Below are 72,089 nucleotides of genomic sequence, written 5' to 3'. Positions count from 1 at the left end.
ATGTGATGAGTTCATGTTGTTGAAGTGTTTCCTTGCATTGTGCAGGTTGGTGTCTTTGACAGGTTTTGCATGTTATTACCATGTCAAGATATCCCTGTTGATCCCAGGCCAGTATACTGCCTGTCGCGCTCTCCTTTTACATTTTACGATACCGAGGTGACCCTCGTGAATTTTTTGTAGGATTTCTGAATGAAGACTTTGCAGGATAACAATTTGATCTTGTCTTAACAATAGACCATTAACTATTGTTAAATCTGCTTGAATATTGCTGTATTGCGGGCAACGCCCTTTCAGCCACCCAAGTTGTAGATGGTGCATTACCCTCAGCAGAGTTGCATCTTTCTTTGTTCCTTGCTGTATTAACTTCAGTTATTCACCAGATGCCGGAAAGTTCCCCATGTATATTTGAGCCTGAGCTTCTATGTCTCTGATGAATTCCATTGGTGTGCTCTCTGTGGCAATAGAACGTGATGGTATGTCTGCAATGATGAGCTCTTTCCCAGGTGTGTATATCAAGTTGAAGTCATAACTTCATCGTTCCATCATGATACGCTGGAATCTAGGTGTCATGTTGTTTAAATTCTTCTCAATGATGTGGACGAACGGCCTATGATCCGTCCCCACAGTGAAGGTTGGAAGGGCGTAAACATAGTCATGGAATTTAAGTATTCCCGTGAGTAATCCGAGACATTCCTTTCCTATCTGTGCATATCTGCACTCTGTTGCAGTCATAGTTCTTGAAGCATATGCTACAGGAATGCAATCAGAGTGATCATCCTGCTATAAGAGAACTGCGTCTTTTTATCCCGACTTGCATCAGTGGATATTTTAAGTGCTCTTTTCGGGTCGAAGAAAGCGAGTATCAGTGTGGTCATAAGTTGCTGTTTTAGATCTGTCCAATCGTTTTGATGACTTTGTGACCATTCGAAAGTGGTGGATTTTCTGATCAGATTTCTCAATGCAGACGTTCGTGATGACAGGTTTGATATAAACTTCCCCCAAAAATTGACAACCCAGAAACCTCAGAACAGCTTTCTTATCGTCTGGCGGTTTCATATTTTGAATTGCTGCTATTTTTGTATCATCAGTTTGACACCTTGAGAGGATATGGTATCTCCCAGGAATTTCAATGAGGATTATGCAAATGTGCACTTTGCCTGATTCAATTTTAATCCTTATTGATTCTTTCAAAAACTTTTCTTAAGCATTTGATGTGTTCGTCCTTGGTCGTGGTCCAAATGATGATGTCATCAACATACACACTCGCACCTTCAATTCCCTCAGTCATTTGTTCCATGATCCTATGGAAAATTTTAGATGCGGATTTTATTCTAAACGGCATATGGTTGAAGCAGAAGCGTCCAAATGGAGTGTTGAAAGTACATAATAATCTGCTCGAGTCGTCAAGTTGCATTTACCAAAATCCCTGTGAAGCATCCAGCTTTGTGAAGATGCGAGCATTCGCCATCTCACTTGTGATTTCTTCACGCTTTGGGATGGGATAGTGTTCCCTACGAATGTTTTTATTTAAATCTTTTGGGTCTATGCAATGCGAAGATTTCCAGACCTTTTTTTAACGCAAACCAATGAGCTGCCCCAGTCAGTCGGTTGTGTGACTCGAAATATGATACCTTGTGATTGAAGTCGGTCAAGTTCTAGTTTTAACCTTTCTCTCAAAGGAACAGGAATTCTCCTTGGCGGATGAATTCCTGGTTTGGCATCCTTTCTGAGTAAAATTTTATACAGGAACGGTAACGTGCCCATACCTTTAAATACATCAGGGTACTGTTGTAGGACTTGCTGGATTTCTTCCTCCATATTTGATGTATCTTGAGTAGCCGTGTATATTCTTTGAACAAGCTGCAAGTCTTTGAAAGCTTGTGCGCCCATCAGTGAAGATTTTTCATTTGTTACGATTTCGAATCATAGTGTCTTCTTAATTCTTTTGTTTTTGAATTTCAGATGGCACAATCCCATTAAAGCAATCTGATTCCCATTGAAGTCCTTCAGTCTACATGCAGCTGGAAGCATCTCATGTTCTCCTGGAATCTTATTGAGATCTATGCTTGTCAGTAGATTAGCTGAAGCTCCTGTGTCAAGCTTGAACAATATGGGATAATTGTTAACTTGCACTACAGAATTTAATTCATTGCTGGAGTTTATTGTGTTGATTGGTTGAGGATTGCTTGTTGAAGCTTTAGGTTCCTCACTTCTTTCAATGATTCCCATGAAAAATGTATTTTTGAGTGAGAAGTTGTCTTCTTCTGACAAATTATTCTCTTTTCTTCTCCGCTGAATCCACACTTCAAACGTTAATGTTCCAGTATTTTTGTTTTGGAGTTTGAAATTGTGCTGAAGATCGGCATTGTGATGCATAGTGATTGAGTTTTCCACACTTTAAACATTGTTTGCCTTGAGCTGAACTTTAAGTGGGCCGCCCTTTTTAAGTGGGCGCTTCCACATCAATAACACGTCATGACGTCGCCTTTCTGACGCATGAGACACGTTCGCGCATGCGCAAACCTTTTTTTCTTCCTTTTCTCTTCCGTCTCATGTTTTTTGGCAAAGTGCGCATGTGTAGGGTTCGAGTGCACACGCGCAAGTTGGCTGCCGTCCGAAGCGTACTTCTTCATTGCCTGCGACACCATTTTAACACTCTCAACCTCGTAGTGGACATTCGTGCCTTTTTCATGATGATAATATTCGATGTACTGGTTTTTACTTTGTTCATGAGCTAAACATTTTTCTATAGCGATTTTTAACGTAAGATCTTGCTAACTTAGTAATTTCTCTCTTAAAATCTCATTACTTATACCATACACAATTTGATCATGGATCATCAAGTCATGCAATGCTGCATAGTTACAAGTTTGTGCTAGTAATTTTAGATCGGTGACAATGCTGGTAAATGATTCCCCATTTTTCTGCAAACTTTTGTTGAATCTGAATCTTTCAAAGATTTAATTTATCTGAATTTTGCAGTGGTCATCAAATTTGTTTATTATAAGGTCGAGTGGATAAAATAATTATAAATTTCAATTGCATGCTGTCCTGCCATTGATAAAAGCAATGCAATCATCAGTAGCAGTGGCTAAGTCAGTAACCTCTAAATAAATTTAAAACTGTTGCTTGAACAATTTCCAATTGGAATTAAGATTACCAGACTCTTGAGTTGACATGGAGCTTGTGCGTGGTCCATCGAGATGGGTTTTCTGCGAAGGATCTGATTGCTGCGAAGCTTCCCCAGTTGAATAGTAGGTACGAATTTGTTCTTTTTCTTGAATTTTCTAATTTAACTAGTTAGTTTTTCTGAAGCCAAGACCTGGTACCATGTTATATTATGTTTTGTAATATCTTGTTACTCATTTGCTCTCTGCCAGAATGGTCGTATGCATGATGTTCAGTAAACTTGAAGTCTTCAAATAAAACAAAGACTGTTTATTGAGTAACGATAATAAATTAACTATGAATTTGTTCACTCTTCAATAACTATAACTGTAGATTAGATTAATTAGATTAAATATATATAATGATGATTAACTGCACCTGCACACTAAGCTATCTCTCTTTAACTCTGTTCACTAGTCACTCCTGATACGAAGAGGCGGGAACTCTCTCTGAGTTTACCTTTTACACCCATATCTGGTGCTGCCATCTAGTGGTTATCTAGCAATTGTTTATGTATGTTAACCTTTTACATACACACAGATATACAGACCATTTCACTCCCGATGGCAAATTCAAGATCTCAACCAGAAATGGCAAGAATATCATCAACCCTCATTTGCTTTCATTTCAATATAATTAGCGAGATTGAAGTCGAATGCTGCGACCTCCCCCGAATTACCAGACTTCCCAGCGAGAAATCACACGGACATCCTTTAGTATTCCTTTTTAAAAATTGAAGCAGGGGCATCTCCATTTACCGGCACGCTGCTCAAGGGCACCGGAGCTGCTGCTCCAGTGCTGGGGGTGGGAGGGGAGAGGGTGGTGGAGGGATGTGGAGGACCTGTCGGGAGGGTTGGGCTTGGTCAGGGCACTGAAGCGCTCTAGGTGGGGGTCGCCCCTGGGCAGGGGAGTGTGGGGCGTGGGGGGTGGGGGCGGGGGCGGTGTGTGTGTGTGGGGGGGGGGGGCTTTGCATCTGTGAGACCTTCAAGCCATCTTTAACTATTGTGGAGACCCATAACAGGGCAAACCACAGCTGCAGCCTGCCTGTCCTACCAAACTCTTCCAGGACAGAGCCATCCTGTGTGGCTTCAGTGCTGATATTTAATTTCACTCCTTTTGACTGTGAGCTGCCTCTAGCTTCACAGCTGAAGTGTATGTTAAATGAGGAATTAGCCTGTTAGTTGTAATAGCACTTTATAATTCTCAACTCTCAAATGCCTCACCGAGGGCAAATGAAAATGATTAATGCACTGAATGTCAAGCAAACTTTGATGAATGCCAAGCATGGTGTTGACGCTCCTAAAGTTCAGGCACAGAGGCAGTTGCCAACAGTGAAACACTAAAGAGCAGGGTAATAGTGACGCTCCGGGCTGGAGGCCGCACTTCATTTGCAGGGACTGCCACACGCCACCAGGTTTAGGAGGGACCCAGAATGGGAGGCCAGTGACGGCCCAAGGTGTATAGGTGTTGTCGGTCATTCAATGAGATGATGGACACCATGCACCACAGAAGACTTCACCTCAACAAAAAGACAGTGTGGCACCTCATGGAGATGGAGTACACCCGCTCCCGGTAGCTATGAAGGTCACCGCAGCCCTCAAAGTTTATGCCATTCCAGAGCTCGAGCGGGCACCCTGTCTGGCATCTTGTAGGCATCCGCCCACAGGTACCCACCCAGGAGGTGATGGATGCTCTGTATGCCCGGGTATCAGACTTTATCACCTTTGAACTGGACCAGGCCCACCATGAGGCCCGTCTGCAGGATTTGCTCCATTGCCGGGATGCCCCAGGTCCAGGGCGACATCGATGGGATGCATGTTACCCTAAAGCACATCAGAAAGTGCACTATATCAACAGGAGGTGGTTCCACTCCCTGAACGTTCAAATCGCGTGCGACCACCGCCTCCGAATCATGCATGCGTGTGCCTGCTACCCAGGGAGCGTGCATGACAACTACATCCTGGGGCACTCGGAGATCCCCAGTGTCTTCGAGAACTAACCCAGGATGACGGGTTGGCTCGTGGAGGACAAGGGTACCTGATGAGGTTATCGCTGATGACATTGGTGCGGAGGCCTAAGACCAAGGCGGAGATCCGTTATAATGAAGCGCACGTTGTCATCCCTGTTGTCATTGAGGTGTGCATCGGACTGTTGAAAATGCAGTTCCGATGTCTGGACTGCTCTGGTGGTGCACTGCAGTACATCACCCAGAAGATCTCCTACTTTGTGGTGGTCTGCGACATACTGGAGGAGGAGTGACATGTGGCCTCATCTGAGGAGGAGGTGGAGGTGGACCAGGAGGAGCTGGAGGACGAGCCCGATGAGGAGCTGGAAGATGGACGAGAGGTGGCGGCGGCACAGTGGCACAGTTGTTAGCACTGTTGCCTCACAGTGCCAAGGACCGAGATTTGATTCCGACCTTGGGTGACTGTGTGGAGTTTGCACATTCTTCCCATGCCTGCGTGGGTTTCCTCCGGTGCACTGATTTCCTGTCACAGTCCAAAGATGTGCAGGTTAGGTGGATTGGCTGTGCCAAACTGTCCCTAGGTGGGGTTACGGGGATAGGGTGGGGGGTTGCATCTCAGTAGCGTGCTCTTTCAGAGGGTGGGTGGCAGACACGAAGGACTGAATTGCCTCCTTTTGCACTGTAGGGATTCTATTTCTATTTCTCTAAGGGTCTGACATGCCAGGAAGACCAGGGATGCCCTCACCATCTCCAGATTCTGACTGGGTGAGGCTGTGTCCATCAGCTCAAACACCCCCCCCCTTTCCCCTCCCTCCTCCCCATTCCCCTCCTTCTCCCCAATCCTTCCTTCCCCTCCCCCCCAATGCCCCCTCCCCCCATTTGCCTCCCTCCCCAATCCCCTCCTCCTCCCGCCCAATCCCCCCCTCCCTGCGATACCCTCCTTCCCCCCATGCCCCATTACCCTCTCTCCCCCATACCCCTTTTCCCCACTCCCCATGCCCCCCCCCCCCCCCCCCCCATCAAACCATCCCCTCCCCGGCCACCCTGGGTCTACCCTCCAATCAGCTGTGTAACATCACTCCAGGGTGATGGGCCTGTGTCAGCACCGCCAGTATACAAGGCAGAAGAGTGATGAAAACTCGCTGTGAGGAAAGCGATGGTGCTTCTCAGTTTCTGCCAAAGTCTGACTCTTGTCTGTCTGCTGACAACGCACTCACACCTATGAGAAATGAGCATTTTATGTTGTTTTCACATGAATAACTCTGGCTCACAAATAATAGTGCTTGATGGGAAATAGGATGTCAAGTGGAGTTTTGTGTAAACTGCAGTGCCAAAGTTTTGTAACTGTGTACGTAACTGACCTTCGGGATGAACAGAACTTGCAATAACAAGATGCAGGTGGGGATAGGTTCCTCATTCTAAAACATAACAAGTTCCAATTAAGGAATAACTGATAAGGAAACTGCCAGCAAGGCAGAGGGCGGGGTGTGTTTAGAGATTGTATATATGGACTAATGCTGTGTCTGCTCGGTGTGCCTGCTAATGCTGACAGGCGGCACCCGTTCTTGCAAGATCGACTGAATAAAACACTTCTTCAGAATTTGGCTAAGTGTAAATTATTATCAAGTGAGCGGTGTTTCTCACAATTGGGGGCTCGGCCGGGATAGTCTTCATTGATCGAGGGAGCGGTTCAAGAGGAACCGAGAAGACGCGTCCCGTTATTTAAACGGTTTTGTACTTCGTCTTGAGTAGTCATCCACGGTCAACTGAACACGTTCCTAGGGTAGTCATTCTGAAGAAGCAAATAACGGATTATAGTGGCAGGCACGCCGTGAAAGTCAGGCAACTCTGTGCACGGAGCAAGGTAAGAAAAACGACTTTTAAGTATTACCTTGTTGACTTGAGTTCATTTCTGGACATCCGGATAAGTTTATGGGCGGATTAATGATCTAAGGACTCTGGAGTTCATATCTCGACATCCGTATAAGTTTATGGGCGGATTGATGATATAAGGACTCTGGAGTTCGTATCTAGACATCCGTATAAGTTTATGGGCGGCTTGATGATATAAGGACTCTTGAGTTAATATCTAGACATCTGTATAAGTTTATGGGCGGATTGATGATATAAGTACTTTCAAAATTGTGATTGTTTGACGGGTCAGTCATAACTAGACACTTTACTTAGAAATAAGTGAAAGTTGATTACATTACAATGGGAAGTAAAAACTGGGAACAAGGAGGCGATTATATAAAAAAATAAATAAAATAAAAATAAATAAATAAATCTCTAAGAATATCCCACCAGAAAGTCCATTGGGTCAGATGTTAGTTAATTGGGATTTTGAGAGTTGTAAAAAAAAAATAAGGACAGGAAAACAATGATAAAAATGTTGTTGTTTCATATGGATAAAAGAAGCAATCCGTAAACCCTCAGTCTTTTGGCTGAAATACGGTTCAGACGAAGATTGGGTGTGCCAAATTTTGAATATATATGTCAATGATAAAAGACCAGGGGCGAAATTCTCCGTTATCGGCGGAAAGTCCGCCGATCGGCGCAAAAAACGGCGCAAATCCGACTTGCGTCGCGTCGGAAAAATGGGTCGATAGTCTCCGGCCTGAAATGGGCTAGCAGCGACGTAACGGGATCCGCGCTTGCGCAGTGGTTCACGCCGTGCAGCGTCATACGCGCTGCACGGCGTGACGGCTCATAAGGCCGCGCTGCTCCCCCCCCACCCGACCGGAACACCCGACCGCAACACCCGACTGGATGGCTGGCCGTCGCTCAGCCCCGAGGTTCGAGTCACGCGATGTGGAGGCGCTCCTGGACGCGGTGGAGCAGATGAGGGACGCCCTGTATCCCGGGCACGGCCGCAGAGTTGCCCCACGCCACAGCCGGCGTCTGTGGAGGGAAGTGGCAGAGGCCGTCACCGCTGTGGCCCTGACACCACGGACAGGCACCCAGTGCCACAAGAAGGTGAACGACCTCGTCAGAGCAGGCAGGGTGAGCCTCCCCATATCCCCCCTCCCCATATCCCCCCTCCCCATAACCCCCTCCCCATATCCCCCCACCCCCATATCCCCCCTCTCCCATATCCCCCCATATCCCCCCTCCCCCATATCCCCCCCTCCCCCATATCCCCCCCTCCCCATATCCCCCCTCCCCCATATCCCCCCTCCCCCATATCCCCCATATCCCCCCTCCCCCATATCCCCCCTCCCCCATATCCCCCCTCCCCCATATCCCCCCTCCCCCATATCCCCCATATCCCCTCTCCCGCATATCCCCCCTCCCCCATATCCCCCCTCCCCATATCCCCCCTCCCCCATATCCCCCCTCCCCCTCCCCATATCCCCCCTCCCCCATATCCCCCCCTCCCCCATATCCCCCCTCAACCCATATCCCCCCTCCCCCATATCCCCCCTCCCCCATATCCCCCCTCCCCCATATCCCCCCTCCCCATATCCCCCCTCCCCCATATCCCCCCTCCCCCATATTCCCCATATCCCCAAGTGAATCCAGCCCTAACCTTAACCTCTGCAATGCACGCGCAACCGATGGCGTGCATTCATATACCTGCCTAACAGTGTTGCCTTTTACCCCTGCCACCACCACCCCCCCCACAGGAGAAGCGCGCACACAACAATAGGGAGCATGTGAGGACTGGAGGAGGGCCCGCTGATGAGAGGCCACTGACCGTACACGAGGAAAGGGCCCTGGAACTGGCTGGCGGACCTGAGGACCGGGAGGTTGCTGATGCAGAGGTCGGGGGCGTACTAGCGAGTGAGCCACCGACAGCCCGTCCCCATATCCCCCCTCCCCTATATCCCCATCCCCCGTATCACCTGATCACTGCCTGATGTCTAACCATGCATGCTTCATTGTGTATCGCAGGACCAAACGTCCAGGCACCCATCCCCGCAGATGCAGACCGCCCGCAGGATGCCCCTCGGAGACCACAGGAGATGGAGAGACCCGCACCCTCCAGCATGCGACGCCCGCAGGATGCCCCTCGGAGACCACAGGAGACGGAGAGACCCGGACCCTCCAGCATGCGACGCCCGCAGGATGCCCCTCGGAGACCATGGGAGACGGAGAGACCCGGACCCTCCAGCATGCGACGCCCGCAGGATGCCCCTCGGAGACCACGGGAGATGGAGAGACCCGCACCCTCCAGCATGCGACGCCCGCAGGATGCCCCTCGCACACCACGGGAGACGGAGAGACCTGGAGCAACAGGGAGACGACACCCCCGTCACGTGCGGGAGCGACCACCCAGCGATGAGGGGGGCAGTCACAGGCCCCCGTCACATCCGAGCCAGGACACCACTACCCAGGACACCACTACCCAGGACACCACTACCCAGGACACCACTACCCGGGACAGCACGACCCAGGACACCCCTACCCGGGACAGCACTACCCGGGACAGCACTACCCGCGAAGACGAAATACCGGACAGTGACTCAGAGTGGATGGGTGGAGACGAACCCCCACCCCAAAGTGCCATGGACTCAGAGTGGGATGAAGAGCACGACACAACGCCACTGCTGTCACCAACACCCTCCACCATCGCAGAAACACTGGGCACTTTAGTGATGAGGCGTCTGGTACACTCACTGGTGCGCACAACACAGCCGTCCCGGTACAGCAGGTGGAAGTAGGAGCAGCAGAGGGACCGGGCGGTCGGAGGGCAGCCCAGGCCAAGCGAACATCTGCCGCCCAGATGGATCCCGGGTTCCTGCAGTTACCACACCCACACATAGGTCCGATGCAACCACCGACCCGGAGACGAGCGAAGAGGGTGACGGGCGGCTTGCGGCGGCTGCGGTCGCAGGTGGAGGAGTCCACCCGCGTCCAGGAGCTGGGAGTGGTGCCGGTCATGCGTGCCACCCAGGCTGACACCGCACGGGTGACGTCCGCGGTGGAGGCAATGGTTGCGACGGTGTCAGACATGGGGAACGGTTTGCGAGGCCTGGGGCCTTCCGTGCAGGCGGCGTCTGTGGCCCAGGAAATGGCTGCCCTCTCACAGGAGGCCATGAGCCAGTGCCAGCGCCAGATGGCAGAGGCGCTCAACGCCATAGCCCAGTCTCTGCAGGCCATGGCCCAGTCTCAGCAGGCCATGGCCCAGTCTCTGCAGGCCATGGCCCAGTCTCTGCAGGCCATGGCCCAGTCTCAGCAGGCCATGGCCCAGTGTCTGCAGGCCATCGCTGAGGGCATCGGCGCCAGTGGCCATGTGCGAGCCGGCGTCGCACTGTCAGACAGGGTTTGCCAACACCCTGGGCTCCATGGCTGCAAACCTGCAGACCCCTGTCGATACCAGCACGGGCCTCCAGGACTGGCAGCGCCAGATGTCGGGGGGCGTCGGATGGCCAGTCCGTTCGCACCCCCCACCCATGTAGAGGCCTGGGGGCCATCGGGCACCCCGAGGGAGGAGGAGGTGGTGTGGTCCGTCCCGGCTCCCTCTGTAGGGGAGGTCCCGGTACACCGCGACACCTCGGACTCCCCCCCTTCCGTCCCAGGTGCATCGGGTGGGCAACGGGCAGGACAGGCTGGCAGCTCGCCATCCCAGTCGCCCGGGCCGCAGCCTGGCCCATCTAGGCCAGGACACCCCAGGAAACGGCCGCCAAAGGGATCCAGTGTCAGAGGGCAGGAATCACAGGAGTCCACCTCCAGTTCTGCTGTACCGTCTGGGGAACCACGTAGACGTAGTCAAAGGGCCCGTAAGGCCAAACAATTAGACACTGAGTAAGTTGGCACGGGTGCAGGGCACAGATGAGTTTTAGGCGCTAGGGCACGTGCATGAACTCCTTTGGTTATTAAAGTCAATGTTACACCTACCGAAGCTGCCTTTGTGCTCTGTCCAAAGTGTGCGGGGGTGTCATGTACGTTGAGCGCAAGTGTGTGTGTGAGGGGTGGTCTTACCTCAGCCCCAGGTGAGTCTGCCCCCTTCCCCCTGGGCCGCCATCAACATCCCCCGGGCAGAGGACGGGACCGTGCGCTGCAGTGTCACAGCCGCATGCAGGGATGGTCCGGGTGGATGGTGGTACTGTGGCCATGGGTCAGACATAGTCCAACGATGTAGAGCCAGGAGCTCACCGCAGGGCGGGTTGTCATCATCCTCCATGGCCTGCGATAGACACGCGTCCACCCGCAACTGTGTGAGCCCGGCCCGTTGTGCCGCAGGTGGATCGGCAATGGGGGGGGGTGGTGTGCATGCGGGTGGGGTGGGAGGCGTTGGGGAGGGGGGTGAGGGTGCTGGGTGGGTGGATGGGTGGGGGGTGTGGGTGGTCGGCTGTTGCCATGGTGTGCGGTCTGTGGCCATACTACCCGATTCCCACGCCCATCTAGTCAGTGAAGCGGGCGTCTATCAGTCTGTGCCGTGCCCGCTGGGCCAGCCGGTAACGGTGGACAGCCACCCGCCTGTGTCTACCCCGTCTGCCCTGACCATTGCCCCCATCCCCCTCATCTGGGGAGGACTGGGCCTCTTCCTGCTGCTCCTCCATTCCGCCCTCCTCTGCCTGCGGCACATCGCCCCTCTGCTGGGCTATGTTGTGCAGGACGCAGCACACCACAATGATGCGGCCGACCCTCTCTGACCGATACTGGAGGGCACCCCCAGAGAGGTCCAGGCACCTGAAACGCATCTTCAGCACGCCAAAGCACCTCTCGATCACTCCCCTTGTCGCTACATGGGCATCATTGTAGCGGTTCTCCGCCTCATTGCGTGGCCTCCGTATAGGCGTCATCAGCCACGATCGCAATGGGTAGCCCCTGTCGCCCAGCAACCAGCCCCTCAGCCGGGGATGACGTCCCTCGTACATGCCGGGGATGGATGACCGCGACAACACGAATGAGTCGTGTACACTGCCTGGGTGACGGGCGCAGACGTGCAGGATCATCATGCGGTGGTCGCAGACCACCTGTACGTTCATCGAATAGGTCCCCTTCCTATTAGTGAACACAGCCCTGTTATCTGCAGGTGGCCGCACGGCGACGTACATCCCATCGATCGCGCCCTGGACCATGGAGAACCCGGCCATGGCAGAGAAGCCCACGGCCCGGGCATCTTGGCTGGCCCGGTCCACGGGGAAGCGGATGTAGCGGTGCGCCATGGCATATAGGGCATCTGTCACTGCCCGGATGCACCGGTACACCGAAGTCTGCGATATGCCGGACAGGTCCCCACTCGATGCCTGGAATGACCCCGTTGCATAAAAGTTCAGGGCCACCGTAACCTTGACGGACACGGGGAGAGGGTGTCCCCCGCCAGTGCCACGCGGTGACAGGTGTGCCAGCAGGTGGCAGATGTGTGCCACGGTTTCCCGGCTCATCCGGTGTCTCCTCCTGCATTCCCGGTCCGTGAGGTCCTGGTATGACTGCCGGGGCCGGTACACACGGGGCGCCCTTGGGTGCCTCCGTTGCCGTGGGGCCGTGACGTCCTCCTCCCCCTCCTCGTCCTGTCGGTCAGGTGTCCTTCCAGCCTGGGCGGCTGCCGCCTGCCCCTCTGCTGCAGCCTGCGCCGCCTCTCTGGCACGCTCCTCCTCCTCCTCCTCATCCAGGGCAACATAGACATGAGCGGCTGCCACCACGGCAGCCAACATCGCTGGATGATCTGAAAACATGACGGCCTGGTGGGGGGGAGGGGAACGACGACATGTCATTATTGCCCATATCCCCTCCTCCCCCCAGCCAGGTGGCATGGACCGCATGGGTCCAACTGTTGGAGGCTGGCACCTGGCCAGGTGGACCAACTCACTTGCCCTCCCATCCCCCTCCTCGGCACGGACCCCCCCCCAACCTCCACCCCAGCACGGACCCCCCCCCCCCCAACCCCCAACCTCCACCCCAGCACGGACCCCCCCAACCTCCACCCCGGCACGGACCCCCCCCCAACCTCCACCCCAGCACGGACCCCCCCCAACCCCCAACCTCCACCCTGGCACGGACCCCCCCAACCTCCACCCCAGCACGGACACCCCCCCCTAACCCCCAACCTCCACCCCGGCACGGACCCCCCCCCCCCCCCAACCTCCACCCCAGCACGGACCCCCCCAACCCCCAACCTCCACCCCAGGGCACGGACCCCCCCCAACCTCCACCCCAGCACGGACCCCCCTCCCAACCCCCAACCTCCACCCCAGCACGGAACCCCCCCAACCTCCACCCCAGCACGGACCCCCCCAACCTCCACCCCGGCACGGACCCCCCGCCAACCTCCACCCCAGCACGGACCCCCCCCCCAACCTCCACCCCGGCACGGACCCCCCCCCAACCTCCACCCCAGCACGGACCCCCCCAACCCCCAACCTCCACCCCGGCACGGACCCCCCCCAACCTCCACCCCAGCACGGACCCCCCCCCAACCCCCAACCTCCACCCCGGCACGGACCCCTCCCCAACCTGCACCCCAGCACGGACCCCCCCCCAACCCCCAACCTCCACCCCGGGGCACGGACCCCCCCAACCTCCACCCCAGCACGGACCACCCCCCCCCAACCCCCAACCTCCACCCCAGCACGGAACCCCCCCAACCTCCACCCCAGCACGGACCCCCCCCCCAACCTCCACCCCAGCACGGACCCCCCCCCAATCTCCACCCCGGCACGGCACGGACCCCCCCCCAACCTCCACCCCGGCACGGACCCCCCTCCCCCAACCTCCACCCCGGCACGGACCCCCTCCCGGCACTCCCCCGGAGCCCAGCCTACTCTAACCCCCCCCCCCCCCCGCCGCACACGCACACACACACACAACCCGAGACACACTTCTCCTCACGCAATCAGACTGCGGCCACGCCATTTCCTGCCCAGAGCCAACCCCCCAGGCCGTCACTCACCTCCACGCTGGTCGGCGTGAACCTGGAGCACCGGGTCACGCCGATGAAAAGGAGGTTTGATTCACGTCGACGTGAACGGTCATCACGTCGACGGGACTTCGGCCCATCCGGAAGGGAGAATATCGGCAGGCCGAAAATCGGCTGCCTTGCGTAGACCCGTGACATTCTCGGCGGCAGCGGCGCCATTAACGCCCCGCCGACTTTTCTCCCTTCGGAGACTTCGGCGGGGGCGGGATTCACGGCGGCCAACGGCCATTCTCCGACCCTCTGGGGGGGCGGAGAATGACGCCCCCTGTTCCGATAAAGAAGTAAGATACGCGAGTTGTTGGCTTCCCAGCAGGAACGCCACCCGAATATATCCATTAATCCCACAGGGCGAAAACATTCCCACCGCCCCTCTTAAACAATGGGACGTCCTAGATAATTTGCCACCCCCTTATAAGAACAAGTCAAACGACGATGACTCGTCAAATGACCAACAAGTGGATAAAAACAATTTAGAGAAAGTCCCTGAAGGAGAAGGAGAGAACAAAAGGCAATTAACACCCAGGAAAGGGCAGGGAGAGGAAAAAGAAATAACAAAGCTGAACCCCCTTCGGGAAGTCCCTATTGGGGAGAGGGATGTAGGATTTGTAAATTCTCCTTTAAATTCAGGAGAAGTCAGAGCATTCAAAAAAAAAAGAGATGAAGATGTTAATGGAAGACCCCTTAGGACTGGCAGAACAATTCGGTCAGTTCTTAGGTCCTAATATATACACATGGGCCGAATGAATGTCCATTATGAGTATCCTATTCACGGGGGGAGAAAGGGGTATGATTAGAAGAGCAGGCATGCGACTGTGGGAGAATAAACACCCACCAGGGGGAAGCGAACCAACAGCAGAAGAAAAATATCCCAATCAAGATCCACACTGGGACCATCAGTCATGGGGCCATAGAGATCAAATGAAAGATCTGAGAAATATTATCATTGAAGGCATAAGGAAAGCGGTGCCCAAGGTACATAATCTAAATAAAGCCTTCAAAATTAGACAGGAAGAGACGGAAACCCCCTCAGCGTTCTTAGAGCGACTTCGGGAATCAGTAAGGAAGTATTCTGGACTAGACCCTAACGACCCAATAGGACAGGGACTACTGAAGGTCCACTTTGTGACCAAATCCTGGCCTGACATACATAAAAAGTTACAGAAAATAGAGGATTGGAATGAGAAATCTCTAGATGAATTACTAAGAGAAGGACAGAAGGTATTTGTAAGACGGGAGGATGTGAACGAAAAACAGAAAACGGAAATGATGGTTGTAACTGTAAATGAGGTAGTGAGCAAACAGGGACAAGCGGGTATGGGAGAACCAAAAAGAGGGTATCAGGATGTAGGATACAGAAAGAGAGAGAGAGACAGAGAGAGACAGAGAAGGCTGCAACATGCCTGGAGTCACTGTTTCAATACAGAGAGAGAGACAGAGAGAGAGAGACAGAGAGAGCTAGAGAGAGAGAGAGACAGTTTGTTACAGAGAAGGCTGCAACATGCCTGGAGTCACTGTTTCAATACAGAGAGAGAGAGACAGAGGCGGAGAGAGAGAGACAGAGAGAGACAGGGAGAGAGAGAGAGACAGAGACAGAAAGAGAGAGAGACAGAGACAGAGAGTGAGAGAGACAGAGAGAGACAGAGACAGTTTGTTACAGAGAAGGCTGCAACATGCCTGGAGTCAGTGTTTCAATACAGAGAAAGAGACAGAGAGAGACAGGGAGACAGAGAGAGACAGGGAGAGAGAGAGAGACAGAGAGAGAGACAGAAAGAGAGAGAGACAGAGAGTGAGAGAGACAGAGAGAGAGAGACAGTTTGTTACAGAGAAGGCTGCAACATGCCTGGAGTCATTGTTTCAATACAGAAAGAGAGAGAGACAGAGAGAGAGACAGAGAGAGACAGGAAGAGAGAGACAGTTTGTTCCAGAGAAGGCTGCAAATACTGAACTACCACCCGTGGGAAGGCTGAAATAAGCTTACCCTACAACCACCGCCACCGCAGGCGGAGTCTCTAAAATCATTCTGGAGCAAATAATTCCCCGATACGGGTTGGTAGAAAATATAGACTCGGACAGGGGAAGTCACTTTACCTCTAAGGTCTTACAAGAAACCATGAGCAGGTTGGAGATAAATTGGCACTTCCACAGTCCTTGGCACCCCCCCTCATCAGGACGGGTGGAAAGGATGAATCAAACCCTTAAAAATCATTTGTCAAAAATAATACTAGAAACTAGGCTCCCCTGGACAAAATGCTTACCGAGAGCCCTTCTAAGAATCCGAACGGCTCCAAGAAAAGATTTGGGGTTGTCCCCATACAAAATGTTGTTCGGATTGCCATACCTTGGAACAATGGGAGAATTGCCCATTGCAGAATGTAAAGATATCTATGTAAAGAAATATATATTGGCACTGTCTTCCTCATTATCATTCCTCAGGAGACAAGGACTGCTAGCGCAGACACCTCCCCTTGAATTCGCAGTCCACAAATTTAAACCAGGAGATTGGGTACTGGTGAAATCGTGGAAGGAAACCAAGCTTCAACCCACTTGGGACGGACCGTTCCTGGTCTTGTTAACCACAGAGACTGCCATACGAAACGCGGAAAAAGGTTGGACTCATTACAGCAGAACGAAGGGTCCCGTGAAATCACCACCTGAACAGGAACAATGGCATGTGGAGGCCACTGAGGAACCATTAAAGATAAGGTTGAAAAGACACTGAATCCTGAACTATTCAATAATATGACGAAACTACAGCTAAAATGGACTATACAATGTATAATAATACTAATAATATGGGGGGACGGAAACGGTCGTCTGGTTACATTGTCAATCCCAGAAAGTCGGTACCCTCAGGTAATACGGACTGATCTATGCACCCTCATAGACTGCGAGTCAGGGGGGAATGGAAAGGAGTTTAGGGTGGAGTCTCTTGATTATTACCGAGGGGGGTGATTACCGAGGGGGTGGTTGGCAGGAAAGGTTGTGCCATTCGCTCAGTCGCAGAGGGGCACCACCGGTCATATCCATTCACCCGATTAGTGGAAATTCCCCCTCAATGTGCAAGGCTGGAACTTGTCACCCCGTATACATCACCGTAAAACACACGGCCTGGACCAAGGCAGGCAATCAGCGTTGTTCACTAAGAAATGAAATGTTCGGGGTAAAAATGAAAAATAGCGGGACTAAATGCTGCTTCCATATCTCAATAGACCAGTGGGCAACCCGCACTAATGGAACCGGGAACAACAAGAAGGAGGAAGGACAGGGAGTTAAAATAATTGAAGTAAAAGATTTAGAGAAAGCCTTTGAGATAGAAACCGGCTATGAGGAACAGAATGCGTGGATTGAGTGGGTGAGGTATTCGGCCCAGACGCTGAAGAAAGACAATTGTTATGCTTGCGCATCAGGTAGACCACAGGCCCATCTGGAATCCTTTCCAATGGGGTGGAGAGAAAATAGAGGGAGCATGGAATGCATGATGGCCTTGTACCAAGATGCGACAGCCTGGGGCAACAAGACCTGCACTGCCCTATCTCTGATCTTTCCTCCTGTTAAGAAGAAACAATCAGCAAACCCTCCCTCCTTCTTGGTTACCGTGACGCATCATAAATCGTGTATAAGTCGTTCTGATACGGGACTAAGTAAAGATATGGGAGACCTCAAGACGTGTCTTGAGACTGAGAACGTGACTACCCAGGGCAATTACTCATCACTGAAAATACCACTTGCAGATATATGGTGGTATTGCGGAGGAAAAATCTTAAGACCCACTCTACCCCCCAATGGAAAGGGACATGTGCATTAGTTCAGCTAGCCATACCGTTCAGTATAGCCTATGAAAGACAAAAGGAGAAGGGGAGTGTTAAAGGGAAACGATCTAAACGAAGCATACCCACTTCATTTGATGAATGTTTGGGAAATGGAAATGGTTAATTGTATCCATCCTCACCTCCAAACAGCCTTGACCAAGCAGATGCCATTACCCCTGGGTAAAGGAGGCCAGGAAACAATTTGCCTACTAGAAAGTGGGAAGACTGAAGGGGAGGACGACCCCATAGAAAGAGAGGTTGAGAGGATGTTGGACAATGTTGGGGTAGGCTAGAAGTGGCGACAGAGTGTGAAAAAGCAACAAGAGTAAAAAGAAAAAAAAGGGGGAATTATGAGAAATCAGCATTTTATGTTGTTTTCACATGAATAACTCTGGCTCACAAATAACAGTGCTTGATGGGAAATAGGATGTCAAGTGGAGCTTTTTGTAAACTGCAGTGCCAAAGTTTTGTAACTGTGTACGTAACTGACCTTCAGGATGAACAGAACTTGCAATAACAAGATGCAGGTGGGGATAGGTTCCTCATTCTAAAACATAACAAGTTCCAATTAAGGAATAACTGATAAGGAAACTGCCAGCAAGGCAGAGGGCGGGGTGCGTTTAACGATTGTATATATGGACTAATGCTGTGTCTGCTCGGTGTGCCTGCTAATGCTGACAGGCGGCCCCCGTTCTTGCAAGATCGACTGAATAAAATACTTCTTCAGAATTTTGCTAAGTGTAAATTATTATCAAGTGAGCGGTGTTTCTCACACACCCATCCTCTGAACGGGGTCTGCATCGGGGGTTTTGGTCATGGTTTGCTGTGATGTGGGCCGGGGGCCTGGGAGGAGCGAGGGCAACTGGGGTGGGTGTGCAGGCAGGCCCCCCCGCTGTGAAGATTAATGTGACAGAGGTTTCACATGTATCAGGTTCAGGTCCAACATGTTTTAATAATGAAGGTTTTTCCATTTGCAGTCACCCTGGTTACAGATAGTAATTCCCCCCAGTGCCCACTCAGTGCTCCTCACTCTTCTTGATCTTTTGTGCTATGTCTCGGTGTGTCCTCAGGATGCACATCAGAGGTGGAGGCTGCCTCTTGTTTTCCGCGCCCTGTGGCCGTTGATGTCCTTGGCGGATGTCCTCTGAAGGGCCTGGAGGCGGAATGGCCCAGCCGATTTACTGGCGTCACAGGCACCACCCTGCCACCCTATTCTGCACACAGCCCTTGAGATGCGCCAGTGGGGGGGTCGGGAAGAACTGAAGACCCTTGTCATCTCCTTGGTAGCAGGCCCCGGGTTGGCCTCCAGTGCTTCCTCCACCCTAATGGTGTCCATAGGGCCCTGGGGGCTCCAAGGGGTTGGAGGGGCAGCTGGAGTGAGCTCCAGAGGCCACTGAGTCATCTGGGCCTGCCAGTCTTGGGGACTCCCCATTCTGTATCATGGTGTTAACTCCCTCAGCGATGCTCCTCAGTTACTAAGCCATGTTCTGGAGCGTCTCAACAATGTCCACCTGCTTCTAGGACATGTCCCTCATCGACTGGGACACGATGTTGAGGCCTTCAGCCATGATATGAACAGCTCACAAGGCAGGTCATCAGCATGAAGGGACAGTGGATCCTGACTTCTCTGGTGCTGGCCAACCTCGCTGTCAGTGATTGCTCTCTTCTCGGACAACCCCGTGATTTCAAGGGCCCATTCCTCCTAGGGGCTGAGGACTTGGATCTCTGGCATTCTCCCCTGTCTTGGCTCTTTCCATATTATTCTGTGCTATTTTTTCTTGCGGGCGCAAAGAGAGGGCATTATGAGCTGCACGCTTGATGGGTTGGGGGGGTCTATAGCAGGTGGCATGTAAGGGCACTGCACCTGGACATGAAGAGGTTATGTGGGTGCAAGGGGGTTCTGAGGAACCAACACAATGATCGATGTGGGAAGGGTCTGAGGTGTCAGCCATTAATTTAGGGGGGGGGGGTTGCTTTGTATCCTCCTCACAACTTGCATTCTTACCTATCTTTGTGTCATCAGAAAATTTTCCGACAATACAGTTGGTCCCTTTTTCCAAGTAAATAATTTTGATCGTGCATAGTTGAGGCCCCTGCACTGATCCCTGCAGCATTCCCCATGCTGACCTGATAATAACCCTTTATCCCAACATTTTTGTTTCCAGTTCGTTAGCAAATCCTCTATGCATGCAAATACATCATCCCCCAACACCATGAGTTCTTATTTTATGCACTAATATTTTGTCTTCCAAACCCATGATCACTACCATTGAGGGACAACAGAAGTAGATACCTGGGAAGACCACCACCTGGAGATCCCTCTCCAAGTCACTCACCATCCTGACTTGGAAATATATCACCATTCCTTCAATGTCACTGGGTGAAAAGCCTGGAGTTGCATCCCAAACAGCACTGTATATCTATGCCTCGGGGACTACAGATATTCAAGAAGGCAGCACACCGCAACCTTCCGAAGGGCAACGAGGAATGGGCAATTAATTCTGACTCAGCCAGTGAAGCCCACATCCCCATAAATTAATTTGTAAAGGCTGGTAACCTATTGAATACTTTTACGAAATCCAAATCTTGTACATCTAATAGTTACCCTCTATTCACTTTATTTGTTACATTCCCAAAGAATGCTAATATGTTAGCCAAACATGATTTTGCTTTCATGAAACTAAGTTAAATCTGACCGAATTATTATGATTTTTGAAATGTCCTGCTCTTTTCTCCTTAATAATGGTTTCTAGCATTTCAAATGACAGAAGCTAGCTGAACTATTTGGCCTATCGTTTCCTGCTTTCCTGCTTTCTGAGTCCCTTCTTCCTTGATTCGTGGTGTTACATTTGTGGTTTTCCAATCCACGAGAGACTTTCCAGAATTTCTGGAATTTTGGTTGTCTAGAAGCACCATAGGCCTAAGGCCTGTAGCCACTAATTTTTGCAATTTTTTTCTTTTCCATTTTATTTCTGTGTTGCTTTAGATTTTAAGACTGTATTGAATATTTAAAGTTACTTTGTAGACCAATATAAAACTAAATGTGACTGCATTTTGATTAAATCAAATAATTAGTCAGTAGTAGTCAGTAGTAATATTAACTGTGGTTTCCCCAAGACCTGGGCCGGGATTCTCCAAAAATGGGGCTATGTCCCCACACCTGCCGGAAAACAGGCGTGAATCACTCCAGACTTTTTTCAAAAAGTCCGGAATGATTCTCCGATGTCAAGGGGGATAGAGGGGGGAAAACGCAGTGATTTTCCACTCGACTGCCTGGACTGCTCTTCTGCTTTTAGCTGGGTGTCTGATGGGGGCTCTAATGGGTGTCTCCGATGGTGATCTCTGATGGCATTCTCTGTTGGTGTCTCTTTTGGGGGTTTCTGATGAGGAGATCTGATGGGGATCTTTGTTGCGGTCTCTGATGGGGGGGTCTGATGATATAGTCTGTTGTGGGGCTGGGGTGGTCGCAGCGGGGCAGTCAGACAGGGGGGCAGGGTTTGCGATGTTCGGAGCCAGGGGGGGTCTTCCGATGGGCTTTGGGGACACTGTTATGCACCGTTGTTCCACCACGGGGTCCACCGTGTCAGGACCTCTCGGGGAAACCTATACCAAATCCCACCAGGAGGATTTTATGCTGTAGGGGTTGGAGCATAGCGGGGGTTGGAGCCAAATGAACGATTTACACCCGCCAGTGTGGGGCATGTAGCTCACTGTCGTTGCAAGCGGGGGACCGGAGCATCGGGAAAGCATGCCAATTCTGTTTTTGGCCGACGTGCCATTCTGCATCGAATCGGGAAGCCCACTGCGGGCATTGAAGAATCTGCCCCCTGACTTTTAGTGGTAGAAATATATAAAATGAGGAAAAAATATTATCACAAGACAGCCTTATATGAAGCAGGTAATTCAGCCGTTTAATTGGTTGATGTGAATAGCAGAGAGGCATTTAAGAATGCGAGAGTGAAATGGATAGACACAGTTTGATAGGGTGAGGTGAGGTGGCTTGAATGCAGCATAAACACTGGTTTAGACAAGTTTGAACAAATGGCCATTTTCTGTGCTGTAATTTCTCTGGAATAAATAGCAGTGATAAATTGTGCCAATAGTCTGAATTGAATTTTCATCTGAAAAGTACACATTCCTATTACAATAATAAAGTTTAAACCTCGCAACAGAGCTATAAACTGTTCATCAAACACATTGCACAAAACAAACTAAACATGGGGCGGCATGGTGGCTCAGTGGTTAGCACTGCTGCCTCACGGTGCTGAGGTCCCAGGTTCGATTCTGGCCCCGGGTCACTGCCCATGTGGAGTTTGCACATTCTCCCCGTGTCTTTGTGGGTCTCACCCCCACAACCCAAAGATGTGCAGGGAAGGTGGATTGGCCACGCTAAATTGCTCCTTAGTTGGAAAAAATAAATAAATAAATAACTCAACATTTTTAAAGCAGCCATAACCTTTAATTTTGCATTGTTTTTTTACAATTAATATAAGGCAGTAGTAGTGTATCGCACACAATGCTGAGGTAAACGTTTAATTTGACTCAACACTTGTGTGTAGTTCTCTTTCTTGCACAGTTAGCTACCCAGGGGGGTTTCTAGTCATCAGCTGTCACCGGAATAGGTTCCACTGAGTAAATTGTAAGATATGATGACCAAATCACACATGAAGGTAGTTGCTTGATGATTAATCACTTGTACCTATAGAAAATGACATAGTCCAATTGGTTTTTATGCAAAAATGTTTTTTCTTTCAAATATTTTTACTAATACATAAACAAGAGTAAGAACAAATCAGGAACATCATAATGAATAACTAGCTAATCAACACCCAACCCCACCACCGTCCTTCCCCTTCTCCCATTCTGCCTTCCCCATTTTAACCCCTTTAACTCCCCCCTCCCCCTCTGCTGTCACCTAAATCATCCTTGAAGAAGTTGATGAATGGCTTCCACCTCCGGACAAACCCATTGACCGACCCTCTCAAGACAAACTTGATTTTTTTTCAACGTCAGGATCTCCACAAGGTCGCACACCCACATTCCCGGTTTTGGGTCACTCCACCCAAGCAAAATCCATCTTCGGGCTATCAGGGAGACAAAGGCCAGGACATTGGCCTCTCTTGGCCCCTGAACCCCTGGTCTTCCGACACTCCACATATCGCCGCTTCTGGACTCTGGGCCACCTTCACCCTCAACATCTCGGACATTACGTCCACGAACCCCTGCCAGAACCCCTTTAGTTTCGGACATGCACAGAACATGTGGACATGGTGTGCAGGCTTCCCCGCCCACACCTATCCTCTACCCCCTCAAAAAAACCTGCTCATCCTAGCCGCCGTCATGTGCGCCCGGTGAACTACCTTGCACGCGACGAAGCCGCATTCACCCTCCTCCGAGCCTCCTCCCACATCCCGGCCTCCATTTTCCCCCCGCAGCTCCTCCTCCCGTTTCCTATTGAATGCAGCATAATCTCCTATTGGGCTCCCTCCCAGTCCATGAGCTCCTTATAAATCTCAGACACCTTACTCTCACCCACTCCCTCCCTCGCCAGCACCTTATCCTGAAACCCCATGGGCGGCAAACCAGGAAAGGACGGCAGCTGCTTCTTCACAAAGACCGAACCTGTAAGTATCTAAACCCATTCCCTCTGGGCAGCTCATATTCCTCCTTCAGGTTCTCGGTGAACAGGGAAAGCAACTGTGAATCTCATTAACTAATCAGCTTGAAGGATAGTGAAAGAAGTGGCTGAGGGACCGACAATGAAATGTAAATTAGAGTGGGCAAATTCACAATCAAGTCAGACCGGAAAAGAGAAATTGAGGGAGAGAATGGGTGGATTGAAAGAGATTAATAGAAGAGACAGGTAAAGTTTTAAAAATCCTAGATGTTAAGAACATTTCAAAATTGACATCCTGGAATGTATTACCATTTACAATGTAATTACTTAGATTTACCAAGCAGGCTCATCAACTAATTTTGTAGTTTGTGCCAAACTTGCCAGAAAAGAAATGTATCTTCATTTGTAAACACAGCATCAGTTTCCTCAATTATACTGATGCCCCAAGCATGACCTCACCATCTCTCTTAATCCCTCCATTATCTCTAACTTGGCACACTTCTTGTTTAACATCAAATACCTGAGAAGACAAAACTTCCTCCAACAAAATATCAGAAAGACCCGAGGCACTGGGCAGAATTCTTCCATCTGAGGCTAAGTCCCGTGGTGGGGGTGGGAACAGGAAACGTTTCTTGCTGCAGAAGTCGGCAGGAAACCATGCCATACCTTCCAGCCCTGACCATATTAATTATACACCTGGGGGTTTGGTGCCGCATTCTATGGCGGGGCTGGCATGATACCACATTCCCGTCATCATATCTGGGTGCCAGATTTAGAAGATACCCAATACCCCCGGTCCTCTGTTGAAGAAAGAAAGTGCATCTTCGAGAAAACTTTGAGATCAGAAAATGGACCTCCCCAATGATGCTGAATCCCGAAGATCCACCTGTAGATGCTCCCCCCACCCACTGTTGTTGTGTTCTGGGGTCCAGGGTTGGTGGCACCCTCAATCTTCAAGTCCTGAGGCATTGTTCATGAGAACCCCAACTTCTGCACCCTATGTTGTTCCAGGCATGTTCTGGACTGGCATGATTTCCCACTGGTAACGGGGAGAATTGGGCTGGGGGGGAAGATTCCAGTCGGACCTTCATCTGCATCCCATTAGTGGGATGCAAATCAATTTTACGCTGGCCTCCAGCAGGTTTCCCGATCCGCCACGCTGGCTCCACATTTATGGGCTTGTCAAGATTGCCATGATTATGCCAATAATACTTTTAGAAAGCCATTTTTATTCATAAAGGAATTGTATGACCAAAGCATCTTAATCACTTCAGACTATTCTTACATAACATCTAAATCCCATATAATTTACATTTCTAAACTATTAATTTAATCTTTTGACTTTGGTAAAATCCTTTGGAAGTGGGTTGGAGGCATGGAGGAGTGACGTGGGTAGCGCCTGATGTCCTGGGTGTAGTGGGGACAGCAAATGAAGGTAAGAAAATGAGGGGCCAAAAGGGCAGTGTCAATACTGTTCAAATGCAGGTCCATCTAAGAGTGTTGGCTGTCAGAGTCCTGTTGGACAACGGCCTTTGCAATGTATCGAAGGGAGGGCAAGCTGAGCCTGCGAGTTCAACCATGTTCTACAGAATGGTGAGTACGACACTGGACATTAATATAAACATTCAATAAAAGCTGAACACAAAAGCCCAACATTGTTTCTTCCAGAATAAAGTAAATGTCCCTCTACTTCCCTGTAACTGTCAAAGAGTGCCAACCATGAGGAATACCAGTACATTTAGCTCTCTGACTCACCTCATCTAAACAAATAACGATGATGCACACATGAATTAAATGAAATCAATTTAATGTGCAATATTTATAAGTGACATTTAATTTTGAAAAACACCTAGACCACCTTTGTGCTCTCAAGTCTTATGTTAGTGGCAATGGAGTTGGGCAGGGAAGTGTTGGGCATGATGCAAAGCCTCCATTTTTAATCAGGAGGCTCATTAATAGGCTGCACATAGATACGGCATTGTCGATTGACGGCGGGCTTCACCAATGGAAAACTTCCTCTACCCCTAAGTCAAACATATTTTGCATGAATGGGCGGGATTCTCTGGCCACTCATCCGCCTGTTCCTTGGCATCGTGCCATTCGCTGGCGGTGGGACTCTCTGCTCCTGCCGCTGTCCGGACCAGAGAATTCTGCCGCCAGCAAACAGCTGGAGGATTCTGGCCCATGTTTCTGGTGCTTAGAGTTCTAATTACAAATATGTAGGATACAGCAAAAGAGAGAAAGTGGAAGAGACACAATTCCAGTCACGACTTTGGGAATGGCATACTGTTGACAAAATCTCAGCCGTGGTTTTTGGAATCTATCCAAATGCAACAACTGTGTAAACATTTGCCTTTAAGAAATTTTAAAACTACAAGGAGACCCTACATATTAATATTTAGAAAGTATTTTTTCAAGTATTGCTTTGATTTTCTCTGAACAGAGCCTGAAACTTGGAAAGGTTGAATTAACCCTGTGCTGACAAATTATATACACTTATTTATTCTAGCAAGCAAAATTTATTTGTTGTTGGAAATTGAATTACTTGTTTTGTCTTGTATGAATCTGTTTTATGTTGTGTCATATTCCAACTTTCAAAAGACAGAAGACATTGCAGGATTTCTCGATGAATACACCGAATAACTCATTGTAAACAAACTCATCAGAAAGTAAAATACAAAGGTTTGTTTGTAAGCCTTGATTTGTGTAATAAAATGCCACCAAGTGATTTCAGCCAGAGCTATTAAGTTTAAAACTTATGTCTATGTTGCTTCTTCTTAACCTGTTGTCTGAATTCAGTAGTGTGACATAAAGCTGTGTGTAAGTGGAAATTCAGTACTGGACCATTGCTGGAATATAAAAACACGGTACCTTCTTGTTTTCTTTCAATCAGCTGATGTGGCCGTCGCTGGTGAGGCCAGTACTTATTGCCCATCAGAAGGTGGTGATGAGTTGTCTTCTTGAACTGCTGCAGTCATTCAGGTGTAGGTACACCCTCTATGCTGTTAGGGAGGGAGTTCCAGGATTTTGACAGTGAAGGAACGACGATATATTTCCAAGTCAGAGTGGTGAGTGACTTGGAGGGGAACCTCCAGGTGGTGGGGTTCCCAGGTATCTGCTGCTCTTGTCCTTCTAGATGGTCGTGGTTGTGGGTTTGAAACGTGCTGTCTAACGAACCTTGGTGAGTTACTGCAGTGCATATTGTAGATGGTACACAAGGCTGCCACTGTTCGTCAGTGGTGGAGGGTTTGAATGTTTGAGAAGGAGGAGCAATCAAACGGGCCGCTTTGTCCTGGATGGTGCCAAGCTTCTTGAGTGTTGTTGGAGCTGCACTCATCCAAGCAAGTAGAGAGTATTCCATTACACTCCTGACTTGTGCCTTGTAGATGGCGGACAGACCTTGGGGGATCAGGAGGTGAGTTACTTGCCATAGGATTCCTAGCCTTTGACTTGCCCTGGTAACCACAGTATTAATGTGGCTAGTCCAGTTCAGTTTCTGATCAATCGTAACCCCCAGGATGTTGATTGTGGGAGATTCAGCGATGGGAATGCCATTGAATGTCAAGGGGCGATAGTTAGATCCTCTCTTGTAGGAGATGGTTATTGCCTGGCAGTTGTGCGGCACTTGTCAGCCTAAGCCTAGATATTGTCCAGGTCTTGCTGCATTTGGACATGAACTGCTTCATTATCTGAGGAGTCGCGAATGGTGCTGAACATTGTGCAGTCATCTGCAAACATCCCCACTTCTGACCTTATGATGGAAGGCATGTCATTGATGAAGCAGCTGAAGATGGTTGGGCCTCGGACTACCCTGAGGAATTCCTGCAGTAATGTCCTGGAGCTGAGATGATTGACATCCAACCAGCGGAGAGTTTTCCCCCGATTCCCATTAACTCCAGTTTAGCTAGTGCTCCTTGATGCCATGCTCGGTCAAATGCTGCCTTGATGTCAAGGTCAGTCACTCTCACCTCATCTCTGGCATTCAGCTCTTTTCTCCATATTTAAACCAAGGCTGCAATGAGGTCAGGAGCTGAGTGACCCTGGCGGAACCCAAACTGAGTGTCCATGAGCAGGTTATTGCTGAGTAAGTGCCGCTTGATAGCACTGCTAATGACTCCATCCATCCTTTGCTGATGATGGAGAGTAGACTAATAGGGCGATAATTGGCTGGGTTGAATTTGTCCTCTTTCTTCTGTGCAGGACACATCTGGGCAATGTTCCACATTGCCGGGTAGATGCCAGTGTTGTAGCTGTCTTGGAATAGCTTGGCTACGGGTGCAGCAAGTTCTGGAGCACATGTCTTCAGTATTATTGCCAGAATATTACCAGGACCGATAACCTTTGCAGTATCAAGTGCCTCCAGCCGTTTCTTGATATTATGAGGAATGAATCGTCTTGGCTGAAGACTGACATCTGTGATGCTGGGGACCTCTAGAGGAGACCGAGATGGATCATCCACTCAGCACTTCGGCTGAAGGTTGTTGGGAATGTTTCAGCCTTGTCTTTTGCACATATGTGCTGGGCTCCTCCATCATTGATGATGGGGATATTTGTGGAGCCTCCTCCTCCAGTGAGTTGTTTAATAGTCATAGATTATCGTCATAGAATTTACAGTGCAGAAGGAGGCCATTCGGCCCATCGAGTCTGCACCGGCTCTTGGAAAGAGCACCCTACCCAAGGACAACACCTCCACCCTATCCCCATAACCCAGTAACCCCATGTGGTAGTATGTATTGGGGGTCATGTGGGACTGGAAGCCCTAATGTCATTGGCTGACAGATCCCGGGTCCTGATTGGCCGTTGACCTCTAGCTCCGCCCTGAAGGCGGAGTATAAGAAGCCGGAGTCTTCCCCCGCAGGCCAGTTTACTATCGAGCTGCGGGGGAACAGACACGCTTAATAAAGCCTCATCGACTTCACTCTATTCGTCTCACGGAGTCTTTGTGTGCTACAATTTATTAAGCGTGCCTAAAAAGGACTATGGAGCTCAGGATCATTCCGGAATGCCTGAGGATCAGCCCCCACGCAGTGAATGCGGCAGCAGCCTTCAAGCACTGGCAGACTTGCTTCGAGGCCTACCTCAGAACGACCACCGGCCGGGTCACAGAAGACCAAAAACTGCAGGTCCTGCACTCAAGGGTGAGCACGGAGATTTTCTCCCTCATCGAAGACTCGGAGGATTTCCAGACGGCGTTCGCAGCACTGAAAAGTCTCTATGTCCGCCCAGTTAACCAAATCTACGCTCGCTACCAGCTCGCGACGAGACGGCAAGCTCCCGGAGAATCGATGGACGAATTCTACGCCGCGCTGCTGATTTTGGGACGAGCCTGCAGCTGCCCGTCGGTGAACGCAAACGAACACACGGACATGTTAATGCACGATGCTTTTGTGGCAGGTATGCAATCCTCCCAAATCCGCCAAAGACTTCTAGAAAAAGAGTCGCCAGGACTCTCAGAGGCACGGGCCCTAGCAGCCTCCCTAGACGTGGCCGCGCGTAATACCCGCGCCTACGGCCCCGACCGCGCGGCAACCCATTGGGCCCCGTACGTACCCGTCGCGGCAAACCCCCTACCCCCCCCCCCCCGGACACCCCACAGGCTTGCGCGGTCCAAACGCCGAGTCGCACCGGGGGCGCCCGCTGTTATTTCTGCGGCCAGGTGAAACACCCCCGACAGCGCTGCCCGGCCCGCGCAGCTATCTGCAAAAGCTGCGGGAAAAAGGGCCATTATGCGGTTGTGTGCCGGTCCCGCGAGGTCGCCGCTGCCCCGGGAGAACAGGGAGCCCTGCAAGCCGTTTACGCGCCCCAACCCCCCCAGTACACCATGTACGACCCGCAGGCGCAGCCGCTCTGGGTCCCGACCACCGCGGTCCCGGGAGAACTGGGAGCTCTGCACGCCGCTTACGCTCCCCAACCCCCCTCCCCGCAGCCCATGTATGACCCGCCGCCGGCGCTACCGCTTTGGGTCCCGGCCAACACTCTCCACGGAGAGGAGGGAGTTTTGCGCGTCCCTAACGCCACCCTAACCCCCACCCCGCGCCCCACGCCTGACCCGCCGGCGCCACCTACTTAGGCCCCAACCACCGCTGTCCCCGGTGAGGGAGCTCCGCGCGGTCCTAGCGCTCGCGGTCCTAGCGCTCGCGGTCCTAGCGCTCCCCAGCCCCCCCAGCACACCATGTGCGACCCGCAGACGCTGCCATTTTGGGTCCCGGCCACCACGAGGGGAGTAGGGGCGCCGATGTGCGACCCGCAGACGCCGCCATTTTGGGTCCCGGCCACCACGAGGGGAGGAGGGGCGCCGACATCTTGGACCACCCCAGACCTGTACGACGCATGGGGGCGGCCATTTTGTCCACCCCCGCCGCCATCTTGTGACCCCCCAGCCACGTGCGATGTATGGGGGCGGCCATTTTGTCCATCCCCGACGCCATCTTGGACGGCAACAACGGACCCCACTCCACTACTACAACCACGTCTCGCTTCAATTACGCTCGATCAAGCTCGGCCCCGGACACTCCAGACGACAACGACAACGGTGCTAATAAACGGCACGAGACGCCATGCCTAGTCGACTCCGGGAGCACGGAGAGCTTTATACACCCCGACACGGTAAGACGCTGTTCCTTGACCACCTATCCCAGCGCACAAAAGATTTCCCTAGCTGCAGGATCCCACTCCGTACAGATCCAGGGATTCTGCATAGTTACCCTAACGGTGCAGGGAAGAGAGTTCAAAAACTACAAACTAAACGTCCTTCCCCAACTCTGTGCCCCCACCTTGCTGGGATTAGATTTCCAATGCAATCTACAGAGCCTTACGTTCAAATTCGGTGGCCCAATACCCCCACTCACTATCTGCGGCCTCGCAACCCTCAAGGTGCAACCCCCGTCCTTGTTTGCGAACCTCACCCCGGATTGCAAACCCGTCGCCACTAGGAGCAGACGGTATAGCGCCCAGGACCGGACCTTCATTCGGTCCGAAGTCCAGCGGCTACTAAAGGAGGGCATAATCCAGGCCAGCAATAGTCCCTGGAGAGCGCAGGTGGTAGTAGTGAAGACAGGGGAGAAACAAAGGATGGTCATTGACTATAGCCAGACCATCAGCAGGTACACACAACTAGACGCGTACCCTCTCCCCCGCATATCCGACATGGTCAACCGGATTGCCCAATATAAAGTCTTCTCCACCGTGGACCTCAAGTCCGCCTACCATCAGCTTCCCATCCGCCCAAGTGACCGCAAGTACACAGCCTTCGAGGCAGACGGGCGATTATACCATTTCCTACGGGTCCCTTTTGGCTTCACAAACGGGGTCTCGGTCTTCCAACGGGAGATGGACCGAATGGTTGATCAACATGGGTTGCGGGCCACGTTCCCGTATCTCGACAATGTAACCATCTGCGGCCACGATCAGCAGGACCACGACGCCAACCTCCAAAAATTCCTCCAGACCGCCAAAGCCTTGAACCTCACGTACAACGAGGACAAGTGCGTTTTTAGCACCGATCGGCTTGCCATTCTGGGCTACGTAGTGCGCAATGCGATAATAGGCCCCGACCCCGAACGTATGCGCGCACTCATGGAATTTCCCCTCCCGCACTGCCCAAAAGCCCTGAAACGCTGCTTGGGGTTCTTTTCATACTACGCCCAGTGGGTCCCCCAGTACGCAGACAAGGCCCGCCCCCTAATACAGACCACGAACTTCCCTCTGTCGACAGAGGCTTGCCAGGCCTTCAGCCGCATCAAAGCGGATATTGCAAAGGCCACGATGCGCGCCATCGACGAGTCCCTCCCCTTCCAGGTCGAGAGCGACGCCTCCGACGTAACTCTAGCGGCCACCCTTAACCAAGCGGGCAGACCCGTGGCCTTTTTCTCCCGGACCCTCCACGCCTCAGAAATCCGCCACTCTTCAGTAGAAAAGGAGGCCCAAGCCATAGTGGAAGCTGTGCGACATTGGAGGCATTACCTGGCCAGCAGGAGATTCACTCTCCTCACGGACCAACGGTCGGTAGCCTTCATGTTCGATAATGCACAGCGGGGCAAAATCAAAAACGACAAGATCTTAAGGTGGAGGATCGAGCTCTCCACCTTCAACTATGAGATTTTGTATCGTCCCGGAAAGCTGAACGAGCCGTCCGATGCCCTATCCCGTGGCACATGTGCCAACGCACAAATTAACCGCCTCCAAACCCTCCACGAGGACCTCTGCCACCCGGGGGTCACTCGGTTTTATCACTTCATCAAGTCCCGCAATCTCCCATACTCTTGAGAGGAGGTCCGTACAGTCACAAGGGACTGCCACATCTGCGCGGAATGCAAGCCGCATTTTTTCAGGCCAGATGGATCGCACCTGATTAAGGCTTCCCGCCCCTTTGAACGCCTCAGCCTCGATTTCAAAGGGCCCCTCCCCTCCACCGACCGCAACGCATATTTTCTTAATGTGCTGGACGAATACTCCCGCTTCCCTTTTGCCATTCCCTGTTCTGACATGACCGCGGCCACAGTCATTAAAGCCCTGAACAGCATCTTCACACTGTTCGGTTACCCCGCTTACGTCCACAGCGACAGGGGGTCCTCTTTCATGAGTGACGAGCTGCGCCAGTTCCTGCTCAGCAAGGGCATAGCCTCAAGCAGGACGACCAGCTACAACCCCCGGGGGAACGGGCAAGTAGAGAGGGAGAACGGCACGGTCTGGAAGGCCGTCCTACTGGCCCTACGGTCCAGGGACCTCCCAGTTTCACGGTGGCAGGAGGTCCTCCCGGACGCTCTCCACTCCATCCGGTCGTTATTATGTACGAGCACTAATCAAACGCCCCATGAGCGTCTCCTTGTTTTCCCTAGGAGGTCCTCCTCTGGAACGTCGCTGCCGACCTGGCTGGCGGCCCCAGGGCCCATCCTGCTCCGAAAGCATGTGCGGGCACATAAGGCGGACCCGTTGGTCGAAAGGGTTCACCTCCTCCACGCGAACCCCCAGTACGCCTACGTGGAGTACCCCGACTGCCGACAGGACACGGTCTCCCTGCGGGATCTGGTGCCCGCCGGCAACACGCACAACCCCCCGACACCATCAACCCAACCCCCCCTTCCTGCCACCACCGCACCCCGCGACCGCCCCCTTCCCAGGAGGATCGGTTCCCCTCCCCTCAGCACCGACCAAGAATAAAGCACAAGCTGAAACCGTAAGGCTCCTGGAGGCGACAACACCGGTACAAGCACCATCACCACCACCGGGGCCGAGGCGATCGACACGGACGACCAGACCACCCGACCGACTCGTGGCGTCGATCTAAAACTAAATATGGACTTTTCACAAGAACATTTTGCTTTTTTTCCCATACCCTCTGTAAATAGTTGCAACAGGACAAAATTGTACAATACTGTATTGCCTTGTGAATGTTTTTTTTTCCTCCCAGGACCAGCCCTGTAAACCCTTACCACCATACGAAGCGTCACCCCGCCGGGTTCATTTTTGACAAGGGGTGAATGTGGTAGTATGTATTGGGGGTCATGTGGGACTGGAAGCCCTAATGTCATTGGCTGACAGATCCCGGGTCCTGGTTGGCCGTTGACCTCTAGCTCCGCCCTGAAGGCGGAGTATAAGAAGCCGGAGTCTTCCCCCGCAGGCCAGTTTACTATCGAGCTGCGGGGGAACAGACACGCTTAATAAAGCCTCATCGACTTCACTCTATTCGTCTCACGGAGTCTTTGTGTGCTACACCCCACCCAACACTAAGGGCAATTTTGGACACTAAGGGCAATTTATCATGGCCAATCCACCTAACCTGCACATCTTTGGACTGTCGGAGGAAACCGGAGCACCCGGAGGAAACCCACGCACACACAGGGAGGATGTGCAGACTCCGCACAGATAGTGACCCAAGCCGAAATCGGACCTGGGACCCTGGAGCTGTGAAGCAATTGTGCTATCCACAATGCTACCGTGCTGCCCAATCCACCATCATTCACGGCTGGATGTGATAGGACTGCAGATCTTAGATCTGATGCTTTTGTTGTGGAATCGCTTAGCTCTGTCTATTACTTGCTGCTTATGCTGTTTGGCACACAAGTAGCCCTGCGTTGTAGCTTCACCGGGTTGACACCTCATCTTTCGGTGTGCCTGCTGTTGCTCCTGGCATGCTCTCCTGCACTCTTTCTTGAACCAGGGTTGATCCCTGGCTTGGTGGTAATGTTCGAAGTCTATCCCATTTAGCACGGTAGTCGTGCCGAACAACACGATGGAGGGTATCTTCAACGTGAAGACAGGACTTTATCTCAACAAGGATTGTGCGGTAGTCACTTCTACCAATACTGTCATGGGCACATGCATCTGCAACAGGCAGATTGGTGAGGATGAGGTCAAGTATGTTTTTCCCTCTTGTTGGTTCCCTCATCACCTGCTGCAGTCTAGCAGCTATGCCCGTTAGGACCCGGCCAGCTTGGTCTGTGGTGGTATTACCGAATCACTCTTAGTGATGGAAATTGAAGTCTCACACCCAGAGCATATTCTGCGTCCTTGCCACCATCAGTGCTTCCTCCCAAGTGATGGTCAAAGTGAAGGAGTATTGATTTATCAGCTGATGGTGGCCGGTACGTGGAGGTTTGCTTGCCCATGTTTAACTTGAAGCCAGGGGACTTCATGAGGTCCAGAGTAGATGTTGAGGACTCCCAGGACAATACCCTCCTGGCTGTATACAACTCTGTCACCACCTCTGCTTGGTCTGTCCTGCCAGGGAGACAGGACATACCGGGTATCTGGGACATTGTCTGTAAGGTATGATTCTGTGAGTATGACCATGTCAGGCTTTGGCTTAACTAGTCTGAGACAGCTCTCCCAACATTGACACAAGTCCCCAGATGTTACTAAGGAGGACTTTGCAGGGCCGACAGGGTTGGGTTCACCATTGTCGTTTCTGGTGCCTGGTTCGATGCCGGGTAGTCCATCCGGTTTCATTTCTTTTTTGTGATTTTGTCACTTTCAACTGAGGCCATTTCAGAGAGCAATTTAAGAGTCAACCACATTGCTGGGTCTGGAGACACATGTAGGCCAGGCCAGGTAAGGATGGCAGATTTCCTTCCCTAAAGGACATTAGTGAACTAGATGGGGTTTTACGACAATGGCTTCATGGTCATCATTAGACTTTTAGTTCCAGATATTTTATTGAGTTTAACCTGGGTCTCCTGATAATTATCTGGGTCTCTGGATTACTGGTCCAGTGCCAATACTGGACCAGTGCTGATTTGGGCAGCACGGTAGCATAAGTGGCTTCATAAGATAGCACTGTGGCTTCACAGCGCCAGGGTCCCAGGTTCGATTCCCCGCTGAGTCACTGTCTGTGCGGAGTTTGCACATTCTCTCTATGTCTGCGTGGGTTTCCTCTGGGTACTCCGGTTTCTTCCCACAGTCCAAAGACGTGCAGTTAGGTGGATTGGCCATGATAAATTGTCCTTAGTAACCAAAAAGGTTAGGTGGGGTTATTGGGTTACGTGGATAGAGTGGAAGTGAGGGCTTAAGTGGGTCGGTGCAGACTCGATGGGCCGAATGGCCTCCTTCTGCACTGTATGTTCTATAATAACACTCTGCCACCGCCTCCCTTAATTAATAAACATTACAATAAAAGCGTCCAGTTTCTCCACAAGTTACACCACATTATGAAGTAACACATCACTTGACAGCACCTTAGCATTTTCTCTGGGTTTTTAAGCTGATTTAAATTGTAGTACTTACTGATATTACTGTGGAGTGCTTTCCAGAGGCACATAATGATTAAAACCAGAACTGCCATCACCATGGGGACCAGGACTGTCAAATAGTTTCTTTTACCTGAAATAGATTTATAGAATTTTATGAAACATGAAGGACTCTATTTATGGTCTCTCATCAAACAAATGCCAGTTTTGAGAGGATTACTCCCTTAGTGCATTCACTGGCTCTTTCCAAAAATACTTTCAAATGATTTTTCCACCATTCATTCACTCCTCCTTTCAAATCACTCTGGATTCAGCTTCCACAGTCTTTGCTGATATTCCATACCCTTAAACATCAGTAGCATAAAACACCTTCTAACCTCCGCCTTAACTCTTTTGTGAGTAATTTATGTGTCACGACCCCCCGGATTAGGGAGCAGTCCGTTCCAGCCCCACTTGACCCAGAAACTCAACACAGGTGGAATTTGATTTAATTTGAAAGTCCGAGGTCCTTGGATGAGCCCAATAAACTACAGTCACCAGGTTTGTAACTTCACAACCTTTTTATTATATACAGTAGTATAATTAAAAGGACAGAAAAGGACTTCCGGGTGCGGCCATGCAGAGCTAGGTCGCATATTCGGCAGCTCCTGCTTGGAACGGACTTTTGGGCTCTTTTACAGGGCCCCCACGGCATTTGTTTGACATTTCCCGGTGTGGGAAGAAGGCGGCAATATTCCCCCGACAGTGTCCCCCAGGAAGGGTATGTCTCTTGGTTGCCAGACACACGCAGAAACAGTGAAAGATTTGGCTGCAACTACAGGATAAACAGGGCCTCTTCCAGCATGCAGGCGGGGGAAGGGCAAGCTTAAAGCTGCAAGCTGACCTGAGGGCCTGTATCAAAGGTGAATTCTAGCAGCAGAGGGAACAACTGTGAAAAGACCTCATCAAGGCCACTGAAGGGACTTCCGGTTGCGGTGATGCCTAGCTAGCCGCACGCTTCGGCGGCTCCAGCTCCGACGGACCTTCGGGCTCTTTTAAGAGCCTCAACGGGGAATTTTTCGACGACGCAACCCGGTGTGGGGCGTGTGAGAAGGGAGTCCCCCCCAAACGAAGGAGGAAAAAACCGGCGGCGGCGGCTGCAGCGCGAGGAATCGTCGACCAAAGGGTCAGAAAGAGAGAAGTACAAGATGGCGGCGGAGAAAGCGCAGGCGACATGGGGGCCTGAGCATGAAATTGTGAGATGGTGCGTGGAGCTGCTGAAGAGGGAGGTGCTGACCCCGTTGCTACAGGCAATTGAGGGGCTCAAGGAGACATTAAAGACCCAGGAGACAGAGCTCCGTGTGGTGGAGCAGAAGGTGACAGATATTGAGGACGAGATCCTGGGCCTGGCGGTTAAGACACAGACGCACGAGGCACTTCATAAAAAGTGTACTGAAAGGATCGAAGCCCTAGAAAATGGAGCGCGAAGGAAGAACCTTCGGATACTGGGTCTCCCTGAGGGTGTGGAAGGAGTGGACTGTGGAGCGTACGCAAGTACGATGCTGAGCTCACTGATGGGTGCTGAGGCCCCTACGGGCCCCTTGGAGGTGGAGTGGGCAAATCGGATTCCGGCGAGAAGACCAAAAGCGGGAGAACCACCCAGGGCGATAATCGTGCGATTTTACCGCCTTAAGGATAGAGAAGAGGTCCTGAGATGGGCTAAAAAGGTGCGGAGTAGCAGATGGGAGAATGCAGTGGTACGGGTATACCAGGATTGGAGTGCGGAGGTGGCGAGAAGGAGGGCGAGCTTCAACCGAGCCAAAGAGGTGTTGCATAAAAGGAAGGTGAAGTTCGGGATGCTGCAGCCGGCAAGACTATGGGTCACGTATCAGGAGAGACACCATTATTTCGAGACGGCGGAGGAAGCATGGACCTTCATCAAAGAAGAGAAATTGGATCGGAACTGAGGGACTGATGCTGCAGGAAATGTTATTGTTAATGTTACGGTGGAAGTTAATTGAGAAGTAAACAGGGAAGGGGGAGACATTGGGGAAATGTGGGCGCCGGTGAGGGGGGAAAGACGGGACATAGTTGGAGAATGGGGAAGGGGAGGGGGAGGGGAAAGGGAGCTGCGCCATAAGAGGCGGGTCAGGTAAAGGGATGTTCCCGCACCAGAAAGAATAAGGCGGGAAGACAGGCGCAAGGCGGATGGGAGTTCCCCACATGGGGAGGTCGAGGAGTGAGCAGGAGTAGCCGGGGTCAGTTGAAGTCAGCTGACTTACGGAAGTAATATGGGGGGAGCAATCAAGCTAGAAAGAGATCTAGCGGGGAGGGGAGGAGGGAGGGAGAAGGGGGGGGGGGACAACTGGGTTGCTGCTGCGGAAATCCAAAAGGAAATGGCTAAAGAGTGGGTGGGCGGGGATGGTGTGCGACGCTGGGGGAGCGAGCGGGAGCGCGGAGGCGGGATATGGGACTGGCCTAGAGAAGGTAATGGCTAGTCGACACGGGAGGGGGGCAGGTAGCCCCCTAGTGAGGCTGATCACGTGGAACGTGAGAGGCCTGAACGGACTGATAAAAAGGGCCCGAGTGCTCGCGCATTTGAAAGGACTAAGGGCAGACGTGGTTATGCTCCAAGAGACGCACCTAAAGGTGGCGGACCAAGTTAGGCTAAGGAAAGGATGGGTGGGACAGGTGTTCCACTCAGGACTGGACGCAAAGAATAGAGGGGTGGCCATTTTGGTGGGGAAACAGGTCGCATTTGAAGCAAAGAACATCGTAGCAGATAGCGGAGGTAGATATGTAATGGTGAGTGGCAGGCTGGAGGGAATGGAGGTCGTGTTGGTTAACGTGTATGCCCCAAACTGGGACGATGCGGGATTTATGAGACGGATGCTGGGGCGTATACCGGACCTGGAGGTAGGAAACTTGATTTTAGGAGGGGACTTTAATACGGTGCTGGACCCGGGGCTAGATAGATCCAGCTCAAGGACCGGAAGAAGGCCGGCAGCGGCCAAGGTACTTAAGGGGTTTATGGACCAAATGGGGGGAGTGGATCCATGGCGATTTCTTAGACCTAGGGCTAGGGAGTATTCCTTCTTCTCCCATGTCCATAAAGTGTACTCCCGGATAGATTTTTTTGTTTTGGGAAGGTCGTTGATCTCTAGGGTGGAAGAAGCTGAGTACTCAGCCATAGCGGTTTCGGATCATGCCCCACATTGGGTGGACCTGGAATTAGGAGAGGAAAGGGAGCAGAGAACACTCTGGCGATTAGATGTGGGACTGATGGCGGATGAGGGAGTGTGTGCAAGAGTGCGGGGGTGTATTGAGAGATACCTGGAGGTCAATGACGACGGCGAGGTCCCTGTGGGAGTGGTATGGGAAGCACTAAAAGCGGTGGTCAGAGGAGAGCTGATCTCCATTGGGGCCCACAAAAGGAAAACAGAGGCCAAGGAAAGGGAAAGATTACTGGGGGAGATTTTAAGGGTGGATAGGGAATTTGCAGAGACCCCGGAGGAGGAATTGTACAGGGAGAGGAGACGACTCCAGACGGAATTTGACCTTCTGACCACCAGAAAGGCGGAGGTACTGTGGAGGAAGGCACAGGGGAGGAGGTATGAATATGGGGAAAAGGCGAGTCGCCTGTTGGCTCATCAATTGCGAAAGAGGGCAGCAGCGAGGGAAATAGGAGGAATTAGAGACGAAAGGGGAGACACGGTGCGAAGGGCAGGAAAGATAAATGAGGTGTTCAAGACCTTCTATGAGGAACTGTATAGGTCTCAACCCCCAGAGGGAGAGGAGGGGATGCGGCAGTTCCTGGACCAATTGAGGTTCCCGAAAGTGGAGGAGCGGGGGGTGGTAGGCCTGGGGGCACCGATTGGGGTGGACGAGGTTATTAAGGGACTGGGAAGCATGCAAGCAGGGAAGGCCCCAGGACCAGACGGGTTCCCGGTGGAGTATTACAGAAAATATGTGGACTTGTTGGCCCCGTTGATGGTGAGGACGTTCAATGAGGCCAGGAAAGGGGGGACTCTACCCCCGACGATGTCGGAGGCGACGATATCGTTAATTTTGAAGAGGGATAAAGATCCGTTGCAGTGCGGGTCCTATAGACCCATTTCATTGTTGAACGTGGACGCCAAATTGTTGGCAAAGGTACTGGCATCGAGGATAGAGGACTGTGTCCCGGGGGTGGTGCACGAAGATCAGACAGGGTTCGTAAAAGGGAGACAACTGAATGTTAACGTGCGACGACTATTAGGGGTGATAATGATGCCCCCAGTGGAGGGGGAGGCAGAGATAGTGGCGGCAATGGACGCAGAGAAGGCATTTGATAGGGTGGAGTGGGAGTATTTATGGGAAGTGTTAAGGAGGTTTGGGTTTGGGAACGGGTTTATTAGCTGGGTTAGACTTCTTTATGGGGCTCCAACGGCAAGCGTAGTTACAGGTCGACATAGATCGGAGTATTTCCGACTATATAGGGGAACAAGACAGGGATGCCCGCTGTCTCCATTGTTGTTCGCGTTGGCAATTGAACCTCTGGCCATGGCGTTGAGAGACTCCAGGAAATGGAGAGGGGTGATTAGAGGGGGAGAAGAACACCGAGTCTCGTTATATGCGGATGACCTATTGTTATACGTGTCGGACCCAGCGGGGGGAATGATAGAGGTTATGCGAATTTTGAGGGGGTTCGGGGATTTCTCGGGGTATAGGCTAAACATGGGAAAGAGTGAATTATTTGTGATACATCCAGGGGACCAGAGTAGAGAGATAGAAGGCTTGCCTCTAAGGAAAGTGGAAAGAAACTTCCGATACCTGGGGATTCAGATCGCTAGGAGCTGGGGAACCTTGCACAGACTTAATCTGACACGGTTGGTAGAACAAATGGAGGAGGACTTCAAGAGGTGGGACATGCAGCCTCTATCGCTGGCGGGCAGGGTGCAAGCAATTAAGATGATGGTCCTCCCGAGGTTCTTATTTGTATTTCAATGTCTCCCTATACTAATCACTAAGACCTTTTTTAATAAAATAGACAGGAGCATCACGAGCTTCGTGTGGGCAGGGAAAGTTCCGAGAGTAAGGAGGGGGTTCCTTCAGCGTAGTAGGGACAGAGGAGGATTGGCACTACCGAACTTGGGCGATTACTATTGGGCCGCCAATGTGGCAATGATACGTAAATGGATGATGGAGGGTGAGGGAGCGGCGTGGGAAAGACTGGAGAGAAAGTCCTGTAAAGGGACGAGTTTAGAGGCGCTGGTGACGGCGCCGCTACCGATCTCACCTAAAAAGTTTACCACGAACCCGGTGGTGGCGGCAACATTGAATATCTGGGGACAGTGGAGGCGACAGAGAGGGGTGCGGGGAGCCCTGGTGGGGTCCCCAATCAGGAACAACCATAGGTTCGCCCCAGGAAGAATGGATGGAGGATTTCAGAGCTGGTTCCAGTTGGGAATTAGGAGGGTGGGAGATTTATTTATAGATGGGACTTTTGCGAGCTTGGGAGCATTGGAGGAAAAGTATAAGTTGCCCCGGGGAAATTTCTTGAGATATATGCAGGTGAGGGCATTTACTAGACAACAGGTGAGGGAATTTCCATTGCTCCCGACACAGGGGATACAGGACAGGGTGCTTTCAGGGGTGTGGGTCGGAGAGGGCAAGGTGTCAGAGATTTACCGAGAGATGAGGGAAGAGGGGGATGAGTCGGTGGGCGAACTAAAAGGAAAGTGGGAAGAAGAACTAGGGGAGGAGATAGAGGAGGGTATGTGGGCTGATGCCCTAAGCAGGGTAAATTCCTCTTCCTCATGCGCCAGGCTTAGCCTGATTCAATTTAAGGTGCTACATAGAGCACACATAACGGGAGCAAGATTGAGCAGGTTCTTTGGAGTGGAGGACAAATGTGGGAGGTGTGGCGGGAGCCCGGCAAACCACGCACATATGTTTTGGGCATGCCCGGCACTGGAAGGGTATTGGAAGGGAGTGACGGGAGTGATTTCGCGGGTGGTGAAGGCCCGGGTCAAACCAGGCTGGGGGTTAGCTCTATTTGGAGTTGCGGAAGAGCCGGGAGTGCAGGAGGCGAAAGAGGCCGACGTTGTGGCCTTTGCGTCCCTAGTAGCCCGGCGCAGGATCCTACTCATGTGGAAGGAGGCGAAACCCCCCGGACTGGAGGCCTGGGTAAATGATATGGCGGGGTTCATTAAACTGGAGCAGATAAAGTTTGCCCTGAGAGGATCGGCTCAAGGGTTCACCAGGCGGTGGCAGCCATTTCTCGACTACCTAGGGGAACGTTAGAGGGAAGACAGATGACCAGCAGCAGCAACCCAGGGGGAGGGGGGGGGAGGGGGGGTTTAGTTTAGGTCAAAGATAAAGGGGTTTTGTTACTTGTGTATTGTTTAAAATTTCTGTATTGTTATTGTTGCGCTTGCTTTGTAAGAGGGGAAAAATTGTTGTTTGGGAAAAAATTTTCAATAAAACATTTATAAAAAAAAAAAAAAGGACAGAAAAATGTAACTGACTATCTATTACCCATTTCCCAACCTATTTATTCTGTCCTTGGGTGACTGTCTGTGTGGTGTTTGCACATTCTCCCTGCATCTATGTGAGTTTCCTCCCACAGTCCAAAGGGTTAGGTGGATTGGCCATGCTAAATTGCCCCTTAGTGTCCAAACATGTGCAGGCTAGGTGGGGCTACAGGGTTACAGGGATCCGGCGGGGGAGTGGGCCTACGTAAGGTCCTCTTTCAGAGGGACGGTGCAGACTCAATGGGCTAAATGATCTCCTTCTGTACTAAAGTGGTTCTATGAATTGTACATATTCTGAACATTAGGCCCTTCAACATTGAGACACAACTTTGTCTACAAATTCCCAAGCTTTCAATGTCAAATGATATCAAAGCTACCTCCGTGCCATATTCCCCATCCTGCTCAACCCCCACCTGAAACTAAAAAGGGACATTAATATGCTGTGCCATAATCATGCTATCAAATGTGTGGCCATCATGGGCGAAATTCTCCCGAAACGGCGCGATGTCCGCCGACTGGCGCCCAAAACGGCGCCAATCAGACGGGCATCGCGCTGGCCCAAAGATGCGGAATGCTCCGCATCTTTGGGGGCTGAGCCCCAACATTGAGGGGCTAGGCCGGTGGCGGAGGAATTTCCGCCCCGCCAGCTGGCGGAAACGGCCTTTGTTGCCCCGCCAGCTGGCGCGGAAATGACAGCCCCGGGCGGCGCATGCGCGAGAGCGTCAGCGGCAGCTGACAGTTTCCCACGCATGCGCAGTGGGGAGAGTCTCTTCCGCCTCCGCCATGGTGGAGACTGTGGTGGAGGCGGAAGTGAAAGAGTGCCCCCACGGCAGAGGCCCGCCCGCGGATCAGTGGGCCCCGATCGCGGGCCAGGCCATTGTGGGGGCACCCCCCGGGGCCAGATCGCCCCGCGCCCCCCCCAGGACCCCGGAGCCCGCCCGCACCACCTTGTCCCGCCATTCAAAAGGTGGTTTAATCCACGTCGGCGGGACAGGCAATTTATCGGCGGGACTTCGGCCCATCCGGGCCGGAGAATCGAGCGGGGGGGGGGCCCGCCAACTGGCGCGGCGCGATTCCCGCCCCCGCCGAATCTCCGGTGCCGGAGACTTCGGCAACCGGCAGGGGCGGGATTCACGCCCGCCCCCGGCGATTCTCCGACCCGGCGGGGGGTCGGAGAATGACACCCCATATAGAACATAGAAAATACAGCACAGAACAGGCCCTTCGGCCCACGATGTTGTGCCGAACCTTTGTCCTAGATTAATCATAGATTATCATTGAATTTACAGTGCAGAAGGAGGCCATTCGGCCCTTTGAGTCTGCACCGGCTCCTGGAAAGAGCACCCTACCCAAACTCAACTCCTCCACCCAACACCAAGGGCAATTTTGGACATTAAGGGCAATTTATCATTGGCCAATTCACCTAACCTGCTCATCTTTGGACTGTGGGAGGAAACCGGAGCACCCGGAGGAAACCCACACAGACACGGGGATCTTTCAAAAAAAAAAAAATTTAGAGTACCCAATTCAATTTTCCAATTAAAGGGCAATTTTGCGTTGCCAATCCACCCTGCACATCTTTGGGTTGTGGGGGTGGAATCCATGCAAACACGGGGAGAATATGCAAACCCCACATGGACAGTGACCCAGGGCCGGGATCAAAGCTGGGGCCTCGGCGACGTGAGGCAGCAGTGCTAACCACTGCCCCACTGTGCTGTCCCTGCCATCATATCCTTTGTCAGCGTCAACATTTCTCAATGCTCCTTGCCAACTAACAGATGTTGTATTTCATAAGCTTCCCCCCCCCCCCCCCCCCGCCCACCAAAATCACCCGTTGCCATGCAGACTGTCATGTCAGCTTCATGCCACTTTCAGCACTTTGGCAACCCCACATTTGAGTCACATCGCACCCTTACACTCTTACATCTCGGTCCATCTCTGAAATGGGGACATATTTATCCTGGCAGAGCTTCCGAGGTCATGGAGCCTCTCACAACACTCTGACCATGTTCTATGGATGACCCCACGGCTTCTGAGCTCAGCAAAGACCTATATCCAGGCCACATTGGTCTGGTTGGGAGATCTCCTCATCCTCTATGCAGGTACGAGGACATCCCACCTATCACAACAGCCTGGAGGAGGACCCTGCTGCTGTCATTCTGGGCTCCTATCCAACTGTTGGCTCCATTCTCTCATCTGTGGTGAGAAAAACGGAATTAAAGAGTAGTATTTGAGTCTTTCCCTAAATACTGGTATATGTAAAGGGAGCGGGCCAGGTGTGTTCAGTGTTCTTTCATCCTTGGCAAGAATCCTGAATAATTCACTACTAGCACAACAATCAGCAACATTTAAAAACAGGTTCTTACCTGTTGCCGCTACTCCAAATGGTCAGGAGATTTACGGTTTTCAGTCTCCACCCCTCAGCTTGAAGGCACTAATTCTGCTGCGGCTGCTACACTCCCGTGACAGGATCCCTTTTAAATGGGTGGCTGAGGCCTACTCTGTCTCCCAGACACCATCGCCGATTAGGCATGCTGCCCACCATTGCTCACTGTTTTTTGGCTGGCTTCCTGTCGGGCAGCCATTATTTGGCCTGCGGTGAATGTATTCACCATAATATAAGTTGTCTGTATAATACTGTGGCCTGTGGCCAGGGAATGGTAATATGATCTCTTTCCATGTATTGTACTGGAACCCTGGTATCTGCGGACCTCTGGATCCACCCCCCCCCCCCCCCCCCCCCCCCCGGCGGTATATAGACCTTCCACCTGCGGGCGACACTCATTGTTACAGCAATCACAGGCAGGCAAGTTCCTGGATAATAAAGCCTATGTTCACTCGCTCTCATCGTCTTGTAGTGAATTGATGGTACATCATGGCCGAAAGACACTTTGGCCTCGACTTTCCAGCTCCAACACCAATGGGCATCGTCATGGGTGACATGTGGAAGTTTGGAGGGCCATTGTGGTTCTCCAAATCTTTCTATCCCACCCTCGCTGATGCTTGCCAGTGTCAGGACAGGAAAATCCCAGCTTTTACCTGACGGTTTTATAATGCAGGAGTGGGAAATCCATGCACTTCCGAGTCGGTCTCCAGACCACCTTCATGAAGTGTCAAATTTGCCCCTTTGTTTCTTTTCTTGCCTCCTTCCCATTTCCTTTGGCCCTGGTGAATGAACTTTTACATAATCTAGTACCTCTTGTCTTTCACAGGCCTTCCTTTTGTTCTTGTCCTATCCAACCCTTGCAAACAAAGGGTTATATCACATACTTCTTCAGTTCTGATGAAAAGTCACAGACCTGAAACACTGGCTGGAATTTTCAAACCCTTCACACCAGCATCCCACTGCTGTGATTGAGTTTTCAATGGCTCACTGGCCCCGGCATGGGGAAACCCGTGGCGTCAAGAGGCTGGAAAATTCCGGCAATCAACTCTAAAGATAGGATTTTCTGCGCAACCCACCGTGTGTTTCATGGCAGCGGAGGAAGGAGGCCAACCATTGACCAGCAGTGGGGTCTTCTGGTCCCATTGTCAACAGGATTTCTTGTTCAAAGCACCCCTCGCCGCTGGGAAACCGATGGCAGGGGTTTTCCGTTGGAAGGACCGGAAGATCCCACCGGTGTGGACGACCAGTAAGTTCCAGCCTATGTCTCCCTTTCTACACAGTGTGACATTATGTGAAATGTTCAGAACACAGAGACTTAATGTCATATCATAATTAACCACTAGATGGAGCTAGATGCTGAACTATATGAAGCACTGACCTCCAGGCTTTATCTGACGATATCAGGGGGCGAGCTGGAGAAGGCTGGAGAGGAGCAGTGAGTGTAGACTACAGTTATAGATGGAGTGTAGAAACTAGTGTTAGTAGAGAGTAGATGACTAGATTGTTGTTTACTATAGGAGTAAGTGGTTGAACTTTAATAAGTAGTGTAAATAAAAGTTAGCTTTGTTAATGAACTTTGCTTCTGTGGTCTTTGTGAACATTGCAACATTCATCCTGAGAACAGAATCACAAAGAACTCCACACGCAAATGCTGCCTAAGCCTCTGAAACTTTTCCACCATTTTCTGTATTCCTTATAAATAAAATGTTGTTGCCGTGTAGTAGGTAATTGTTAATTTCTCACCATTGGCTTGGGACCCTTTATGGAGGTCGACAGTCACTTGGTCGCTGGTTGCATTACTGACTGGGTTTTCTGCTATGCACCTGTACACATGTTGCTTCTCTTCAGTAACACAGTCTATCACAATAACTGTGCTATTATATGTTTCAGGGAGAGCTCCAGATGAGGACACCTTTTCCCAGTGAATCAGAACATTTGTTTCATTGAAGACAGAGCAGCTCAAGGTGATATTTGATGAACTCGCACAGTTACCAAGAATCACGGTCTCTGGCTGGGGAACTGGTTCTGAAACACACAGATAATAAGTAACCTACACAAGAAAATCAGTGCACTTTAGAATAATTCATTCAGCATGATGTCCTGCAAAACATTTCTGAGACACATGATAAACCAAAACACAAATGCAAGTATTTGCTTTTTGTTTTGAGTTTCACATGTTAAAGACAGAAGCTTCAATGCTGTTTTTGAAATGAATTGCTTTTGTACAGGATGCCGGTGTGGCACTGCCCGGCTGGCAGGGGCACTCTCAGGGTGCCAGGCTAAGTGCGGCCTTGGCAGGCGTTCCTCACCAAGGCTCTGAAATGAAGCAGAGTCCAGTTTAATGGTGGGATCATTCTCGGTGCAGCAGTGCCAGAAAACACCCGGCTAAACATGCTCGACACGGGACTCTGTTTAACTTCCATTAAATCACACACTCTGTTAAGCCTTGTTACAATCCAATCCGTGGGGATGAATAAATTCCTCTTTCCCACTATTGAGATTGGCTGGAACATTGTTTGGTTTTAAAAGAAATATACTTGACCATGTATAAAGTCGTATGAAGAAATAAGGCAGCCAGATCTCTTGGGTTGATTTTATTCTTAAGAATTAACTCACATTAAAGTACAGCATTTATTATGCACACACCCATACACAAAACATGATACGTTTCAGAGTGGAGGAGCTGGAATTGATAAGAGTTAACATTTATAAGAAAATTAAGAAAATGTGTTCCATCATTCCTTTGGCGATCTTGAAATTCCAGTGAGGTTACTTGTCTACATTGCACACAACACATCATTGTGACCGTATGTAAATAGACAGTCCAACCAAACCTTTGGTGAAGTTATGGCAGCTGTTCAGGAGAATCCCAGAGAGCATTTCTAACAATTATATTGTTCCAATCATTGAGGAAAATCCAAGTGGTATAAGATGAAATGAAAATGAAAATCACTTATTGTCACAAGTAGGCTTCAAATGAAGTTACAGTGAAAAGCCCCTAGTCGCCACATTCTGGCGCCTGTTCGGGGAGGCTGTTACGGGAATTGAACCGTGCTGCTGGCCTGCTTTGGTCTGCTTTCAAAGCCAGCGATTTAGCCCTGTGCTAAACAGCCCCTGTTTATGATATGGATCATTAACAAGTTGATATTTTGCATTGACAGTTTAAGGAAAAAGATGGAAAGTATTTAAGTGACAATAATTTGTGGTTAAGTGTTTCCTTGTGCGATGTAACTTTACATACAGAAGCCAGCTGCAGCAGTGTCTGATCCAATCCTTCATACACAGTCTCCACCTCGCGATGACGCAAATGCAAACCACGATCGGGCGAGAATTGGAGGCCTGGCCAAAATCTAGGTCCACACCTGGCGCCAATTTGGATGCCATGCTCCGGTCCCTCGCTGGTGGCCATAAAGAGGTTTGTGCCCCACCCTGGCGGCATCATGTAAAAATGGCTTTTTCATGCATTTAAACGGGATTGGCGGGTTGAACCCAGTATGATCCGCCCTTCCGCGATGCTCCACTCTTCTCAAACAGAGTTTTCGTGGACGTTAATGATTACAAGCATTTACAAACTTGGAATGGGCACCTTGGCGGCGGAGGGGGTGAGGGAGGCTACAAAAACCACTGCAAAACCATTGAAAACTGTTGGGCTTGCTGGGAGATGGCTGCCCAGGCTGGGGGCAGTAGCGGGGAGTGACTTGGTGCCACGACCGTGGACTTGGGTGTCCCTCACAGGACCGGGATAGCCTGGCTCAGACTTCATTACTGCAGTCTGTCTTTTAAATGCACCCCATTGGTGCTACTTACAGGCTCCTGGCTGCTCACATTGCTGAGTGCTACCTGTGTCCTTTAGATGCTCAAAAGGCCTCTATTCATCTGGGTGCCCTCCCAGGCCATCCCTCTGGACATTCTCATACCCCAGCTGCATCATCAAGGGCCAAGCTCAATCAGGAGCCCATCAGGAGTTGGCACTTCTCAGAAGCACTGGCCTATTGCAGAGGAAGCAGCTCAGCTGAGCTCACCCTAACTAGAGGACACCTGCACCATGGCCTATGGAGCCCTCCTTGATTCTCTGCCCCTCTCACCAGTAACCCCCACCCCTCCAGGTCACCAGCTGTCTCCTCCTGGCGAGACTGGCAGCGCTGACTGCCTCTGCTACCACCTTCCAGGCATTGTTCAGGAGGGCAGGCTTGAATCTATGGCCCACACTGGGGAAGATGGTTTCCGTCCATTCCTCACTGGCATAGAGCTGTGGGTCCACCTCGAACGTCCGACCTCGGAGGGCAGGTCATCTGTGGGCCATCTTAGTGGCTGCATTCAGTATGTGGTAAGTGGTTCACTTAAAAACAGCTCCAGCTGCCAGGCTCTTTGGTGATAACTCCGTCCCCAACGGTTAGAAGGCACACTGGGCCGGGAATTGCTCAGAATTCTCGCCAGCAGAGGCTGGTCCATCAGCATGCTCTGAATTGCTCCCGAAATAGTGCCCCCAATGGGAATGAAAACCCTACGCTGTTCAGTCCCGACACAGTCTCCCAAACGGAGAATTTTGCTCAATATGTTTGGAATGTCAATGTTTCAGTTTATTTACAAACGGATATGCACAATCCAATTTGTCCAGAAACAGTGGGTGAAAATGATACAGTAGTTATATTTGATGAGGAGATTCTGAAGTAATATTTCTCATGAGGAACACTCATTCCTCTCAGCCAGTAAGTTTATAATATTATCCTCAGTGCCACTCCCTATTGACCAGTCTCAGCATGCTCAGGGTTGATGATTGCTGATACAGGCATTCGCACCCATGACAATTCATTTTGCTTTGACTAACTGAATTGAGCAAGCTGTTGGTGAATCACTCTTTGTTTTCTGTCATTCAACCTTATTCAGGTTGGTTCTGCGGTTGTGGCAACATTTTCCAGTTTTCCATGCAGAAGTTGAAACCTTGCAAACCCTGCTTGTGCATAAAACTGGAGAGATCAATGGATTCAGTGGGGCATTCGGAATTAAACAAACTCTATTAAGTATTTTGCAAATGATAAGTTACTGCAAACCTATGTTTTGCATTACTGATATTAACTGAAGTTTTTGATCCATTCGTTTACTTAATACAGAAAGTGTAAAAAAATAATCAAATACAATTTACATCATAAGCCTTTATAGTTGAAATTTAAAAAATGATTTAGTTATGTTACAACAGGCCTACAAAGTTAGCAGAAGTTCCAGTGTAAACACTTACCAAATACTTGGATCCTGAAAGTTCTTTGATCACGATTTTTCAGCTCTGTCCCATAGTAGTCAATGTGCATTTCATATTCTCCGGTGTCATTAACCTGTACATCATTCAGCATCACAAAATCTCTGTCAATTCCAACTCTGTGTTGATACAGTGGGTGGACAATGTACAGCTTCTCCGGATTATTGGATTTGCATGTTAAAATCTTAAAGGACATTGGATATCTTAATCTAAATGTTACGTCATACAGATCCCAGGCTTGGTACTGTATAGGAAACTGGACCTGTTCTCCTGCAGCAGCCTTACTTATTGCACCAACTCTGGCGAGTAATGTTTCTCCACACACTACAAACAAATGTAATACTGGAAGACACAAGCATAGATTGCACACATCAATTTTCTGTTGTTAATCGAAGAACAATGAAATATCTTATTATCTCATGGCTAGTGAGGGTGGAGGGAAAAGTAGATGTCCCAGGGTTTTTTTAGTTTGAACTTGCTTCAAGACAAAATACTCAGTGATGGGCGATCAGGAGAGGCTGGATCCTCTGTGGCAGACTTAGTAATCTGTCAACTAAATCAAGGGGCTCGTAGTGAGAGCAAGAAGGGTTCACCAGTTAATGGAGTCTGAAATCTCCTTGTGCTGTTAAGCTGCGTGGTTTGAGCAATTTTAATTCCAACTTTAGTACCATGGACACTTGTCGGCATAGGGGTGGGGGGGGTCTCTCTGACCCTTGGTCTTTCCAATTAGCACCTACATTCTTTAGGCTCACGTATGATTGTACGTTCCTATGGGTAGGGAGATTACATTGATTATCAGATCAACAACACCTCTACATGTGCTTTACTCAATAATATCTGTCATTGTAAACAGAAAGATGGGTGGCTACCATTACCTGAGGCAAGTTTGAAGATGTGAACATAAAATGAATCTGAGAATTTCATTGTAAACTTCTGCATCATGTTCCCATTTCCATTTCTTCATGTAGGCTATAAAAAGAAACAAAGTTTATTGTGACAGAAGGCATGATGCTTGGTAGTGGTTCTCCTGGAAGTATCAGCTACCTGAGCATTAAGAAAGCGAGGCTTGCATTGACAAATCACCTTCCAAGAATTTGCGGCAAATGAAGAATTTCTGAAGAGCAATGCAACAAAGAATAGCAGCTGCAAATGAGCTCAGATAAGATCCCCCAAATAGAAGTGGGCAGGGAATCTGCTTTAGGTAACGTTGGTTGAGGGATGAATATTTGGCATATATATACTTGGACTGGTATGGGATATGAAAGAAGAAACAATGAACGAGAAGGTGCACTCTCATCAAAGAGAATGAAACGGAGGTGTACCAACATCCACAAAATCTTGGAAATATAACAAGCCATTAACTTAGCGGTATCCATGAATTCTTACCATTCCTATCACAAGATCCTTCTGTGTGAGTTTGGAATGATGGCAATCTAATGAGTTGTGAAATTCTTTCCTAATAGTTCACTAAGTTAAAATATAAAATCACCGCATTTTACTGTTAGGACCAAAACACCTCTTTAGTGGCGGTGGGTGCAATCCTGAAATTTAGCCCCATTGTGCTATTGCCTACATAATCGAACACATCACTCATGTCACGACCTGCTCAATGGCTGGTTGCTATTCGAACTGTTGCTCACAACACGGTCATGGAAAAATACAGGTGAATATCTTTGCAGTGTAACATATCTGAAGGAAAGTAATTCTAGAAATATACCACTGCACAACAGCAATCTGAGGTGTGTCAGTTCTAGTTGAAGATGTCTTCAGAAGCTGCTTTCAGTTTTTTAGCGTTTACTTGTACATTTGGATATAATTGAGGATTCTTGGCCAGAATGCTCCGGCCGTTGGGATTCTCTGTTCCCGCTGGCAGCGCACCCCACCCACGGGTTTCCCTACGTTGTGGGGCGGCTTCAATGGGAAATCCCTTTGACAAGTGGTGGGAATAGAGAATCCCACTGCGAGCGAACCGTGCGCTGCTGTGAAATATGTGGCTGGGCGACCGGAAAGCCCTTTGTTTCTGGACTTTCACAACCTAGTCCCTCAGCTTTGGCAAATGGAGTGTGCACCAATGAAGGGAAAGTCTGTGTGCTTCTTTTCAGAAAATAAGAAACTGTCCCTGTTGTTATGGGTCAGAGTTTAGAGAATCCCAAAGTGTATCATGGAGTTCACCTGACCCACAACTTCTAATAGATTGTGATATGGGGAGCACACGGCTCACTCTACAGGTGTGGTACAACAGAAATGGAAAAATATTTTTTTAAACAAAACAATGTTTATTCTATGAACTCAAATTAACCTTTTTAAAACAAACAGTGAATATCTTAGCAACCATTAATTCAAATACAACCCCAAAGACTCCAACACTAAGTAACCCTTTTAAGCCGTTTTTTTAACATCCAAAAGACTTAACAAACCTTCAAACAGGAGCACATCAGGGTTTACATTCAATACTGAAAACATTTATAATTCTGAATTCACCAAATGATTAAGATAGTCTTTGGATGGCAGACTTCAGATGTAGCTTACTGAAAAACACAGACACACCCATGCTTTTTCTCAAACTGAAACTAAAAAGCAGAACCAGAGCTCAGCTCCACCCATACTCTGACATCACTCAGTAACATGAGCAGCTCCATTTTTTAAAGGTACATTTCTTAAACACCCATTTCTTAAAAGTACTCCCGCATGACACTGTGTAGGTTTCTCTGCATCTTGGTTTCGAGACTTTCAATACATTGATGAGTTTCTGTACCAGACACTTGACCAACTAAACTAAACTATGGCTGTGAATTTCCATCGCCGGTAGCAGAGTTCCCAATGCGGTGGAGAATCTCGCGTAGGGCAAAAAACGGAATCAGTGTCCCATTGCGATGCTTTGGTCCCCCGCTGGCAGCAGCATTGGATTTTGTGCCATGTCGACAGGAGGATACAAATCAGTCATTTGAACCCATTTGCATCTTATCAACGGGCTGGATACCAGGGGCGTCATTCTCCGACCCCCCAGCGGGTCGGAGAATGGCCGTTGGCCGCCATGAATCCCGCCCCCGCCGGTTGCCGAAGTCTCCTGTACCAGAGATTGGGCGGGGGCGGGAATCGGGCCGCGCCGGTTGGCGGGCCCCCCCCGCTCGATTCTCCGGCCCGGATGGGCCGAAGTCCCGCCGAGAAATTGCCTGTCCCACCGGCGTAAATTAGAGTAGGTATTTACCGGCAGGACAAGGCGTCGTGGGCGGGCTCCGGGGTCCTGGGGGGGGCGCGGAGCGATCTGACCCCGGGGGGTGCCCCCACGGTGGCCTGGCCCGCGATCGGGGCCCACCGATCCGCGGGCGGGCCTGTGCCGTGGGGGCACTCTTTCCCTTCCGCCTCCACAACGGTCTCCACCATGGCGGAGGCGGAAGAGACTCTCCCCACTGCGCATGCGCGGGAGTGTCAGCGGCCGCCCGGGGATGTCATTTCCACGCCAGATGGCGAGGCAACAAACGCCATTTCCGCCAGCTGGCGGGGCGGAATTCCCTCCGGTGCCGGCCTAGCCCCTCAATGTTGGGGCTCAGCCCCCAAAGATGCGGAGCATTCCGCACCTTTGGCGCGGCGTGATGCCCGTCTGATTGGCGCCATTTTGGGCGCCAGTCGGCGGACATCGCGCCGTTGGGGGAGAATTTCGCCCCTGATTCTCCACACCTCCATGATGCTCCGGCCTTCTCGGCCGGGATTCATGTAGGTGTAGATTGGTGCAAGTATTTATCAGCGTGGCCCTGACATGATATACCTATGGTTGGCCAAGAGGACCCAGTTGCTCCCATAGTCCATCAGAGGGGCCTCTCCCAGTCACAATGCAAATCCTTCACTAAACATCTAGGAGCTATTTGGGTAGCAAGGTAGCACAAGTGTATAGCACTGTGGCTTCACAGCGCCAGGGTCCCAGGATCGATTCCCTGCTGGGTCACTGGCTGTGCGGAATCTGCACATTCTCCCCGTGTCTGCGTGGGTTTCCGCCGGGTGCTCCAGTGTCCTCCCACAGTCCAAAGACGTGCAGGTTAGGTGGATTGGCCATGATAAATTGCCCTTAGTGACCAAAAAGGTTGGGAGGGGTTATTGGGTTCCGGGGATAGGGTGGCAATGAGGGCTTAAGTGTGTCGGTGCAGACTCGATAGGCCAAATGGCACTGTATGTTCTATGAGATAAGTGCTTTCACTTCATCTTTTTCACAGCAGAAAGCACTTAACTGCTTTTGCTGTGGTCAGGAACTGTCAATCAAGCTAGATGATTATAAACATTGTGGTTAGGTTAAAAGTCAGGTACTTGCCTCATACAGTTTAAGGTGCTGCACAGGGCACACATGACCGGGACAAGGATGAGCAGGTTCTTTGGGGGTGAGGACAGTTGTGTTAGGTGCTCAGGGAGCCCAGCAAATCACACCCATATGTTCTGGGCATGCCCAGCGCTGGAGGAATTTTGGAAGGGCGTAGCGAGGACGGTGTCGAGGGTGGTAGGATCCAGGGTCAAACCGGGCTGGGGGCTCGCAATATTTGGGGTGGCAGAGGAGCCGGGAGTGCAGGAGGCGAAAGAGGCCGGAATTCTGGCCTTTGCGTCCCTGGTAGCCCGGCGGAGGATTCTCCTTCAGTGGAAAGATACGAGGCCCCCAAGTGTGGAATCCTGGATCAGCGATATGGCAGGGTTCATTAAATTGGAGAGGGTGAAATTCACCTTGAGAGGGTCGGTACAAGGGTTCTTTAGGCGGTGGCAACCGTTCTTAGACTTTCTGGCAGAACGCTAGACATTGGTCAATGGCAGCAGCAGCTCGGGGGGTGTGGGGGGGGGGGGGTTACTTTATTTTTGTTTATGTTATTTACACTGGAAGTGTCTGAGGGGGTGTATACACCTGTTGTCGTAAGTCGGGTGTTAATGTTAATTTATTATTTAGGTATGGGGTGGAGGGGTTTGGGGGGTTGCTTTTTTAGATTGTGTTTTGTACTTACCCCTGTTGGGTTCTTTTTTCTTTCTCATTTTGTTATTGATACTTTATGAAAACCTTTAATAAAAATTATTTAAAAAAAAAAAGTCAGGTACTTGAGATGCATTCAAGTGAAGGCAACCAGCCATTGGGAAGGAAAATAAAAATAATCAATCCAAAAATCTGTCTGCCTGGAGGCTATTACCCTGTCAATTACAGCCTACTAAAAGCTATTTATCTTTGAAAATGAATAGAAGCCTTGCAGCTCAGAGGATCTCAGTTGGTTCAAAGTCTTGTGATGTGGTTTTGGCTATGAGGTAACAGCCGCTGCATTCCACACCTCTGTCTGAGACAGTGGGTGTAAGGAACAGGTCAATGTAAAAGCAGTGATTTTTCACTTTTCTGCCTGGACTGCTCGTTTCCTTCCAGGCAGGGGTGGCTGATGGTGTGGGGGGGGGGGGGGGGGGGCTGCTCTCTGATATGGGGGTTCTCTGATATTGGGAGTTTCTGATGGCGGGTTTCTGATATGAGGAGGGGTGGTCTGATAGTCATTGTTTCTGATGTAGGGGAGGTCTCTGATATGGGGGGTTTACGAAATGGGGTTTTGGTGGGGGTCTTCTAGGGAGTGGGAGAAAGGGATCGGGTCACCCTCATGCATGTGAGCTGTGGGGAGAGGTGTGATCTGGGAATTCCTGTGGAGGATGACACTACTTGTCAGCAGGGTGGGGGGGGGAGGGACATGATTTGCGTTGTGGCCGAGAGGGGGGGCCAACCACTGGACCTCAGTATTGGGCCTGCTGCTCAAAATGGCAGCCTGATAGCGGGATTCAGAATGAAATCCCTCAAACTCCTCGGCATGCATAAATTAGCATGGCAAGGGAGAGGGTATCTCTCCTTGGCACTGTTCCTAGTGCCAGACAAACCATTGCAAATCACACTGGTGGATGAACGTAGTCTCCCAGATGGAAAATCCTGCCCTGTATCTATATTGATACTTGCTTCAAATGGGATGGCGATGGTTGAAACTCAGGCACCAGGAGATCTTTAAATGCATATTTTACATCACTGTAGCCTCCGGCATACTCTACTACTGCTATATTTGTGCCCATCTCTAAGCAGATGTGCATCTCATGTAAATTGCTGCTCTTCCCAGTCCTGGATATTGGGAGCAGCAAAGCAGCAGTTCAGTTATTCGACTTTGGAACTCAATCGGAAGAATTCTCTCGAAAGATTTTGAAGTGTGGTCTCCAACGGGAAATGAGGTGCGATTCCCGCAAGGTGGTTCGGCGCGATTCAGATCGCAATCCACCCACAATTAGAAATGTTTTTGGAGTCAAGGGTGAAGGACGGCCAGATCTGGGAATAACCCGACAGCGACCCCCTCCCCAATCGTTGGCAAGGTCTCCCTGTCATTGGCAAGGCCACAATCCAAATTCCCTCACACTTTGCCTGAGGCCCCCAACCAATCAACCCCCCCCCCCCCCCCCCCCAGTTCCACCTTCAGGCCCCACCCCGTGGCAGTGCCAACCTGGCACCCTGTCAATTCCAACTTGGCCAGGCTGGCACAACCAGGGTGCCAGAGTGAAAAGCCAGAACACTGACCAGCCATGTCCCTGACCATGGTGGGGGTGGGGGGGGGGGGGGGGGGGGCACTACAAAGGCCTTCGAGCCCGACCAACTCTATTATTCCGGTCAGACATTCCTATGATGGACTTGACATCTTTGGATTGAAGGGTGTCCGTGTACCATTAGATAAAGCCTGCTAAAGTTCTCTTTCAGATATTAATTAAAAAATAAAAATCTTTATTGTCACAAGTCGGCTTACATTAACACTGCAATGAAGTTACTGTGAAAAGCCCCTAGTCGCCACATTCCAGCACCTGTTTGGGTACACTGAGGGAGAATTCAGAATGTCCAAATTACCTAACAGCACGTCTTTTGGGACTTGTGGGATGAAACTGGAGCATCCAGAGAAAACGCACGCAGACACGGGAGAACGTGCAGACTGCACACAGACAGTGACCCAAGCCGAGAATTGAACCTGGGACCCTGTCGCTGTGAAGCAACAGTGCTAACCACTGTGCTACCGTAGCACCACTTCAGTTCATCACATCCATCCAACAGTGGTTGAAGGAATGTCCTCATTGAGGAACCCTTGAATTTCATTGCCTGAGTGGTGCCAGTTGCTTCTATGGTGGAAAATTCCATAAGACCATAAGACAAAGGAGCAGAATTAAGCCATTTGGCTCATCGAGTCTGCTCCAATATTCAATCATGGCTGATATGTTTCTCATCCCCATTCTCCTACCTTCTCACCATAACCCCTGATCCCCTTATTAATCAAGACCCTATCCATCTCTGCCTTAAAGACACTCAGTTCCACCAGTGCAGGCATGCTATTCAGGCACCAGAGGTTGAAAAAGTTCCAGTCAAAAAGAAAATAGCTCAGACAGAGCACCTGCTCTTTCCAGCAAGCACTTCACAGTAGAAAAAAACAAACACTGTGAAAAAAGCAGTCAGACAGAGCACCTGCACTTTCTATTTCAGGACTTCAGAACAGAGGAAACCTGAGCAGAAAAAAATTGCGGTTAGTAACAACACTTGCTCTTTTTAGGAAACACTCCAGAACAAAGAAATGAAATGAAAATCACTTATTGTCACAAGTAGGCTTCAATGAAGTTAATGTTAAAACCCCTAGTCGCCACATTCCGGCACCTGTTCAGGGAGGCTGGTACAGGAATTGAACCGTGCTGCTGGCCTGCCTTGGTCTGCTTTCAAAGCCAGCGATTTAGCCCTGTGCTAAACCAGCCCCTGAAAAAACCTCTATGAAAATACTGTGGTTAGAACAACACCAGCTCAAAAGAGGAAGAACTTCAGAACTAATGGACTGTGAAGAGCTATAAAAACAAACAAAGCTAACCCCTCCTTTGAAATAGCTTGGACCTGTCAATCAAGAGAATTGTAAAAGGTAATGGACTGCAAACCTGAATGTATAAAATGCAGTTCTTTTTTAAATACATTTTTATGGTGTGTGGGTTTTGTTGGCTAGGCCAGCATTTGTTGCCCATCCCTAATTGCCCTTGAGACAGTGGCGGTGAGCTGCCTTCTTGAACCACCACGGTTCATGTGGTGTAGGTACACCCACTGTGCTATTAGGGAGGTAGTTCCCCGATTTTCACCCAGCTGGGAACAGTAAGGAACGACGATAGATTTCCAAGTCAGGATGATGGGTGATTTGGAGGGGAACTTCCAGGTGGTGGTGTTGCCAGGTATCTGATACCCTTGTCCTTTTAGGTGGTAGTGGTCGTGGGTTTGGATGGTGCTGCCTAAGAGCCTTGGTGAGTTCCTGCAGTGCATCTTGTACATGTTACACACCGCTGCGGTGGTGGAGGGAATGGATGTTTGTGGAAGAGGGAGCAATCAAGTGGGCTGCTTTGCTCTGGATGGTGTTCAGCTTCTTGAGTGTTGTTGGGGAGTATTCTAACACAATCCTGACTTGTTCTTTGTAGGTGGTTGACAAGCTTTGGGGAGTCAGGAGGCGGGTTATCCACCTTAGGATTCCTACCTTCTGACTTGCTCTTGTAGCCACAGTATTTATATGGCTAGTCCAGTTCAGTTTCTGATCAATGGTAACCCCCCAGGATGTTGATAGTGGGGGAATCAGTGCCATTCAATGCCATTGAATATCAAGGAGTGATAGTTTGATTCTCTCTTTTTGGAAATGGTCATTGCCTGACACTTGTGGGGCACAAATTTTACTTGCCACTTGTCAGCCCAAGCCTAGATATTGTCTAGGTATTGCTGCATTTGCACGTGGACTACTTTGGTGTCTGAGGAGTCGTGAATAGTGCTGAATATTGTGCAATCATCAGAGAACATCCCCACTTCTGACCTTATGTTGGAAGGAAGGTCATTGATGAAGCAGCTGAAGATGGTTGGGCCTCGGACACTATCCTGAGGAACTCCTGAAGTTATGTCCAAGGAATGAGATGATTGACCTCCAACAGCCACCACCATATTCCTTTGTGTTAAGTATGAATCCAACCAGTGGGGAGTATTCCCCTGATTCCTATTGACTCCTTAAAGCCATACTGGATCAAATGCTGCCTTGATGACAAGGGCAGTCACTCTCACCTCACCTCTGGAGTTCAGTTCTTTTGCCTATGTTTGAACCAAGGCTGAAATGAGTACATGAGCTGAGTGACTCTGGCGGAACCCAAACGGAGCGTCGGTGAGTAGGTTATTGATGAGTAAGTGTCGCTTGATAGCATTGCTGATGATCCCTTCCATCACTTTACTAATGATTGAGAGTAGACTTTTAGCCTTCTCTGGAAGTCCAGAGGCTTGAAATGATATTCAAAGTGAAAAAAACACATCAAAGGTTTCGAACACATCAAAGAGAAGACTTTTATCTTTGAACTTGACATGCTGGGAGAGGCATCAAAGGTTTCCAAGGCTATAGAGCGAAGGCTTTTACCTCCATCTGACAGATCATTGTTACTGACATGGAGAAAGTGAGGTTAAAGGCTGCAGGGGGGAGGCTTTTATGTTAATCTGACAGATCTTTGAAATTGACACACTGAAAGAGAGTAAAGATTTTCAATGCTTCCGAGGGAAGACTTGCCGCACGACCCCATCCCAGGAAAGATCACTGATCTGAGGCCCTCCAGCTCAGCTCGAGCATCCCCGACCCCTATTTTCCCTGAAGGACTCGCCTCGGCAACTTAGAGGTAAGTGTAGAGAGCGTCCTCACCTTTCTGCTCACCACCAGTGTCCATGGTGCTTGGTACCCACTTTTAGGGACCAGGGTGACTTCCCGCTGCGGGGGTGGGGGGAGTGAATACTGGGTGGCCGCTGCATTCAATATTAATCTCGCTAATGAGAATAAAATGAATGGAAATGAGTTTCTCAACCCTTTCGTAGCAGGTATGCTATCCTCACAAATCTGCCAGCGACTGTTAGAAAAAGACACTCTGGGTCTCAGGGAGGCACGTTCCCTTGCACGCTCCCTGGACGTGGCCTCCAGGAACGCCCACGCTCATGTTCCAGACTGTGCGGCAGCCCCCTGGGCAGCAAGGAAGCCCTCCGCGGCCGGCCCTGAGACATCCCCCATCCCCCCACAGGCCCGTGCGGTTGCCGCGATCTCCGGCGGCGAATGCGGACCGCAACCATAAATTTCTCCACGGTCCCGTGCAGCCAGCGGTCACCGCCATCTTCCTATTCCAGGGCCACGTGCGGACCCCGGGTGCTGCCATCTTGTTCCGCAGACGCCACGTTGGAGGGATGGGCGCCGCCATTTTGTGCACCCCTGGCCATGTGCGACCAATGGGAGCCACCATCTTGGTGAACCCCCAGGACCCCAGCTCGGCTGACCACGCACTGCCCGAAGAGAACTCTCAACTGCTGCGATTAGCCTCGGTGACCCTGGATTAGTCCCAGCCTCGAACACTCTCAACTGCTACAACGACCGTATTCATCAACGGGCACAAGACGTCCTGCCTAATCGACTCTGGGAGCACGGAGAGCTTCATACACCCCGACACGGTAAGGCGCTGTTCTCTCCTCATCCACCCTGTTAATCAAAAAATCTCCCTGATTCACACTCAGTGGAGTTAAAGGGGTTTTGTGTAGCAAACCTCACAGTCCAGGGAAGGGAGTTCAAAAATTTCTACGTCCTTCCCCACCTCTGCGCGGCTACACTCCTGGGTTTAGACTTCCAGTGTAACCTCCAAAGTCTAACCTTCAAATTCGGCGGCCCTATACCATCCCTTACTGTCTGCGGCCTCGCGACCCTTAAGGTCGACTCCGCCTTCCCTGTTTGCGAACCTCACCCCGGATTGCAAACCGGTCGCCACCAGGAACAGACGGTACAGTGCCCAGGAACGGATGTTTATTAGGTCAGAGGTCCAAAGGCTACTGCGAGAAGGGGTCATTGAAGCCAGTAACAGCCCCTGGAGAGCTCAAGTAGTGGTGGTAAAGACCGGGGAGAAGCATAGGATGGTCATCGACTACAGTCAGACCATCAACAGGTTTACGCAGCTGGACGCGTACCCTCTCCCCCGCATATCCGACCTGGTAAACAGGATTGCGCAGTATGATGTCTTCTCCACGGTGGATCTCAAGTCCGCCTACCACCAGCACCCCATCCGCACTAGTGACCGCAAATACATTGCCTTCGAGGCAGATGGGTGGCTCTACCACTTCTTAAGGGTTCCCTTCGGTGTCACCAATGGGGTCTCGGCCTTCCAGCGCGAGATGGACCGAATGGTTGACTGGTACGGTTTACGGGCAACATTCCCGTATCTCGATAATGTCACCATCTGCGGCCATGACTAGCAGGGCCACGACACCAACCTCTGAAAATTCGGCCAGACTGCAAAAATCCTTAACCTGACATACAACAAGGATAAATGCGTGTTTAGCACCGACCGCCTAGCCATCCTCGGCTATGTAGTGCGAAATGGAGTTATAGGCCCTGACCCTGAATGCATGCGCCCCCTTATGGAGTTCCCCCTCCCTCACTTCTCCAAAGCCCTTAAGCGTTGCCTAGGGTTTTCAGCTACTACGCCCAGTGGGTCCCCAACTATGCTGACAAGCCACGTCCCCTGATCCAATCCACAGCTTTTCCCCTGTCGATAGAGTCCCACCAGGCCTTCAGCCGCATCAAAGCAGACATTGCAAAGGCCACGATGCACGCCATCGACGAGTCCCCCCCCTTCCAGGCCGAGAGCAATGCGTCCGATGTAGCTCTGGCGGCCACCCTCAACCAAGCGGGCAGACCGGTGGCCTTCTTCCCTCGTACCCTCCATACTTCTGAAATCCGCCATTCCTCTGTCGAAAAGGAGGCCCAGGCCATAGTAGAAGCTGTGCAACAATGGAGGCATTACCTGGCCGGCAGGAGATTCACTCTCCTCATGGACCAACGGTCGGTTGCTGTCATGTTTGATAATGCACAGTGGGGCAAGATAAAAAAACAACAAGATCTTGCGGTGGAGGATTGAACTTTCCACCTCCAACTACGAGATCTTGTATCGTCCCGGGAAGCTAAATGAGCCTCCTTACGCCCTGTCCCGCGGCACATGTGCCACCGCACAAGTGGACCGCCTCCGAGCCCTCCACGAGGACCTCTGCCACCCGGGGGTCACTCGCCTTTTCCATTTTGTCAAGACCCGCAACCTGCCCTACTCCATCGAGGAGGTCAGGACAGCCACCAGGAATTGCCAAATCTACGCGGATTGCAAACCGCACTTTTACCAACCAGTGAAAGCGCATCTGATAAAGGCTTCCCATCCCTTTAAACGCCTCAGCATGGACTTCAAAGGCCCCTCTACCGACCGCAACACGTACTTCCTGAACGGGATTGATGAGTACTCCCGGTTCCCATTCGCTATCCCCTGCCCCGCCATGACCGCAACTACTGTCATCAAGGCCCTCCATAGCATGTTTGCACTGTTCGGGTTCCCCGCTTACATACATAGTGATAGGGGGTCCTCCTTTATGAGCGACGAACTGCGTCAATTCCTGCTCAGCAAGGGCATCGCCTCGAGCAGGATGGCCGGTTACAACCCCCGGGGCAACGGACAGGTATTGAGGGAGAACGGGACGGTCTGGAAGACCGTCCTGCTGGCCCTACGGTCCTGGAATCTCCCTGTCTCCCGCTGGCTGGAAATCCTCCCGGATGCCCTCCACTCCATCCGGTCACTGCTTCGTACGACCACCAACCAGACACCTCACGAACGTCTCCTTGTCTTCCCAGGAAGTCCTCCTCTGGGACCTCACTCCCGACCTGGCTGGCAGCACCCGGACCCATCCTGCTCAGAAACAAGTGTGGGCGCACAAGTCGGACCCGTTGGTTGAGAGGGTCCATCTGCTCCATGCTAACCCCCAGTACGCCTACGTGGCGTACCCCGACGGCTGACAAGATACGGTCTCCCTACGAGACCTGGCACCCGCCGGAGCCCCACGCACACCCAGCCACCAGTCCCACCCTCCCCTCCACCGCAGCACCTTACAGGAGGATCGGTCCTTCCGCCGGGCCCGTCTAGGCCCCCACCCATCCACCGACGCTCCCCGCAGGCGCTCCCTTCCCAGGTCAACCGTTTTCCCCACCAGCACCGTCTAGGGGTGCCGAAGCTGCCATGGAGATCAAAGCCACGCTTCCGGAGTCACAGACGCCCGCGCCTCCACCGGAGTCATCGCCGAAGCTCCGACGATCACAGAGGACGACCAGGGCCCCCGATCGACTGATTGCTTCATTTTAAATTGTAAACTGTAAACTGTAAATGTAAACCATCAAATGTACATTGCTATCAGAATTGTTAATGGTTACAAAATGCTGTACGGAGGTATTACGGTACCTCCATAACTAATTCTACTACGTTGCCGTGTTTGTAGTATCAGGCCACTACCCACGCCGGACACTTTTTTAACAGGGGGTGAATGTGGTATTATAGGTATTATGGTACCTGATAGGCTAGAGCACCATTGGTGGAAACTGTATGCTTTCTTTTGGTTAGGATGTATGGTAGCTCCGCCCTGCTAGGCGGGGTATACGAGTCCGTACCACCCCAGCAGCCTTCATTCTGTACCTGAGCTGCTGGGGGAAACATCTAGCTTATTAAAGCCTTCAGTTGGACTACAACCTCGCTTTAGTGGTCATTGATCGTGCATCAGAAACATTGGCCCATTCTGCTAAACCTTTATTCATAAATGCCCCATCATCTCAGGACTCAATCCAATGAATATTTCTTGCACCAACAAGTTTATCCTTGCTGAGGTAAGAAAAACAAACCAGCTCATTGTATTCTCGGCAAATCTTACCAAATTCCAATCCAATTCAAGCATAACTTCAATTTCTTTCATATCCACCTCATTTTCAAAAAAGGACAACAGATCATTTTCCTTCCTTTGTTTGAGCACCTGCATGTTAACTTGCTGTGATTGAGGGGCGGCACGGTGGAACAGTGGTTAGCACTGTTGCCCACACGCTGAGGACCCGGGTTCGATCCTGGCCCTGGCTCACTGTCTGTGTGGAGTTGTCACATTCTCCCAGTGGCTGCGTGGGTTTCACTCCCAGAAACCAAAGATGTACCGGTTAGGTGGATTGGCCACGCTAAATTGCCCCTTAATTGGAAAAAAATAATTGGGTACTCTAAATTTAAAAAACTTGCTCTGATTGCTCGATCTTTGTGGGCAGTTTTATTTGTCAAGAGCAAATGCTGTTGCTTCACTGCTAAGTGCAAAATCCAGCCTGCTCATGTCTGAAAATGATTTGTTTACTCCCTGTGGTGCAGCCACATGGAAACAAATGCAGTTTGCTTTTAAAGTACTTGGTTTATGAACCACAGTCAAATTAAAAGCAGGAAAGTATTGTTCATTCTTGTCTCTTCACCTAAAACGCTGCATTTCTGAGCCATGACTCAGTTGGCGGAGCTCTGATCTCTGAATCAGAAGATCCCGGGTTCAAGTCCCACTCCGGGCAGGGAGAACAAAGCTCAAGACTGACACTCCAGCGCAGTACACAGGGAGCACACGCTGGTGCTCCCGGCATGCGCCAACTCGCGCCGGTTGGTGGAGGCCTTCGCCGCCGGTTGGCGTGGCGCCAACCCCCTTCCACGCCAAACGGCGTGGCGCAAACCACTCTGGCGCCGGCCTAGCCCCTGAAGGTGCGGAGGATTCCGCACCTTCGGGACGTCCCGACGCCGGAGTGGTTCACGCCACTCCTTCGCGCCGGAGTTGCCCGCCCCGTCTATTCCCGCAGAATCCCGCCCGTGATGTTCAACTGAATTCAGATTTGCCAGCTCACGTGGATGAAAAGATCCCCTGGCATTATTACAAAGGAGAGTGAGGGAGTTATCCCTTGTGCCCAAACTAATATTTACATCTTAATGAAATCACAAAAGCAGGTGATCACATTTCTGTTTTGTGACAGTTTGCTGAGTGCAAGTACCTGCCTCATTTCCTACGACACTGATGACACTTCAAGAAGAAAATCTTGACTTTAGAAATCTCAAAAATTACAATACTCTGTGTAAAGTGCTTTGCGATATTGGGGAACCTGAAAAGCATGATATAAAGGTAACTTTTTCGGGAGGCACAGTGGTGCAGTGGCTAGCACTGCTGCCTTTCTGCGCTGAGGAGCCAGGATCGATCCCGGCCCCGGTTCACTGTCCATGTGGAGCTTGCACATTCTCCCCATGTTTGCGTAGGTCTCACCCCATAACCTAAAGATGTGCAGGGTAGGTAAATTGGCCACATTAAATTGCCCCTTAATTGGAAAAAAATAATTCTGTACTCTAAATTTAAAAAAATGCAACTTTTTCTTACTTGGCGGATAAGTTAATTCCTGCAGGATATTGTCAACAAAACAGACTTTGCTAAACCTCTCTTCCTGTCACCATCTCTCTCTCCCTTCCCATTTCCACCGTGTCTCCTTGGACAAAGAGAAGATTTAATGAGGAAACTCACTTGAACATTTTCCTGAAATTCTCTCCTTACAATCTCTGTCAGCTCCTTTCTGGACAGTTTGATCAGTCAGTGACTGGCATCGACTGAGCAGAGTCTCAGTGACAGTCAAGCTGAACTCAGCCCCATTCATTCGTCTGTTCAAACCCACCAGCCCGTGTTTGAGGGGACTGGTTCCCTCCTATCCAGGAGCTGCTTCCCAATTTCCACACTCTCAACTACTTTTCCATTTCGATCCCATTGTCTATAATTTTAACCACTGTTATGGAACTGAATGATCAGCAGCACCTTTCCGTAAACCCTGTCTTAAATGTTGCAACAAGGCGGAGCTTGGCATAGTTTGAAGGTTTATTATTTTCAGGGTTTCATTTCAACACATGACTAGTATTTCATTCATACGCACTGATAAAGACACATTTTGTTAAAATAATTTGAAATGAATTTTCTTTTTCGATGTTGACAGTTGAATCAATATTTTTGTGTTACTGAAATGATGTGTTTAAGTGTTTGCTTTATTATGTCTGGATTTAAACTATAGTGTAGATAGATTATTGATAAATTAATGTAAATTAAGTAATCTTCTTCACACATTAAAAGTGAGACCTGGAGCTGATCATAAGTCTGTCTGTTTCCTGTTGCTAATGAGGGCTGAGCTTTCGGGGAGGGCCAAGGACAATATCGAAGGTGGCCGGGACCAAAAGTACTGTCGCCAGTGTGCTGGTTTTACGTCATTGTTCCTGGCACTGGACATGATCATCAGGGTGTAAGCAGGGCAGGATCGTGATCCCTCCCAATCCCTAATTAAATCCATTAAGGGTGGTTGAGGTGCTCATGAAGAGCTCATCAATGGGGGATGTTGAGATTTTCATGGGGATACACAGGCTACATATGCTGTCTGGAGCAGACCAGGTAAAAGGAGACTGGTACACTATGAGGAGCCAGTCATGGCAGCCCAGGAAATTAACCTAGACCCATAAAAGGGTGAACAGTGCAAGGGGGACTCGATCATGGTCCAACAGATGCCATTGATACTACTAAGGTGGTAAGAAGTGTGGGCAGTAGTGATAGCCAGTGTAGCTGGTCATCAATTATGTAGTAGAAATTGTATTCCCCATATTGTTGAGTCCCTTGCTTCAACAACCTCACTCTCAGAAAAATACCAACTGCAACTCTTTTCTCAGAACATTTGCCTCACACATTTCCTCAAGGTTCAAAAGCACATCTGACAGACTCCTGGAAGACCATTTCCTACCTTTGCTCATGTGGCAAGAGATTTATCCCCATCCCATTAGCACAGCAATTATCACAAAGTAATGTAGAAAATGTGAAAGTTACAACATTATCAGTCTCCAACCAGAAATCTCTGATTACTGCATCAGACAACAATAGTGGGGGAGATTCTCTAGCCTCGCGATTGGCCGGCGGCAGTATCTTCTGGTCCCACCACTATCAATTAAATCCACCTCACACTGCTGGGAAACCCATGGGGGGTTTGCGCTGTCAGTGGGACTGGAAGATCGCTCCAATGTGAACAGCAGAAAGGTCTCACCCAATGTGTTTTTTTCAATAAATTAGAGAAAAAAGACATTCAAGGGACAGAAAGTTTTACAAGCATATAATTCAGTTGACAAATGATAAATATTTTATTCCATTTGGTGAAAGTTAAATTTTAAAATAACCACAGATCGGAAACAATAAATCAAAACCCAAAATTAAAAATCTCAAATAGTCACCTTAATGAAAAATAAATTAATGGTCTTACTAAACAATAAACTACCAGGGGTGTTTTTCATTTAATGCAGTTTTTGGACATGGAGCTGGGATGTTGAGAACCTAACCCAGCTGCAAACTTCTTTGTTTAGAACAATTATGCTTTGTGCCCTTAAACAGATAGGCCATAAAAGTACAGCTTTATCTAAGCAGCATAATAGAGCAACATGCTTGCCTTCATTATTATACAGACTGGAGACTAAGTGCTCCGGCCAATGGAGACTCACTCCAGGTCTCTGTTGGTGCTAGGGGTAGCGCCCAGGTAAGAATACCTCTCCTTTTCCATGCAAATTTATCCATGGAGGAGAGCTTGTGTGATTCTGTTGGAATCCAGGTATCGGGCCATCATTTTCAACGGGTGGTCCGATACTGGGGTCCGGTAGCTGGCACCCCTCCCTCAACAATGTAAATGCTTCCCCCAACTCCACTCTCAGGTAGGATCATCCTCCCCCACACCACAATGGGAACAAGGTGTCCCCCCCCCACAGCACACACACGAGGGTGACCCGGTACCCTCCCCCAATGATTTCATCTAAAAGACCCTGGATGGACTTTCGTGGGCACCTCTAATATGCACTGACCCCCTTGACCTATCACGGGATCCACGGCATCAGGGCCACGTTTGGAAATATATGCACCAATTCACACCCGCATGAATCACGGCTGAGATGGCCGAAGTACCACAGGGGTGCTGGAGAAGTGGTCTTCCAGCTTGTTAATTGGATGTAAATGTGTCCAAGTGACCTATTGGATGTTGCCACCGGCATGGGGCAAGTAACTCACTGACTCCGCTGGCGGGAGATCAGAACAGGATTGGCGTCCGTTGATCCCGTTTTTGGCCAACGCTCAATTTTCCTCTGGATTGGGAAACCTGCTACCGCAGTGGCAACGGAGAATCCAGCCCAGTATTTTCCACGTCAGGAACATAGGAACAGGAGGAGGTATTCAGCCGCTCGAGCATGTTCCACCATTTAATGAGATCATGGCTGATCTGTAACCATATACCCACCTTTGACCCATATCCCTTAATATCTTTGCTGAACAAAAATCTATCTATCTCAGATTTAAAATTAACAACTGTTCCAGCTTCAATTGCTGCTTGTGGGAGAGCGTTCCAAACCTCTACCACCCTTTTAGTGAAGAAGTGCTTCCTAATATCTCTCCTAGACTATGCTCCCTAGTTTTAGAATCTTCAACCATTGGAAATTGTTTATCTTCATCCACCATGTCTTTCCCACTTAATATCTTGAAGACTTCGATCTGATCACCAATTAACCTTCTAAATTCTAGCAAAAACAGGCCTAATCTGTGTAGTCTCTCCTCGCAATGTAACCCTCTAGCCAGGCATAATTTTTGTAAACCTTATGTTGCACTCCCTCCAAGGCCACTATATCCTTTCCAAGATGTGCTCACAGTACACCAAGTCGGGTCTACCCAGGGTCTTGTATAGCTCCAGCATAACCTCTGTGTCTTTATATTCCAATCCTCCAGATATAAAAGCGACCACTCTTTTAGCCTTTTGGATTATTTTCATGGCATTTTAAATATTTATGCACCTGAACCTCCAAGCCTCTTTGGACATCCACTGTACCTAACCTCTTTCCATTTAGAACGTACTCTACTCTATTCGTCATTGGTCCAAAATGGATAACCTGACACTTGCTTACATTGAATTCCATCTGCCACAATTTTGGCCCTTTAGCTTACAATGAGAAACTCCATATGATTACTTCAATCATTGAATGTAATAAAACAATAGAAAAAAATTGAAAATATGAAAAGGCAAGATAAATTGATACAATAATGATGATCAAGGAACATTTTAGAGAGTTCAGAAATATTAATAATTACATTTACAGCATTATTGTTGAGACAGACCATCATTCATGTTAATTTACAGCGGATATTTCCTGTTGCAAGTTGAGCCTTTCTGAAAGAAAATGTAAATATACAAAGCACTGTCTCTGGGTTACTCTACCGACAGGCAGCTTGACTCAACTCCCATAAGAAGCACGATTCTCGGCGAGCTTATCAAAAACAGACACTGATTTCAAAAAGATTTCATTGACGGACCCAAACTTCTAAGAATTTATCTGGTTTTAAATTATACTAAGTGTTGTCATGTGAATAACCCTTTAAGAAAAGTGTGCTTTATCAAATGGCTGCAGTGATGTCATTGTGTGGGTGGAGCTGGAAGCTCTTTCTGGCTCTCTGTTTAGTTTCGCTTTCAGTAGGAGAGCTGCATTCAAACCAAGCAGAGGTGTTTATTGATATCTCTCTCTGCAGGATAAAGAATGTCTCCAGATCACTTGATGGTTTCAAAGTGATATCTGTTTCTGTAAGAAATGCAAACCTGCTGTCTTTGTTAAAAAGGGTTTTTTGACTTATGGATGTTGTTTGGAAAGTTATTAAGGGTTGTCTATAGAGTATCTTTTTGAGGGGTTATCAGGGTTGGTAATTGATAAGGGGCGGGATTCTCCGACCCCCCACCGGGTCGGAGAATCACCGTGAATCCCGCCCCCGCCGTCCTCCAAATTCTCCGGCCCCACAAAATCTGCCCGGTGTGAATCGCGCCACCCGCCTCGGAGAATGGCGGGGACTGGTGCGACTCAATGGGCCCCGGGACTGCCCGAATTCTCCAGCCCGCGATGGGCCAAAGTGCCGGCCATCTTTCGCCAGTCCCGCCGGCATAAATTGGAGTAGGTCCTTACCGCCGGGACCTGGCGGCGCGGACGGCCTCTGGGGTTCTTAGGGGGATCTGGCCCCGGGAGGTGCCCTACTGTGGCCTGGCCCGCGATCGGGGCCCACTGATCAACGGGCGGGCCTGTGCCATGGGGGCACTCTATTGTTCCGCACCGTCGGCTGTAGCAGTCCGCCATTGCCGGTGCAGAAACGAAGCACTCTGTGCATGCGCGTGGATGATGCCAGCACTCGCTGGCGCTCCTGCGCATGCGTCAACTCGCGGGTCGGCTGAAGCCCTTCGGTGGCGGTTGGCGTGGCGCCAAGCCCCTTTCCCGCCGGCCGGCGAGGCACAAATCACTCTGGGGCGGGCCTAGCCCCTGAAGGTGCGGAGGATTCCGCACCTTCAGGGCGGCCCAACGCCGGAGTGGTTCACGCCAGTCCGTCCCGCCAGTATTGCCCGCCCTGCCGATTACGGCAGAATCCCGCCCAAGATGTTTACTGTGTGTTTATAAAATGTTAACTGGATTCATAGAATAAACATTGATTTTGTTTAAAAATACTTTTAGTTCTCTGTTGCATCACACCTAAAGTGGGCCCTTGTGCTCCCCATAACCAAAATCTATTCAAAGTTGTGGGTCAGGTGAACTCCATGATATACTTTGGTGTTCTCTAAACTCTGGTCCATAATAAATTGGGGGCTCGTGGGGTAAAAGTCTATCTTTCGTGATTGGATTGCCTTAGTGAACTTAAAGACCGTGAGGGGTGAGCATATTTGTGATTGCTTTTCAGGTGTGGTATTCCAGTTTAAGTAGGGAGTGTGTTGTGGACAATGACTCTTTCAGAGGATTGGAAGTTTTTGAGGGTAGAGAAGGTCACACACAGTGCCTTACGAACAAAAACTAAAAAAAGGCATTTAGATTTGGCAAAAACATTGCAGTTAGCGTTACCTGACAGCACGCGAGCAGAAGAGCTGCTTACCATGGTAGCTGAGCATTTACAATTGTCTGAGATACAGTCTGACTCATTAGAAATGGCAAAAATTCAGTTACCGATTAAACAACAGGACCATGAGAAAGAATTAAAGCAGCTTGAATACGAAATGAGGGAAAAAGAAATAATAGCCCGAGCGGAACAACAAGAAAGAGGAAGGGAGGCACAGATCAGGGAAAAAGAAAAAGAGAGAGAGGAAGGGAAAAGAGAGAGAGGAAAGGGAAAAAGAGAGAGAGGAAAGGGAAAACGAGAGAGAGGGAAAAGAAAAAGAGAGAAAGGAAAGGGAAAAAGAGAGAGAGATTGAAATTCAGAAAATGGCCATGAAATATGACAGTCAGTTAAAATTGGCAGAGGTAAAGGGAAACGTACAGTTTGAGGATAGTGATGAGGATAAAGTGAAAGTGCGTCATAGTTGAAGGCTTGTTGGGGATCTAGTTAAATATGTCCAAGCATTGCCAAGGTTTGATGAGAAGGAGGTAGAAGCCTTTTTCATTTCATTTGAAAAGGTGGCTGAACAAATGAAATGGCCACAGGTCATGTGGGTATTACTATTCAAACAAAGCTGGTAGGTAGGGCTTGTGAAGTGTTTGCATCACTATCAGAAGAGGTATCTGAGATGTATGAAGAGGTGAAAAAATCCATCTTAGGTGCATATGAACTAGTGCCTGAAGCCTACAGCCAAAGGTTTAGAAATTTAAGGAAATAACTTGGTCAAACATACATGGAGTTTGAAAGGATCAAACAAAGTAATTTTGATCGGTGGATAAGGACTTTGAAAATAGACCAAACATATGAAGCTCTCAGAGAATTATACTTTTGGAGGAGTTTAAAAATTCAATTATTCACTCTTCACATGAGTGAGAACTCATGTGGAAGAGCAGAGGGTTAAAACTGTGAGGTTAGCAGCAGAAATGGCAGATGATTGTGAATTTGTTCATAAATCAAAGCTTGGTTTCCGCCATCAGTTTCAGTCTGTGAGGGATAGAAACTGGGAAAAGAGAAATACTCAAGTGGTAGAGGTAAAGGAGTTCTTATGGGAGATAATAAGGAGAGTGTACCTCAGATTAAAAAAGAAATCCAGGAAGGTGGAAGAGAAATGAAAAGTTTCAAATGTTTTCACTGTAATAAACTAGGCCATGTAAAGTCACAGTGTTGGTGATTGAAGAAAAGCATTGGGAAGGCTGATGTGATAAAACATGACAAGTCAGTGGGGTTTGTTAAAGTGGAAAAGGAAAGCCCAAATGAAGCGTAGGCGATGCAAAAGATTGTACAACCTGATCAAGAGGTGATTGATAAGGGGTCAGATCTCTTTAAAGAATTTACTTGTGGGTAAAGTTTACTCATGTGTACCAGAAGGAGTAGGTAAAGAAATACAATTTTAAGAGATGCGGGAGCAAGTCAATCTTTGATGGTAAGAGATGAGGAGTTATGTAGTTTGGGAGGAATATTGCCAGAAAAGGTAGTAATATGTGGAATTCAGGGTGAGAAGAGTCTTGTTCCAATATATAAGGTAAGGTTGGAAAGTCCAGTGAAGAGTGGTTAAGTGGTAATAGGAGTAATAGTGAAACTATCTTGTCCAGGAATGCAGTTTAGCTTGGGTAATGATATAGCTGGATCACAGGTGGGAGTGATGCATATTGTGGTTGATAAGCCAGTGGAAAATCAGACAACTGAAGTGTAGAAGGACGAATATCCTGGGATTTCTCCGAATTGTGTAGTAACAAGGTCGCAAAGTCACAGGTTAAGACAAGAGGAGAAATCAAAGAGTGAAGATAAAGTTGAAATTCAATTGTCAGAAACAATTTTTGATCAGATGGTTGGAAAAGAACAGGCGGAGAATGAGGTGGATATTTTTAGTTCAGGAAAATTGGCGGAGTTGCAACAGAAAGATATAGAAATAAAACGATGTATCAGAAAGCATACACGGAAGAGGAATCTGAATGTATACCAGAATGTTATTACGTAAAAATGATGTCTTGATGAGAAAA

The 72,089-nt window shown here is 49.9% G+C and overlaps 1 protein-coding gene across 1 annotated transcript; it reads right to left on the bottom strand.

The window, feature by feature from the left end:
- Window positions 1-22,263: 22,263 nt before the first annotated feature.
- Window positions 22,264-64,929, bottom strand: LOC140389336 (SLAM family member 5-like). The gene is made up of 6 exons (XM_072473502.1): window positions 64,663-64,929; window positions 50,120-50,213; window positions 49,227-49,586; window positions 45,734-46,015; window positions 35,148-35,243; window positions 22,264-22,508 (listed from the first exon to the last, which is right to left on the bottom strand). Exons 2-6 carry the CDS (start codon window positions 50,184-50,186, stop codon window positions 22,495-22,497), a joined length of 819 nt encoding a protein of 272 aa, XP_072329603.1. The 5' UTR covers window positions 50,187-50,213; window positions 64,663-64,929; the 3' UTR covers window positions 22,264-22,494.
- Window positions 64,930-72,089: the final 7,160 nt, after the last annotated feature.

The sequence above is a fragment of the Scyliorhinus torazame genome, chromosome 14, assembly GCF_047496885.1.
Source record: "Scyliorhinus torazame isolate Kashiwa2021f chromosome 14, sScyTor2.1, whole genome shotgun sequence".
Classification (NCBI taxonomy): Eukaryota; Metazoa; Chordata; class Chondrichthyes; order Carcharhiniformes; family Scyliorhinidae; genus Scyliorhinus; species Scyliorhinus torazame.
This window is presented reverse-complemented; position numbering and strand designations above follow the sequence as displayed.

Coding starts and splice junctions, on each gene's coding strand:
- LOC140389336 (XM_072473502.1), bottom strand. CDS start 50,186: ATGATGCAGAAGTTTACAATGAAATTCTCAGATTCATTTTATGTTCAC. Junction 46,016..49,226: donor TTTCAGGATCCAAGTATTTG/GTAAGTGTTTAC, acceptor TGTGTGTTTCAG/AACCAGTTCCCCAGCCAGAG. Junction 35,244..45,733: donor TAAAGGGTCCCAAGCCAATG/GTGAGAAATTAA, acceptor AATCTATTTCAG/GTAAAAGAAACTATTTGACA.